Below are 72,089 nucleotides of genomic sequence, written 5' to 3'. Positions count from 1 at the left end.
AATCTCTATTGTTGATGTCAAAGTTGCTCTACATTGCAAAAAATCTTCATTCTTGTAATTTTGGATTAAATTTGGATATGTGCTTTGAACGATTGCTTGATGTGGATCAATGAAGTTAGTGATTGTCAACTCTGGTGGTATTTGAATCTCTGCATGACTGTCATTAGGCTATGAAAGCTTCCCATCTTCTATTTTTAAGATCTATTTTGAAAATTGTTTAAGTTCATCCATATTTTCTCTTTGCATTGCTGGCAATAAACGCATCTTTTTGATGAATCTTAACACTTGACAATCATCCAAAATATAGGAAGAGTTAATTGTTGCATTAATAATATCTGATCGGCTTCCTCTTAGGATAATTGGTAAAATTTGCCTAAAATCTCCACCAAATACTACAACCTTGCCCCCAAAGATAGTATTTTTGAACTTAGTTTCACTCATGATATCTTTCAATGTTTTATCAAGTGCCTCAAAACAAAACTTATGAGCCATATGCGCTTCATCACATATGATTAATTTGATTGCCTTTAGTAATTCTGCATGATCACTACATTTATCTATATTACATGTTGACGAATCTAGTGTAGGAACATGAATTTTAAACTTTGAATGTGTTGTTCTCCCACCTTGTAGCAATAGTGATGCTATTCCACTTGAGGCCATTGTCAACACAATTTTCTTTCCAGAGCATATTTTTGAACTACATCAATTCAAACTAACAACAACTATAATACAACTCCCAACAATTCATAGTGTATGTGTGCAGCGGTTAATTTATGGATGAAATTAGGGATTTTGAGTTGCATATCTATTTTCAGTTTATGTGTGCATACATGATATGTGTGCGAACAATTCATTTAATAGATCGTCCATGGCAGTGCAAGATAAGATGGCGGCGCGGGGTGAGGCGGTGCTAAGTTGAGAGTGTGGGGAATGACATGTGGGTCACACACGCACGATGGTTTGCGTGAAGAAGCGTCGTGAACGTGAAATGTCCAAACTCGATTCAACTTCGATGGCGGCGCACGACAGTGTACAGTTGACGACAGAGGTGTGGTGGAGGAGGACAAAACCTTTTAGCTCTTTTGAGAATTGGATTATAAGATTGATTTATATGTAAAGGTGAGAATGGTAGTGTTTGTGTAGATGGTGGAATATTGGGAGGGTTATTAGCTTCTAGTACAAAAGATTGAAATAGAAACAAAACAAGTAGTAGTATTAAATTCATTGTGGTGGACATTTTCATAGGATGTAGGAGTAGCAGTGGTGAGTTGATTGGATTACACCATTTTATATATAATTACATTGGTTTCTTTATTAGTTTAATTACATCTTCATTTGTAACTCATTTGATAGGAAAATAAATATTTTACACATTGTAATGTAGAAATGGTTCATAAAAATTCATAGATGTATGTAATTAGCAACTTAGTGTTTCCTATATTTGTTAGTGCTGACTTTGTTAATGCTATTTTCATTTTCTTGAGTGATATTTTTGTTTTCTTAATAATTATTGTGATTATATATGGCTGCACAACAAAATAATAATAGTCTTATAATAGCTAATTTTATTATATACTAGTATAATACCCGTGCTATCGCACGGGTGGTGCGTAGTTTATATATTTTTATTTAATTAAGTATTTTTTATAATAAATAGAACAAAATAAATGAAGTTAATTACCGTAGTCGATAAATACCAAACTAATATATTAGTTGTACTTAAAGTTATTAACATGACAACAAAATAATTTATGATGTGGTTGTGGTTGTGAGAGTTAAAATTTCATGAAGATTTATGAGTGATAGTATTGTTGTTGCTATGGAATATCCCAAATAATATTTATTTGTAGAAAACAATTTTTCAAGAGAATAGGCATGCAAGTTACAATGAATCCATTGTAATAATAGAATTTGAATGTCATTGATTAAGACATATAATAATAAATCATAGTTTACTAAAATATGTTTTACATGTAAAGCAATCTACAGTAGAAATGTCATTAATACATTATCAATCATTGTAGGTTGGATTTTGATGTTAAATTAGTAATGTATCATCAAGGGTCATAATTTGCATGAAGGGTCATAATATTCTCCAAATCCCTATAACATAATCTGCAATGTAATTAATAGGATCTTATGATGTAATTTCAATTGTTATTTGATTGTTTGCTAAGATAACAGAATGTGAGAAATAAAGTTAACAACATACTTTAATTTTTAATGATTCGACTACATTTTCTATAGTATATTCTTTCTATAACATGTTCAATGTTAGTTCCGATCCATCTCAGCAAAATAATAATGATTGGAAATTGTGTTTCTATTGCAAAAATCGACAAAAAACAAAATTCCAAATTGCTAATTGTATTGTTTACTATAAAACTAAGCATTTTTGTTGAATTAGATTTATTTATATTATTGTAAAGCATTAATGTCGCATATCGATGATGGAATACTCAATAGATTAGTCTAAAGTACAATATTGAATTACAAAATAATTGAGCAACAACTTTTAATTAATTGAAAAGTTGATTGACTGAGTGATGATCTAAATTTATAGGTTATGTTGATCATTTAGATGCTTTCAATGTCTACAGTTGTATATTTTTTTAAAGTCTGCATATGAAATAATTAAAGAAAATAATATACTTACAAATCAAAGAGATTGAAAAACTTCTTTGTATACAACATTATTTGTTGTATATGATGCTTGCTTATATTTGTCATGTATTAAAATCTTCAACCCATTCTTGCTTTTAACTCTTGAAATATCTAAATATAACTGACCATGTCTAACGACTGACTTTGGCATGTATATCCCAACATAGTCCAATGATTGTCCTTTTGATTTGTTGATTGTCATATCATAGGAAACAACTATGGGAAATTGTCTCCTAATTAGCTTGAAAGACCAAGGTGATTGAGAAGGTGACATAGACATTCATGGGATATATATCAAGTTCCCAATATTTTTTTCTGAAATTATATTTGCTTCGAGCACATGATTTGCAAGTCTTGTAACAATAAGTCTTGTTCCATTACACAAACCTTCAGATTGATCAAGATTTCGCAAAAGCATGATTGGAGTTCCAACTTTTAATTTTATTTTGTGGTTGGGAAGGTCTGAGGTAGTTAATGTGCTAAAAAATTCAGGTGTAAGGATATCAAAAGATTCATTTCCATGACTTTATGAACAATCAACAAAATCTGAACTTTACACATTTTCTTCTCATATAATTAGTGCAATAAAGCAATGATATTAATTGGATATACACATAATTCAATAACTATAATTATATAAATAAAGTTTTAATAATAATAATAATAATAATAATAATAATAATAATAATAATTATTATTATTATTATTATTATTATTATTATTATTATTATTATTATTATTATACATGGTATTAAGCTCATCTCATATTCATTTATTGAATCAACAATCTCTATTGTTGATGCCAAAATTGCTCTATATTGAAAAAAATCTTCATTCTTGTAATTTTGGATTAAATTTGGATATGTGCTTTGAACGATTGCTTGAAGTGGATCAATGAAGTTAGTGATTGTCAACTCTGGTGGTATTTGGATCTGTGCATGACTGTCATTAGGCTATGAAAGCTTCCCATCTTCTAATTTTAAGATCCATTTTGAAAATTGTTTAAGTTCATCCATATTTTCTCTTTGCATTGCTAGCAATAAACGCATGTTTTTGATGAGTCTTAACACTTGACAATGATCCAAAATATAGGAAGAGTTAATTGTTGCATTAACAATATCTGATCGGCATCCTCTTAGGATAATCGGTAAAATTTGCCTAAAATCTCCACCAAATACTACAACCTTGCCCCTAAAGATAGTATTTTTGAACTTAGTTTCACTCATGATATCTTTCAATGTTTTATCAAGTGCCTCAAAACAAAACTTATGAGCCATATGCGGTTCATCACATATGATTAATTTGATTGCCTTTAGTAATTCTACATGATCACTACATTTATCTATATTACATGTTGACGAATCTAGTGTAGAAACATGAATTTTAAACTTTGAATGTGTTGTTCTCCCACCTGGTAGCAATAGTGATGCTATTCTACTTGAGGCCATTGTCAACACAATTTGTTTTCCTGAGCGTATTTTTGAACTACATCAATTCAAACTAACAACAACTATAATACAACTCCCAACAATTCATAGTGTATGTGGGCAGAGGTTAATTTATGGATGAGATTATGGATTTTGAGTTGCATATCTATTTTCAGTTTAGGTGTGCTTACGTGATATGTGTGCGAACAATTAATTTAATAGATCGTCCATGGCAGTGCAAGATGAGATGGCGGCGCGGGGTGAAGCAGTGCTAAGTTGAGAGTGTGGGGGATGACTTGTGGGTCACGCACACACGATGGTTTGCGTGAAGAAGAGTCGTGAACGTGAAATGTCCAAACTCGATTGAACTTCGATGGCGGCGCACGACAGTGTACAGTTGACGACAGAGGTGTGGTGGAGGAGGACAAAACCTTTTAGCTTTTTTGAGAATTGGATTATAAGATTGATTTATATGTAAAGGTGAGAATGGTAGTGTTTGTGTAGATGGTGGAATATTGGGAGGGTTATTAGCTTCTAACACAAAAGATTAAAATAGAAACAAAATAAGTAGTAGTATTAAGTTCATTGTGGTGGACATTTTCATAGGATGTAGGAGCAGCAGTGGTGAGTTGATTGGATTACACCATTTTATATATAATTACCTTGGTTTCTTTATTAGTTTAATTACGTCTTCATTTGTAACTCATTTGATAGGAAAAAAAATATTTTACACATTATAATGTAGAAATGGTTCATAAAAATTCATAGATGTATGTAATTAGCAACTTAGTGTTTCCTATATTTGTTAGTGCTGACTTTGTTGATGCGATTTTCATTTTCTTGAGTGATATTTTTGTTTTCTTAATAATTATTGTGATTATATATGGCTGCACAACAAAATAATAATAGTCTTATAATAGCTAATTTTATTATATACTAGTATAATACTCGTGCGATCGCACAGGTGATGCGTAGTTTATATATTTTTATTTAATTAAGTATTTTTTATAATAAATAGAACAAAATAAATGAAGTTAATTACCGTAGTCGATAATTACCAAACTAATATATTAGTTGTACTTAAAGTTATTAACATGACAACAAAATAATTTATGGTGTGGTTGTGGTTGTGAGAGTTAAAATTTGATGAAGATTTATGAGTGATAGTATTGTGGTTGCTATGGAGTATTCCAAATAATATTTATTTGTAGAAAACAATTTTTCAAGACAATTGAAATAAAGGAAGACTAGTGTCAGTATGTGATTGAAATGAAAATTATTTGATTTGCTGGGAAATGACATGCTGCAAGGAATAGTTATATGAATATATGGTAGTTCTGTTCCGTGTAGTTCTGATAGTTATATGTATATGAATATGACACATTTGAAAAGTTGTGAATATGTAGTTATATGAATATGTATATAATTCTGTGCTGTTGTCAATATGTGATATGTATATGAATACGTTGTGAATTGATTGTGTAAATATGTAAATTTATAAAGTTAAATTATAAAGTTATATAGTTCTGTTGTTGTGTACTAATTGTGTGAACTGATTGTGAATTGATTCTGGATGAAAATGATTTTGGAAAAAAAAATTAAAAGACAGCTTTGTAATAGGTGCATAATAATGATCTATTGAATGCACCTTTTACAATGCTTTTTGGAAAAAGCATTGTAATAGGTGCATTATAATGCATCTATTGAATGCACCTTTTACAACACTTTTTCAAATAAGCGCTGTAATAGGTGCATAGTAATGCATCTATTGAATGCATCTTTTACAGCGCTTTTTTCAAAAAGCGTTGTATAACGAGTATAACAAGCGCGCAATATATCTACCTATTTTATAGCGCTTTTTTATTTTAAAAAGCGCAGTTGTATCTTTTTACAGCGCTGGATGCTACAGCGCTTATTTTTTTTATAAAAAAAACGCTGTAAATTGCTTAAAAAAAAACACTGTAAAATAAGTTTTTCGCGTAATGATTGTATGAATATGTATTTGAAATGTCTACATATGTTAGATGGTATAAAAAATGAATTGCATATACATATATGAGAAATTGTATGCTAATGCATATCATGGTTACATGATGAGCATGATAGGCCATAATATGTGGTTATAGGTAATGGATCCACCTTATCTCTGGGAGGAGTTTTGAGTTATGATCTCTCGTGATTGACATCAGTGTACTAGTTGTGATTCACGCTTTTATGCAAAAGGTGTAATATTCTAGAATCATATATATGCACTGCCATATAAACATTGCATTAGGACTTTGTCTATTGTTAAAAATATATGGGGCATGAATATGTATATGCGTAATTATGTATTATGTTGTTATTGATATAGGTATAGTTTGTTTACTGTGTATATGTTATATGCACCTAGTTGCATATATGTTATATGCCCTATGTTTGTATATATGTTATTTTTTGATTGAAGACACTTGCTATTGTTGAGAAATTGGGCAGAAAGTCCCATATTTTAAGAAACAAGCAACGCAAAAATCGGAACAACAACGAATGTGTAAAAATGTCACAGTTTGGATTAGTGGTAATATGCTTTGGGGCATGAAGTCACTGGTATCTCTCTAGTATCCAGTAAACGTTGTCTTGAAGCTGTAAAGACCAATGTTTAAGTTTTTGTTGTATGTCATTTTTCTATTGAATTATTGTCTTATTTTAAGTTTCTTCTTTGGAAAAGAAACGATGTCCCCACAAAAGATTTGTGTAAATATTTTCAAAGTATTTCAGTACTTGAAAAATTATTGTTTGCTCAACTGTTTTATTCTATATTATCTAGTAGCTTTTGCAAGATGTTTCATTGTAATAAATTTAAAATTTTGAACTTGACCTCAAAATTTCAAGGTATGTGTTGCTCTTGACTTATTTAAAAGAAGTTTTATTAAAAAATACTTCATATTTTGAGAAAAAAAATAATTTACAATCTAGTTTCAAAATTAATCTTCCTTTTAAAAATACAATATTGTTGTTAAAAAGTAGAGTGTTACAAAACCCCTTAAAAAATTTACTAAATGAATTCCATTAATAACTCTATATTATTATATTTCAATAATATTTATTTATTTTAATACTCCACCCAATTCTTAATGTACGACAAAATTACAAAAAACACTAAGAACAAGAAATTTATTTAATGCTATAAAATTATAATGTAATTCCAATTATATCCATAACATTAATTGTTTTATTTCTACAATCTGACTTTCTTGTAATCATACATCTCACATTAAATAAAGCACTTAACACCGTGTATGCTCTTAGTGCTTAAATCTGTGTTTCTCTCGCAACTCAATAAAATGTGAGGTTGGAAAGCACGATAATCAAATTTGGACCAGTCCAATCAGTTCTAAAAGATTAACATGGAAAAGAGATCTATATTTGGTTTGAATGACTTTAAGAGCTGCCCTGTCACAAAATTAGTAAGAGAATCGATAAATCAAACAAACACTGTGAAAACTGGTGCAATTTGACGGTTGCCTTGGTGTTTATGGTGATTTGTGGTTTCCGTCCCCGATAGAGATTGGTTACCTCCGCACTCGTTTATATATAATATAATTTAAATAATTTCAATTATAATTAATATATATACGCGGTCTCCTCCTTGGATTTGTCCCTAATAACACCCGAGTTTTTATTCATTAGTTTTAAGCCTTAAGGAGTGAAATGTGCTAATGGTTAGATGTTTGAATGCTTAAACATTAATATAAGATAATTAGAAATAGTTACTAAAAATTTAAAAACAATTAATCAATTAGGCTAAGTAGGATAATTGGTTAATATGAGGATTTAGTTCCAAATAACCATGTTTATATTCTACTATTAGCTAGATTTCAAAAATAATTGATTTTCACAAGTTTTGGATAGTCAAATTTGCATAATATGTTTTAGTAATTATCTGATCACTTAATCAAGTTATTTAAAGGAGTCTTATTTTCATAAATTCGAAGGTTTTTAGATTGACAAGTTCAAGTGTCTCCTAAATTGTTAAACTCTCACAACCTTGTTAAATCTAAACCAATTCTGATTCGACTTGTTGTGCACCAATAACTCAAAGATCCTAAAACCATATTCTTTTCTTGTTGATCAAAATCGTTTTCAATATATTAATTAATACCAAACTTTATGTTTCTATTTTATTTTGATAGAAACTTCACTTTTATTAATTATTTGCATTCTATTTGAACGTTTATCTGTTTAGCAGTATGGAGTCGTCCTTTTTGCAATTCTAGTATGTAATATGTGGTATCGTCGATTCAAGGTATGCGGTTTTGTAATCTTGATATATTAAGTATACTTACTAGGTTTAATAAATAGGGATGATTTATGATCCCTAGGTTTTCACCGTTTGTTGAATTGTTTAGAACCACAATGGAAATAGTGAAATAGGCTATGTTGTTAAATGTAATTAAAGTGATTTGAAGTTAATTAGGAATATTAGAATATAGTTAGAAGTAGTTAAGCAATCTCTGTTTTCAGACATTTTGTTTATTTTTTCTCTTCTTCTCAATTTCAGTTCCTATCAATTATACAATATGTTCTAACAATTGGTACCAAGAGCTTGGGTTCTAAGCCTTGGAAAACACAAGTGCAAGTGTGAGGGGGAATCAAAAAAATTGGGAAACACAAGTGTGAGTGAAAGAAAGAGGACATGAATTGAGGAGGATTTCCATCGAATTTGCCAATCCTTGATGGGAAGAATTGGGAGAGGTGGTCTGCATCATTGAGATCATTGTTGGGAGCTCAAGAAGTGTTTGAGATTGTTCAAGATGGCTATGAGCAGCTTGGTGTAAATCCAACAGAAAGACAACATGTAACTTTAAAAGATTGCAAGAAAAAGGATTGCAATACATTGTTTTACATCCAACAAAGTGTGGATTCAAACAATTTTGAGAGGATTTCAAAGGAAACTACATCAAAGGAGGCATGAGAGATCGTGGTCAAGTACTATACAGGTGGGGAAAAGGTCAAGAAAACTCTGATGTTAGGGGTCCATCACCGGTTCTCACCGAAGGTGGATCTAGATATTATGTTTCATTGATTGACGATTACACTCGTTATTGTTGGGTTTATCTTATGAAAAATCAGTATGAATTTTTGGACATTTATCATATGTTTCGTGTTATGGTCAAAACTCAACATAATGTTGTTATAAAGTTTTTTCGTTGTGATTTAGGTGGTGAATATACCTCTAAGAAATTCTCTGAATTACTTGCTTATGATGGCACCCTCCACCAGACATCTTGTACTGATACTCCTCAAACAAATGGAGTTGCTGAAAGGAAACATCGTCATATTATAGAGACTGCTCGTTTCCTTTTGTTGTCTACTTCAGTTCCTAGTGAGTTTTGGGGAGAAATAGTTTTTAATATTGTTAATGCTATTAATCGAATTCCATCCTATATCATATCAGGTTTGTCTCCCTTTGAAAAGATGTATGCTTCTATCCCTGATTACTATTTCTTGAATGTCTTTGGTTCTACTTGTTTTGTTCTTCGCCCTCAAGTAGAGCGCAGTAAGTTGTCTTCTCGTTCAACCATGTGTATTTTTCTTGGTTATGAGGGTGGTCAAAAGAGTTATTGTTGTTATGATCCTCATGCAAGAAAACTTTATGTTTCTCGTAATGTTGTTTTTCTTGAGCACATCCCTTTTTACTCTGTTTGGTCCTAATGATAACGCTTCTAGTGATTGTAATATTGAGAATTGCAGGACAAATACTACTACTCCACCTGATGACATCCCTCTTGTCCCCCAGGTTGTCCAACCACCTTCTGCAATTGTTGATTCTCCTTGTTACCTCTCTTGTCATCGCAAGTCTACTCAATTACATGATTTTGTCTATTCCACATACTCAGCTTCGTTTGTTTCATTCTTAACCTCTATTCACAGTTTTTCTGAGCCCTATTTCTATAAACAGGTTGTTCTTGATCCTCTTTGGCACCATGTATGGCAGGAGAACTCTCTGCATTGCACAAAATTGATACTTGGGAGTTAATACCTCTTCCTCCTATAAAATGTGCTATTAGGCCTCGTTGGGTATACACGATCAAAACTAAGCCTGATGGGTCAGTTGAGCGCTACAAAGCATGTCTTGTTGCTAATGAATTCTCTCAACAATATGGTATGAATTATGAAGAAACTTTTGCTCATGTAGCAAAGATGACCACTATTCGTACTCTTATTTCAATTGCATCTATTCGTCAATGGCTTATTTCCCAAACGTCAAAAATGCTTTTTTAAATGGTGAGCTTCATGAAGAAGTCTATATGGTTCTTCCACAAGGGGTTTCTCATAATCAAGGAGAAGTATGTAAGTTAAAAAAGGCTCTATATGATCTTAAACAGGCTCCTTGAGCTTGGTTTGAGAAATTCTCTTTTATGATCACTTCTCTTGTGAACATGATTGTACATTGTTCATAAGGTCCACCACTTATGGTCGCATGATACTTTCTTAGAGGTCACCTTCTTTCTCAATTCAAGTACATTACCAACATTCTTGACCAGACTAGTCTTTCTGATACTAGAGCAGCAGATACTCCTCTTGAGTTGAATGTGCAATATGCTCCCTCAGTTGGTGTTCCTTTACCAGATCCCACTTTGTATCGTACTTTGGCTGGTAGCTTAGTGTATCGTACGATTACCAGACCTGACATTGCTTATATTGTTCATGTTTTTAGTCAATTTGTTATCTCTCCCACTATAATACATTGGGCAAAAATTCTTCTTATTCTTCATTATCTTTGAGGAACTCAAGTTCAAAGCCTTCTCTTTCCATCGTCATCCTGATTGGAGTTACGTGCTTATTCTGATGTTGATTGGGTTGGAGACACCACATATCGTAAATTCACCACAAGATTTTGTATCTTTCTTGGAGACTCTCTTATTTTTTGGAAGAGTAAGAAACATGACATTGTCTCTCGCTCTTCTACAAAAGCAAGTATCGTGCTATGGCACCCACTAGTGCTGAAATAATTTGGATGTGTTGCCTTTTGTCTGATATGTGTATCTCTCTTTCTGAGTCAACTCCAATGCACTGCGATAACAAGAGTGTTATTCAAATTGCTCATAACTCGTTCTTTCATGAACACACCAAACACATTGAGATTGATTGTCATCTTACTCGTCATTATCTTCAGCATGGAACCATTACTCTACCGTTTGTTTCTTCTTCTTTATAGATTGCTGATTTATTCACAAAGATGCATTCCATTAAACATTTTCATTTTTTAGTTGACAAACTCTTGATGCTCCATGTTAATGCATCGTGATTTTGAGAGGAGATGTTAGATAATGTTATTATATGTTAGTAGTATGGGTATTTTAGACATTTCTTTTCTCTTGTATATATACTCACTGTAACTCTATTAACTTAAGCTTGATTTATTCTATGTTATGAAACCCTAAAGTGGTTGTCTCTTTTCTTCCTCTTTTTCATGTATGTCATTGTTAACAGTATGGTCATGCATACACTAAAGGGTTCAACATGTTCATAAGGAAGCTTGTTGTAGTTGGAAAAGGAAAAGATTTGACACCTATAGGTCATGACTTCAAGAAGATTGAAGAGAAGTAAGTCGATGATAAGAAATTTTATTGGAGGATTCACAACTCCAAGGGTTATCAAGTGTGGAAAATGTCGTCAAGGGTACAACACCAATAAGTGCAAGGAGATAGATATCATCTGGCTTCAAGTGCAAAAAGTTGGGGCATATCAGTAGAGAATGTCCTAATGGGAAATATGCAACTGAAGTTATTATAGAGGCAAAGAAGAAATTGCAAGCCTTTCGTTTGAAGTCAATTGACTAGTACTTAACTTGTGTGTGCCTGCTATAATATACACATGCATCATAACATCTACCTACTAGTAGTATACGTATGATTGTTTTATATAATATACTCATGCATCATTTGGTAAGATCATTGTATTGATTAAGTAAGTTTGTCATTGTATCATTAAATGTATTCTTCCTCAAGAATTTTATCTTAGTTAAAGAAAATCATATTGATAATGTTATTGAGTGTAACATTACTCTTATGTGTACTAGCAATTCATCCGTGTTTTGAAATGCTTAACATCCTCTAAATAAAATGGATTTTTCTATTCGGCTTAACATCCAAAGAAGATGTGGACGAGAAATCATGAAATATAACTTCACTCTAAAGAGACTAACCACTCTCATTATGAAAATTTAGAAGGAACTAACCATCTTAAGGAATTTTGTTAATCGAGTGAAAATTATAATCATAATTCTAATACAAGTTGTAATATAACATGTTTATCAAATTTACGAGTAGTCTTGGATTTTGATTAAACACATTTTTGCTTGCTTCAAGAATAGTCTAGTGTCTGCATTAAAAATCGTTGCAGCTACATAATCGTGATTGTTTGGTCCTGCATATGCATTTTCTTTTAGTTCTTTTATTATATAGGCTTAATTGCAGTTTTGTCCCACCTATTTTAGGTGAATAATGAACATAATCCTTCTATTTTATTTGTCCCCAATTTTGGTCCCCCAAAAAGGATTTTGGTGCAAAACTTGATGAAATGTCATTTTTAATAATGTATCAAAAAAACAGATGATGTGGAAGATTCTGCGTGGATTAATTATATCTTGTTATTATTATACCAAATTTGTAAAACACACTTTTCTATTTTTAAAAACACATTTCCTATTTTATTACATCATTTAATTATAAAAAAAGGCACATTGTTATGCTAATCCCTAATCATGTGAGAACTCAAGAACATGAGTTCAGAAACGTAAACCCTTGAGAAGTCAAATGTGAATCGAACCCTAATCCTAAATCATTTCCATCTTGTTCTTCTCATCTCCTCGATTCATCTTGTTTCTTCTCCATTTCGTTCAACTTCTCATTCATCATGTTCTTCTAGATCATTTCTCATTCAATTTCTGTTTTTGATTTATTGTTTCCAATGGCGAGTAAACTTGGATGTCATTTCGCGTTCTCTCCATGTTCACGGACGAAAGAAGATACAAAGTTTTGTGCTAGGTATGTGATTTTAGGGTTTATATATATTTTTTTGGCTATATTTAAACATTGAGATTAATATGTCTATGTTGTTGTGTCAGTAGTATTTTATTCAAAAAAAAAATTCATTTTCATTTTTCTTTATTGTTAACAGTATTAGACTTTGTATTCAAGATCTCATTTTGCATATGCAATTGTTGAAGCAGAAAAAATTATTAATAATAAAGGAAAACAAATAAGACATCTTTTTTGAACAAAATACTACTAACACATAAATAGAGACATATTGATCTCAATGTTTAAATATAGCAACAACAAAAAATACACAAACACTAAAATTACATACCTAACACAAAACTTTGTATCTTCGTTCGTTCATGAAGATATAGAGAATACAAAATCACCTCTACATTTACTCGTCGTTGGAAACAAGAAGTCAAAAGCATAAATTGAATGAGAAACGATCAAGAAGAACACGATGAAGGAGAAATTGAATGAAGAGGAGAAGAAATAAGATCAATCATGAAGAAAAGAAGAAAAAGATGGAATAGAATTAGGATTATGGTTCGGTTGGCATTTGACTTCTAAAGGCTTTATGTTTCTGAACTCAAGCTCTTGAGTTCTTACATGATTAGGGATTAGAATAACAATGTGTCCTTTTTTATTTATGTTTTTTTATAATTAAATGATATAATAAAATAGAAAATGTGCTGTACATATTTCGAATAATAATAAAATATAATTAATCCACATGAAATCTTTCACATAATCTATTATTTTTGACACATCATTAGAAAAATGACACTTCATCAAACTTTGGATGAAAAATATGTTTTGGGGATCAAAACTGAGGGCAAATAAAATGAGACGAATATTTTTGTGATTTAGCTAAAATAAGGGGTTCAAAACTGCAATTAAGCCTATTATATAATATATGGGGAGCTTTCCCACTTATTATATTTTATTTTATTTTTGTAAAGGAAAATTGTTTATAATTTGAGTAGTTGTTTGTCATCATAAAAAATAGGGGGATTGTAAAAACTAGTTTGAGTCATACAAATACATACTAGTGATATTTTGACGATAGTAGAGTAAAATAATAATTGTCTCTTAACCAATTGCTTTAAGTGTGTATGATATAAAGTTAAATCAAAATCTATGTTATTAACGATCTACAATATTAATATAAATATTTGTGACTTAGTTCATGTGTTATTATTAGAAGAAATAGTAGGAACATTATTAACTAATAGACAATTAATTATAAGTTGTTACTGCTAGAGCAAGTTATAACTTAGAAAAAGTAAAGTTAATATCATTGTAGTTCGAACCATATCATGGTTCCACATAGTAAGTATTGACAACATCATATGCTGAATCATCTTTTGATCAATCTGGTCAAATCGATAAAACACAATATATGTTGAAAATACATATACGCTTTGTTTCAATGCTCTGCGTATGATAAAAAAGAAAAGTTGACGATGAACACCAAAAAATTAAAGCATCATCTAATACATGGTTTGTTGATGGCATAATGTATCTGAATCTTCTGGTACAACAATCATCTATAAAGGTGCGCAAACACCAGAAATGGGTTGAATTGTGTTTGTATAAATTTAAACTCTTTTCTTAATTTAAATTCTGATTTGGTGACTTAAACAATTTTACTAATTAGAGGCAACAATAAAATAGATAATGCAGATGTAAAGACAACCCACATGATTTTATTCTGGTTCACCGCCAACTTAGTAGGTACGTTCAGTCCCCTCACAAAGAAGGATATATTCACTAATTCAAAAACCTTGGATTACATAACACCTGACCCTACAAGTTAGTCTTCTCAAAACAGCCTGAACGTACATAATTTTTAAGGCAAACAACACCTTAACCATACAAGTTAAGTCTTCTCTACACAACCTGAAACATATAGATTGTTAGAGGCAAACTGCCCACTTGACCGTACAAGTCAAGTATTCTCTTCACAAATTGAGATCCACATATTGCTTAACAAACACTAAAGCCACTATCAGGTTGGGTTACAAAGAGTTGGAAACTGGTTTGGTTTTGCTTCTACTAAGAAGATTTGATATAATGATTATTCCTTAATACAACATTTAGAATATTTTACTTTGAATGAGTGTTTTGCTAGAACTTAAAACCTTAAACTCTAAATACTTAGAGAAGTCAAGCTCTTGAGGTTTTTTTGAATAACTTTGATTTTTAGGATTTCTGAGTTTGTTCGGTCGTTGAATTCTTCTTCAGTCTTGAGAATCTAATTATAGTCAAAATTAGTGCTTCAGTTTAGTCTTTTGTGAATTATGAATAATATCTTCTCTCCAACTTGGTCAACAAATATTTCTTCCAAATATGATTTTGAAAGATATGTTTTGATAATATGACTGTTAGCCAATTCCATATTTCCAAATCTGATTCGAGCAATTCTTCTAGAAAGATATGATGCGTATTTTCTCCATATTGCATTTGAAATTGTTCAAATGAGTCTTTCTTCACACTCTTGATTAGATTTTGGGGCACAAACAAAATTGGGTTTGTTCTTGGACCTTCACAATTTCTGATATGGCTAAGTCCTATTTAGTATTATGACAACTTATCATAGTTATTAACTTTTTATCAGAGTCGTTTTCTTTTCTCCATCAGAATCATTGACTTAATTGTTGGAGTTAGATGTTGTGTTGCTTGAATGATTGTTTTAGAGGCAAAATTGTGATACGTATAATTAGTGGCACATGCAACTTCACTTTTGTTGCATTACCAATGTCAATTTAACTTCATAGAGTGCTTATTAAAGGCAATATTTTGGAACATGTTGCAATTATTAGATCTAGTAGAACATAAACTTCAAAAGCATGCTTGAATAGTAGCTTCGAATTTCATAGTCATGCAGAAAGTATACTTAATCAGAGGCATGCAAAAAATTTGTTCATCAGAGGCATGCATAAATATTGTTCACTAAAGGCATTCAGAAATACTATTCGCTAGAGGCATGTAGAAGTATTGTTTATCATGTAGAAGTATTGTTCATCCTACTGAAGCATTGTTTATCAAAGGCATGCTAATAGGAAGTACGTTTCAGCCTTCAGGGATAAATCTTTAGGGATAAATGGGCACACATCGCAACATGTGCGTCAATTGGGTTTAACTTTGCTTCTTCTGGTCGTTTCTTCAGGTTGTTTCCTCTAGTGACTTCATCTGGTCACTTTCTCTAGTCATTTCCTCTGATATCTTCCTCTAATGTTTTTTTTTTGTTTCTTGTTTATAAGACCGCAAGTGCACGATGTTATCGCATACTAAAAATTATCGTTCTCACCAGGACTTTGTTATGAGTACTAGTGTCTCTTTACTATGAGAATTAGCTAAAACAGTAAATGTTGATAATGGTTTTTGGTTTAAAATTGGCAATAAAAATAAAGCATTGGGATTGTAGTTTTCCACAATGATGGATACAATAAAATTAACCTTCTTTGAGTTATTGGTGTTAAACTCTTAAAAATCAGATAAATAACTATAACTAATGCCTTCTTTCAAAGATCAAAAGTTTATTTTAAACTAATAACTAACCTATTTTCATGATTGTTATATTAGCAAAATATTTTAAGAGAAGATATTTTATGATTTCAAGAAAACCAAAATATATTTTCATGATTTGATTCTCTTGTCCAATCTTAGGAGTCAGATATCAAATCTACCTTTCAGTATATTATTTGATACCTAAGTATGAATGTCATTCTTACTAAGATTGGATTAAATCATCAACACCCATGACAAAAAGAAATAGAAATTATTAGAGATCCAATATTGGAAATTCTACAATCTCAAGACAAGGAATATTTACTCACATATGATCATAGTAGAATCAAGGCTTAAATATAAAACATTGGAAATATAAAATAATAGAATAAAATAACAAAGTAAAAATAGAAAACTGAATATTATTGAAACTAGAAAACTTATAAGAGAAACACAATAACAAAAGAAAGAGTTACAAGAGATTGTGAGTAGGTCTAAAACTAAGTATTTTGGTCTTTTTTATAGTCCTAGGTGCCTTCATGAGCTTTAATTAGAAGAAACCATCAAAATTTCATACGAGGAAAACGAATCTGCCGAAAATGAGCAGTTTATGGCCATAATGACCATTATTGTTAGATAGTAATAGGTGTAGCAGCAGGAGATGAACATATTATTGCCACAATGGTCATTACTTCCAGACAGTAGTAAGTGCAACAGTAAAAGATGAACATATTATGAGCGTATTGATCATTATTGCCAGACAATAATCCTTGCTGACTTGAAGTGGCAAATTCTTATTTTTTTATTTTTTTCGTTCATCAATTGAGGCTGTAATGACCATTATAGCTAGGCAGTAATGTTTGTTGGAACTTGAGTTTCTTTCATTTTCTTGATCAGGATGCACCATGATTGTACTACTTGACTTCAAGACTCTTTTGCACTAAAATGCTTCACCAATTCCTTCTCTTCTCCTTGCAATCTAAACAAAACAAAAAGGTAGGAAAATATAACCAATTAAAAACATCAAATTAACCTATCAAACAAAGCTTTAAAAATAGATAAATTCTAGCTTATCAAATCCCCTCATGCTTGAATTGTTGCTTGCCCTCAAGCAACTGTTTTAGGTAAAAGTTATGGACGAGCAGACACCATGAATAGGGTAATCAACATCCAGTTCAAGTGTGGGCCATAGGCAAATTCCAAAACAAAAGAATAACCAACTTCAGTTCCAAATTAGTGACTAATTAGGCTCCTTTGAAAACATAATTTTTATCAATAGGACACTCAACTCTCAAATTCTCTTAGTGTTTCAGGTTATTGGGCATTCACTCAAAATTTCACCAATGCAAAGTTTTCCACCATAGGATTGATTATTAACCAAATGTCCACTACATCTTTCATGAGAGCATATGTGAATCAAACACACTTTTTAAGGTTGTAACGGGGCCAATGGACAATAGGTGGGAAAAATCAAAAAAAGGTATATTCAAAAGGCTATTTCAAATTAAACATATGATCATAGATACCCTTTTTGAATAATTAGAGCTCAATGTATTCAAATAATCTCTCATCATCCCAAACTTCATTCATCAATCAAATGTTTTACTCTGAGTGGAACACCTTATTATGTCTTTCCAAACTAGGACTAAGAAAAAAAAAATTTCTATTTTTTTTTCTTCTTTTCTCTTTTTTTGTTTTTTATTTTTATTTATTGTTATTTTTAAAAGGTTCTCCATCTATTTAAAAGGACACCCTAATAGTGATTTTATCGATAAAGCAAAGGATCAAGAAAGATAATTCATGTAAGGCTCAAAGAGTGCAACTAATGGAAAGTATAAAACAAAACAAAACAAGTCCCGAGGCCTGAAGAAAAAAAACTAATCCTACAAATTTTTTTTTCTTCAAACATGATCACAAGATAATTTAGCCTTGAGACAGTTGCAAGTCAAGTTCTAGAGAACACAGTCAATGGTGAATAATCACTCATAACAAAGAAAAGGGGCATAATATTTGACGATGTAACACAAGCACCTATATAAGCCCAAAACTCAGTTTTAGTAGTTCAATCAATGAGAATATGCTGTCGGAGAATAAGCTAATTCATCAAACTGAATGTGTGGTATCCGAAGGTGAGTTCATTGCGTATTTAACAACAACATGCACAAAATTTATGATTTCCTATCAAAGACATCGAAAGGTTTTCTTTCAAGCAATGATAAATTATTATTAATATTTTTTTTATTCAGAAAAAATAGAATTAACATGTTGAGCAAACAATCAAACAAGAAAACGTACTTCCCCATGCTTGGACCAGACAATATCCTCAATGTAAAAAGTAAAATAGTGATGAAAGGGGTAGGAAAGCTCAGAAGATTATGTTGTTGGTGGAAAATAACAATGTGCAAGTATTATGGTCGACCAATACTGTCAGACAGTAATCCTTGTTGCATTCTCCTGTTTTCTACATTTGTCTTGTTTTAGCTCAACCTACAAAATAAAAAATAAAAAATAAAAAAACGAAAAATTAAAACCGTGGGTTGCCTCCCACACTGCGTTTGTTTATGGTCCTTAGGTTGACCTTCATTTTGTAAATTTTAAGTTAGAGGTCGAAGGATAAGACTTACCCCTTTCTCTATTGGATTCCCAACTACATAATGCTTCAACCTTTGACCAATCACAATGAAAATTCCAGTGGCCTCACTCCAGATTTCTACAGCTCCAAACGGGAACACCTTGAACGAAGTTTACCCGGAAACAACTTCAATCGTGAATTGAAAAGTCATACAAAGTCAACTTATTTGAATTATCTTCTGCTTATGTGCTTATCATGCCACTTCTTGGTTCTTTCCATGTAGAGTTTAGCATTCTCATAAGCATCTAACCCCAACTCATCAAGCTCATTGAATTGGAGCTTCCATTTTTCACCAACAATCTTCAAATAAAACTTTAGGATATTGATTGCCCAATATGCTTTATGTTGGAGCTCAACTGGGAGGTGATAAAACTTTCCATAGATCAACTTGTAAGGAGTCATACCAATGGGAGTCTTGTATACTGTATAGTAGGCCCAAAGCGCATCATATAGCTTCACGTACCAGTCACTCCTTGATGTAGTGACAATATTCTAGAGAATGCTCTTAATCTCCCTATTGGAAACTTCTACATGTCCGCTAGTTTGAGGGTGATATGTTTTGGAAATTTTGTGCTTCACTCCATACTTTTTTAGCAGACCTTCGAATTTTTTAGCTATGAAATGAGAGATTCCATCACTAATAAACACCCTTGGCATACCAAATCTCAGAAATATTACATTTTTGAAGAGCTTAATCACTACATTAGCATCATTTATTGGGGCAATGACAACTTCAATCAACTTGGACACGTAATCCACCGCTATAAGGATGTATTGATTTCCAAGAAACGAGGGAAATGGTCCCATAAAATCAACTCCCCAAACATCGAAGATTTCAACTTCGAGGCATTTAATTGTTTTGATATGTTTCTGGTATGCTGGCATTGATCACATTGAAGCACAAAGCGATGCACGTCTTTGAAGAGTGTGGGCTAGTAGAAGACTGCTTGAATCATCTTTGCTGCAGTTTTTGAGGAATTGGAATGTTCGTCGTATGCGGAGAAGTGATAATGAAACAAGATGCTTTCCATTTCTTCTTCTGGGACACATCTTCTAAAAACTCCATCATCCCCTTTCTAAAAAAGAAAAGGTTCATCCCAATAATAGTGTTTAATATCTCAGAAAAACTTCTTCTTTTGTTGATAGTTCAAATCTGGAGGCAATACTCCAACTGCTAGGTAATTCAAAAAATCAGCATACCATGGTTCTTCTATTTGTGCAAGAGCAAAAAATTGATCATCAGGAAATGAATCATCCAGTGGCAACTCATTTTCATTTTTTTCAAGTAGCCTTGAGAGATGATCAGCCACCATATTTTCAATCGCCTTCTTGTATTGAATTTCTAGATCAAACTCTTGGAGAAGTAGTATCCATCAGATCAACCTCAGCTTAACATCTTTCTTGATCAAGAGATATTTAATGGATGCATGGACTTTGTAGACAATTATCTTCGATCCTACCAGGTAGGAACGAAACTTGTCAATGGTAAACACTACTACCAATAGCTCTTTCTCGGTTATGGCATAGTTAACTTGAGCTTCATCCAAAGTCCTACTAGCATAATAGATAACATGATCTTTCTTGTCTTTTCTCTGCCCAACACTGCACCTACAGCAAAGTCGCTAGCATCTCACATGATTTCAAATGGAATACTCCAGTCAGATGGCGGCATAATCAAGGCAAATATTAATGCTTCTTTTAACCTACAAAATGACTCAAGACAAAAGGTCTCCCAAGAAGAATTGGGACTTGGGAGTCATTTTTCCATTTCCGACACCATAAAATCATTCGGTATAAAAAATTGTCCTACTTTGATATGAACATCCTCTAATATTCCCACTAGATACTTGATAGATCGATCAGCTAGTTGTAAGGAAATGTTTGTGGGATTTAATTCACCCACATCAAGCTTCTTAGAAACTAACAAAGGCATGAGGCTTACACTAGCCCCAAGATTAACAAAGGCATAAGGCTTACACTAGCCCCTAGATTACACAAAGCACATTCAAAACTCATATCACCAATAACACAAGGAATAGAAAAACTTCCAGGGTCTTTAAGTTTGGGAGGCAATTTATTTTGAATTATGGCACTACATTCCTCAGGTAAAGCAACTGTCTCATTGTCGTCAAGTTTTCTTTTGTTTGACAAAATTTCTTTCAAAAACTTAGCATATGATGAGACATTTGAGACAGTGCTTCAGTGAACATAATGTTTATATATAATTTTTTTTTTAAAAGTTCCCCAAACTTCCTAAATTGCTCCTCAATTTTAGCCTTGGGGAATATTTGGGGAAATGGTATGGGTGGTTTGTGTGGTGCTGGAGGCACATAAGGTTTTTCTTTTTCCTCATATACCCTCTCATTTGATGGTTGGATTCTTTCACTCTCATCCCTAACACTCACTTCCACATCACTACCTTTGGGTTCCTCTAATTGTTTTCCGTTTCTTAAGGTCACATCATTTAATTGTCCCTTGGGGTTAGGTTTAGGTTGCCCCGAGAATACACCGAGACATCTAGAGGATGAAGCAACTTGTTGAGTCACTTGGACGATTTGTGTTTCCAACATTTTATTGTGTGTGCCATGGAATCTACCTTAGATGCTAACTGCCTTAGTGCTTCATTCAGTGACTGATTTTGATTTTTAAACTCCTCATTTTGTTTGGTTATAGTCAACACAAAATTTTCCAGCAAATTTTCTAAGCTAGACTTTTGGGGGTTGTTTAAATGCCTTGGTCCTTGGAAACTAGGAGGTCTAACCATTGGTTGGGGGATTGGATTAAAGGGAGGATTTTTGTAGGAAAAATTTGGATGATTCTTCCGCCCTTGATTATAAGTATTTAAAAAAGGATTCTCATTTTGTGGATTGTTAAGATAATTAAGTTGCTCATTACCCACCCACCATTAACAAACATTCTGAGTTAGCATTCAACAACCACATGACCAATAATACCATAAATTTCACAAGGAGAAACATTTAGTTTGACATCATTTACTTTCAATTTTGAAACAACGCATCTACCTTAGAAGCAATATGATCTAATGCATCATTTTCATACATGCCTCATTTCTTCTGAGGAGATCGACCGCTTGACCATTGGTAGTGGTTTTGTGTCATGTATTCAATAAGAATATAGGCTTCTACTATGTTCTTGTTCTCTATCCCTTAATGAAAAAGGGAAAAGTCTTAGTCTAATGGCGTCACTAGTCACTCCATTCATTTTCAAAGTATCACAATACTCTAAAAAAAATAGACAAATGGAGGTTTGGATCATCCGTTGGATTACCCGAAAATTGGTTTTATTGTACCATAGATGCAAAGAAAGTTTTAATTTAAAATTGTTAGCCTCTAACGTCGAACTAGCAATACTCAAATGCGGTACTGTAGTATTGGGATATGCATATTCTTCAAGGTTCTATTTTCAGCCATTTTTAAATCTTTTTCTTGTTCAGAAATATTTCTCTCTCCTCTTATCCTATGGAAAAATCTTTATGACTCGGATATTGGTTCGACAAGATTCTTAAGACTTCAGATTCTTCGCATTCAAAGAGAGAAAAATCGGTAATAAAAACAAATATGAACATGAAAAATGAAATTTTTTAGTTTAATCGGTATAGATTGCAAGTGCACGATATTATTATATAGTAAAAATTACCGTTCCCCCAAGGACTTTGTTATGAGTATTACTGTCTCTTTACTATGAGAATTAGCTAAAACGGTAAGTGTTGATAATGGTTTTTGGTTTAAAATTCACAATAAAAATAAAGCCTTTGGATTGTAGTTTTTCACAATGATGGATACAATAAAATTAACCTTCTTTGAGTTATGAGTGTTAAACTCTTAAAAATAAGATGAATAGTTATAACTAATGCCTTTTTTCAAATATCAAAAGTTTATTTTAAACTAATAACCAACCTATTTTCATGATTGTTGTATTAGCAAAATCTTTTAAGAGAAGATATTTCATTATTTCAAGAGAACCAAAATCTATTTTCATGATTTGATTCTCTTGTCCAATCTTAGGAGTCACATATCAAATATACCTTTCAGTATATTATTTGATACCTAAGTATGAATATGATTCTTACTAAGATTGGATTAAATGATCAACACCCATGACAAAAAGAAATAGAAATTATTAGAGATCCAATATTGGAAATTCTACAATCTCAAGACAAGGAAGATTTACTCACATATGATCATAGTAGAATCAATGCTTAAATATAAAAACATTGAAAATATAAAATAGTAGAATAAAATAAAGCAAAAATTGAAAACTGAATATAATTGAAACAAAAAAAACTTATAAGAGAAATACAAGAACAAAAGAAATAGTAACAAGAGATTGTGAGTAGGAATGTGTGTCTAAAACTGAGTATTTTGGTCCTTTTTATAGTCTTAGCTGCCTTCATGAGCGTTAATTACAAGAAACCATCAGAATTTCATAGGAGGAAAACGGTTCAACAGAAAATGAGCATGTTATGGCCATAATGGTCATTACTGCCAGAAAGTAATCCTTGCTGACTTGAAGTGCCAAATTATTATTATTATTATTATTATTATTATTATTATTATTATTATTATTATTATTATTATTATTATTATTATTTATTTTTTTTTGTTCATCCATTATGGCTGCAATGACCATTATGGCCAGGCAGTAATGCTTGCTGGAACTTGAGTTTCTTTCATTTTCTTGATTATGATGCACCATGACTGCACCACTTGACTTCAAGGCTCTGTTGCCTGAAAATTTATCCATGAGTGATATGAGGCTCATTTAAGAATGAACTTGGAGACTGAGCGAGATGGGGTGACTTAAAGTCACAAAATATCTAGATATTTTTCTAGGATATTAATATTATAAAATGGAGTTATTGAAAATATCTAAATATTTTCTTACTATGTAGTAATTCTTTGAAACGACTAAAATGAACCACCTCACTCTTTCTTTTACTACATACTTTGAAACGACTAAAATGAACCACCTCACTCTTTCTTTTTGTGTATGAACTAAAATGACTTGTATAACAAGGATTAGATGAGAAATGATGGGTTAGTAAGATGTTTGGAAAATATTTTCGGAGACCCAATTAAAATTATTCAACAGAGAATTATTTAATCGAATTACGTCGGATTTATTATCGGTAAATATTTTACGAGTTGTAACTTGCAATTAGATTTATCGGCGAGCTGAATTGATTATTGAAGTGCTTAGAAAAAAGCACTAGATATTTATTATTGTAATATTATATATTTTGAAGCAGTAAAAGTTATGTGATTGTAATTAGTAGAAAATAAATATATGTGTTCTCCTCCTTAAAGAGAAGCTACATTTTCTCCATTTTTCCTTCAAAAACATATCTTTTGATTTCCTCTCATTGTTGTTGTTGGTGTCTAAAGTCTTGTGAGAAAAAAAAAACTTGATTTCCTTAAAAACAAAGAAGTCTCCCTCCCTTTCTATTGTGTTGGTCGAACCAACACACCAAAAGTTTTCTTTCTTCTTATTTCTTCTAGTCTTGAACGAGTGTTGGTTAGAGAAAAAAAACATATAGAAAGATTTGAAGATCTCGAGAGTTAGAGAGAACTATTTTGAGGAAGAGTTAAGAAGCAAAGTTGTTCCACGGATTATTGTGGTAAGAAAACTCATCCTCCTTATTCTCTTATATCTATGAATGTTTATATGAGTTAGGGAGTTTATTATTTTTCTTGTTAGATTTTAAAGCTTGAGGCTAGAATCTATGTGTTATCATAAATTTTATGAAGTTGTTGTTTAACTTTGAAAAGCTTTCTTTTGAAAAGAAAAAAATTAAGCAGCAAGATTTTTAGTGTGTTATTGTTGTGTTTGAAAATACCTAAACCCGCCCTCCTCTTGGAACTTTATTGGCTAAAATCATCGTTGATTTGATGAAAACTTTATAAAGTGTATTTCGTTGAAATAATGCGTAAAAGTTAATGAGGTTTGTATTTGTTTTGAACTTGGGAATAAAGAAGATTGGTTCTTGTATTAAGTGGTGTACTAGTTGTTGCTATTATTGAGAAAAAGAAATGAAAAATATATTTAAATTTTATGTTTATATAATTAGTTCATTTAGTCTTAAAAAAAAATCTATATTTTCGACATTGAATTAGCAGTGGGGAAAGTATAAAATATCCCTATTATGATATTGAAATCTTTTAAGAAATGAATTACGAACAAAGAGACCATCACGTTTTTTTTCTGATATTTTTTTTTTTTTTGAAAACATAGTAACCTACGTTTGAGGCTTGATTAGTTTTATTTTTAAAGGAAGTTATATTGAAGGGATTTTGGTTTTGAAATTAAAAGGTTCTTTGTGATTTTTAATGGTGATATAAATTATATTTTGAGTCATTCAAAGTTTTAAATCATATGAGTTGTTGTATTTGATTATTTAAGATGTTTAAACTAGACTTGGAAATCGGTTTTTTTTAGAAAGATTATGTTGAGTGAAATGAGCTTTAGTCGAGCTATATACATATATGTATATAAAAAAAAATATAAAGAGAGTTCAAAATTTTACTTAAATGTTTGTTTTAAGTTGATTTTGTGATCAAGGTGTTAAAGGTTCTCTATCCTTGGAGTTTCGGTGAAAATAAAGTTTCCATAATTATAGTTATAATTAAAAAGTTTTAGTCTTTATTATTTAATTTTTAATTTTTACGAAGAGATTTAACTTTGAGAAACAAAATATCAAACTTTATGACTTTGAGAATAGTTTTATATTTAAAATTTAAGGGTTCAAGTTTTTTATATCAAAAAGGTTTGAAGGAGAAATATTCACTTTATGAACAAAGTTTTAATCTTAAGTTTGGAAGTTGAAAGTTTTGATTTTTATAGTAATGATGTCAACTTTATGCTAAAATTTGAGGTGGAAAAAGTATTTAAGTGTTTTGAAAAACAATGATTGATTATAATTTTGGGATTTGATATGTGGTTTTATTAGGAATGAAGTTTAAGTTGGAGAATTAAATGAAAATTGTGAACATGAGAATATGTTGTTTATGAGAAAAGGTGTTTTTGTGTGAAAGTTTGTATACACTGCATAGTTGACAAAGATTAAGGTTTCAAAAAATGTAAAATTGGAAGTTTCGGAAAAATACAAAAAAAAAAACATTGGAAGAATCATGATTTTGAGTAGTTAAATTATTGAAACTTTTAGTATTTGAGTTTTTGTTGTTAATATTTCTTAATACAAGCTTCTAATAGTTATTCAAATATTAAAGTATTGAAATTTGTGAAGTTGATTAATGATTTAATCAAAATTTTAGAACATGTGAGTATGTTTGTTTTTGATTGATTTTGATAAGATTGTCTTTGTGAAGAAAAATAAACTCAACGGGGGTTAGGAGAATGGATCTGAGCTAGTAAGGTAGTTAAAGTCTTAAGGACTTATTTTGATTAAGTTAAGTTTGATTAAATTAAAGGTTTTAGTTCGAACAAGTTTTAGCGGTGCTTTAGTTGAGTTGTTGTGGTAATAATGACTGAGAGGTAATGACACTTTCTTAACGATATTATGCATGCCTAAGTGCAGAGTGTGTCATGTTCTTTTTGCTAAGTGATGAATAAATAGGCACATGGTTATTTGTGTATTTGATATAATTATGTATTCATAATATATAACATATGTGGTTACTACATGTTATGAATTTCTTGATGATAATTTGTCATGAGTATGCTCAATGAAAAAATGTTGAAAAATTATTAGTGTTTAAAGAGTATTAAAAGTAGAGTCTTTTAAAGGTTGCATTTATAAAATAGTTATTGTGAAAGAGTCAGACTATGATCATGCATTTCATAGTTAGTGGTGATCGTGATGGGCCACATGATTGTATGACATGATTAGATGGTCCACCTTGTCCTTAAGAGAATTATTGAGTCGTGTTGGTCCGTAATGGACTGCATTGTGTTGGTTTGTGATAGGTTGCACTGTAGTAAATGGTGTTGGCTCGTTATAGACTACACCTCGGTAAATAGTTTTGGTTTGTGAGGGATAATACATTTATGATTTACACCCCTCGATGAAGATTTTGAAATTATGGAATCATGTGCACTGACATATAAACATTACATTATGGTACTTTGTCACACGAATCATGTTTATTTTATGATGATATATTTATATGCATGTTTGTTTATCATTTTATACCATGCCATGTTATGCTTTCGTGTTTTATATTTTCTCATATATGTTGTTTTTAGATTGTGACCCTTTATTATTATTGTGGATCGAGCTGATGCTCCAGGTTCTTAGAGTTTTGAGTTGCACGAGAATTGCAACGACATCAAAGATGTGACAGAGCAATGATTTAGATTGGCAATCGGAAGCAATGAGACTTCATGACACCCGTGAGTTCTCAATACCCCGTCATCCTCAGTTTAGTGTTTCAAGACCAACTTAGAGTTTCATTATTTTATTCCTTATGAGATTTTGTTGTTGCAATGAAAATTCTTTTTCTAAAACAGTTGTGACTATTTTTTTATGTCAACGTGAATTGTTGGATAATGTTTAGTTCAATTGTGTTGAAATTATTTTTTTTATGATGCGACAATGATTCTAATCATCATTTTTGAAAAATAATTTTACAATTACATATTTTACTCTGATTTTAAATTGAAAGACAATTATGAGTATTTTATTCCATAAGTGTTACTTGTTTTAAAAACAAAATAATACATTATCGCTGTTAATAATCAGGGTATTACAATGACAATACAAGTTACAAAAGTTAGTCTATCAAGCTACGGGAGAACTTCTCTAATCACAAATGACTATTTGTATGATTGCATAAACTTTTATACTCAAGTGCAACAACTCGTTTCTCAACAATTACATCTTTAGGACTATTTAAGGAACCTCATTTTAGCAGAAGAATGTGATGCTTATGATTGTAATGATCATGTCCATGACAACTTATATAAATATTGAATATTATATAACGATTTTCTCCATGATATTGTTCAGATGAACAAGAGAGAAAAGAAGAAAAAAAAAACATATTTGTAAAAAGAATACATTTGTAAAAACCTTGAATAAGTTGACTAAAATATAAATATTATCTCTATTGAGAGTTATTGTAACTTGTTGTAAATCAACCAAGTATATAAAGAAAAATCACAATTAAAATAGATACGCACAATAAATTAAAAACAAATTTTTCCTCCATAGATCCTTACGAATGGTCATGAATCAAGGTTTAAAAGATTACATTGTAGTGTGATAGAACTCTAATGACGATCATGGTCACGAATATTACTCTATTGACAATGTCTCTACATTGTTCACACGAACAACCTCACTTTTAGTGCTAACTGATGAATGAGACTGATAAGGGCAATTAAGGTTTTGGAAGACTATGGTTTTAAATGTTTTCTAATTGCACACCAAGAATTTTGTATTAGGATAGTAATTATAAACCCTTATATTGACCTAGCTCACCATAGCTTTATGGTGTTCCGTGTTTCACTTAAACAACACACTATAGTTATGGTGTTCCGCGTTTAATTGATGTTGGTGCATCATAAGATCGCACCACTGTATTAATAAGTCTTACTTATTTACACATTTAACCCTTTATTAATTTGTTCTTGTGTGTGTGACCATGTAGGTTCTCATAACGTTGATAATAATATTAAAACATCTATTTAATATTAATAGGGAGCAATATCTATCAACACATCAATGTTGAAGCAAAATCTCAAATCAAATATTTTGAAGATAAACAAACATGTTAATTAATCTCTAAACATGATTATGATTTTGTTGCTATTTAACTTGTATTTTTGAGTATTTTATTCAAAGATAAGTGATCAAATACATTCAAACAACAATCAATGATCACACCATGATATAAATCAAAGACTATTATGCCTTAATTAAACTGGAAATTGATTATTAAACTGCTCTGGATAATCAATATTGTTCTGGTTTATAAAAGGATAATTATGGTTTATAAAATTATCATTTTGATTATTTCGTTTTTAGGACATAAGTAAAACGAATCATTCCCCAAAGTCGAGATCTTACGATAAAAGAATGTCAAGACTACCCAAAACAATAATCAAGCCCATAAGTTTAGCTGAAGGCCCAAAGAAGGAAAACAACATCAAGATCAATGACCAGATCGATATTTAGATCGAGGAGCTATGAACAAAGACAATTAGGACAACAAGGATAAAAATACATTGATATTGTACCTTTTTCAGAAAGCTCAACATGTCTATGAGAAAATGAATGACACTAGACAATTGCTAAATCATTCAGCCATATTTCCCATTCAACACATAACCCAGAACATTCTGGTTGCAAACAATCATACTCGAGCAAAGAAAATTCTTCAATCAAGCAAAAACTCTTGCTCTCTCTCACTATATTCAAATATCTCTCTATTTAGTTATTGCTGATAATCAATCTCAAACAAGTGTTGAGTAGATTTTGATCCTACAACCTTTTATGATAGCATCATTTGAATCTCAAGTCTATCTCTTTAGACAGTTTGAGTATATTTTAATAATCCTTTTAGTGATTAAAAAGTAATTTGTAAAAATCCTTTATGGACTTTTAGATAACTATAAAATCCTTTAAAGGTTAAAAAGTGAATTATTTAACTAATTAAGAAAAATTGTGTGAAAATAAGAACGTTCTTGTGCGAAGCACATTTATGGAAGAACTCATAGATTGTAAGGACTGGACGTAGTCTACCTTGGGTGAACCAGAATACATCATTGTGTGGATCTTCTTATTCATATATTTTATTATTTCTCGCTCACTATCACAAATCATGTAAAAATAATTTGTTTAATTTATTTTTAACTAACCAAGAACGTTTTGGATTTTTATTTATAACCAAGATTGATCTTGAGTTAATTTAAAATAAAAATAGGAATTAACATTTTAAAAAGGGATCACAATTCAAACTCCATTCATTGTGATTGACATTGCTACTTCAATTGACATCAGAGCTTTGTCTCTAAGGTTAAACACCTAACAAGTGTTAGAGAAGAAGATTTAGGAAGCCATGTATATTGTTGAAGAACGACCATCAAATAGACCACCTTACTTTGATGGTACATACTACTACTTTTGGAAAGGAAAAATCCAATTATTCCTTAAATCACAAGATATAGGAATGTGACGCATCATAACAGATGAAAACTTCATACCATAAATTGATCAAAGTAATTCAACATCTGCTTGAAAAAAAAAAGCACACTGGACAACAGAAGACAAAGCTAAGGTACTTCTAAACTCTAAAGTTCAATTTTTTTTCTTGTGCTTTGAGTAGGGAGGAAAGCAAAAGGGTTGATGAATGTGATATGGCTAAAAAAGTATGTGATACATTACAAACTCATCATTAAGGAAAAAACCATGTCAAATAAACAAGAATTGATATTGATGTACGAAAGTTTAAACTATTCGAGATGAATAAAGGAGAAACCATTGATGAAATCTATTTAAGATTCACAACCATAGTATATGAAATGCGCTCTCTTCATAAAGCATACTCAGTCCAAGATAAAGTAAGAATAATTCGAAGATGTCTTCCTATCATATGGAGACCAATGGTCACAACCATAAGTCAAACCAGAAATCTTGAGACACTTGAATTGGAAGAACTCATTGGATCTTTAAGAGCACATGAAATATTGCTGCAAAAGGATAAACCAACAAAGAAATGAAAATTAATAGCCTTAAAAGCTTCACAATATCTTCAAGAAAACTTATCTTCCCAACAAGATGAAAGAGAAGACTTGAAATAAATTGGTGAATAAGAAGTTGATGAGGAAGTAATTCTTCTTACCAGAAAAATTCAAAGAAGGTTGAGAAGAAGAGACCAGATTAAAAAAAATTTCCCAAGCAAAAGGGAAAACTATAAAACAAAAATAGATAAGAGTCAAATTACATGTTATGGGTGCAACAAACTAGGACATTACAAAATTGAATGTCCTTTACACAAAAAGGCACCAAAAAAAGTTCCATTCAAGAAACAATTCATGATGATCACTTGAGACGATTATGAAGTATCAGACACATAAGAAAATGAAGAAGTCAACATGTACCTAATGGGAAATTCAGAAAACAACGAGGTAACCATTTCTGAACTATGTCCTTTACAAATGGAAAATGAATTTAAAATATTAAATGACTCAAACTTTCTTGCAAAAAAATATGGTTCATTAAAAGAACAAGTTTATGAAGAAAAAGAAGAAAAAGAGAAAGCCCAAGCTATGAATGATGAGCTCAGAAAAGTCATAAAAAAAACCCAAGATTCTTATATTAAAACATTTGAAGAACTTGAGTGTTAAGAGCGCTCTACAACTCAAAAGGAGAACGTTATGCTCAAAACAAAAATTAAGAAGCATAAAATAATTTGTCAAACTTTATTAAATCCACTGAAATCTTCCCAAAAATTATGGGATATCAGGTAGGAATATTTGATAAAGTCAAACTTGATTTTGACAAATATCAAAAACAAAAACTCTATAAAAACTTTTTTGTTTCAGAAAAAAAAAAAAGATAAATGCAAAATAAAATGTTCTTTTGTACTAAAATTTGACATCTTGATTCTACATGTTTTTTCAAAAAGAGAGATGAAAAATTCAAATCAAGACGACCTCTCAAAAAGGAAGAATGTTTTGGTATCATGTCAGAATCTTCTCCAAAAGCAATAAAAAAGTGTTCTTATTGTTCAAAGATTGGTCATGTTGAACCAAATTGCTACTTAAGAAAAAATCTATTTTTAAAGAAAAATATAACCCCCGAGGACTCAAGATCAAATGGGTACCTAAGAATCTATTAATATCAAATGTATGTTGATTTTCAAAATGTCAAGAAAAAACCATGATACTTTGAGAGTGGATGCTCGAGACATATGACAGAAGATAAACAATATTTTCTTTCCTTTATCAAGAAGGATGGAGGATCTGTAAATTTTGGAAATAATGATTAGACAAAAATCAAAGGTAAATGCATTATAGATAAAGAAAACTCTGCAAAAATAGTTGATATTCAATATGTTGAAGATTTAAAACATAATCTACTAAGCATTAGTCAATTACGTGACAATGATTTTAAAGTTATTTTTAAATCAAACATATGTGAAGTCAAACAAACATCTTCTAGAAAAAGTCCATTTACAGTATTAGCTACATTTCTCCTATGTGGCAACGCACATCATGAAATTATATTTTTTAATAAATAATTTTTTTTATTAAAAATAAAAATATATCAAAACTAAAAAAACCTAGAAACATCCAAAAAATGTTCATCTTTTTAAATGTTTAAATAAGTTTTTAATCTCTATAAAATTTTATTTTTAGTCACCGTTCATTTTTTTAGTCATACAAAATTAGTATGCAACTATTTTTAGTCCATGTGAAAACATTAATATATATTTTTGTATAATTGTTTACAAATATAAAAAGTTCCTCCATAAAAAATAAGCTAAAAACTTGATTTCTAAGTCTTTATTTTAAGAACTTTTATTTTGAACACATGACATTTAAAAAATTCATATTTAATTCATCTCAAATTAAAACAATTCTAAATTTGTATGGTTGAACTTTTAATAATATTCTAAATATACTTGCAAAAATTGAAAAATTAAAGGATGTTTCATTCCACCAAAGACTAAAAACACATGTAAAGACTATAAATTTATTTAACTTTTGTTTTTTTTTTTTATAAACACATTCTTGCTTCTTCGAACAAAAAAATTTGATAAACTCTTCAACAAATTCCATACACCTTAGAACCTAAAAATCTCATTATCCGTAATTGATCCCAAATCCATTCTTCCCTCTTTAATTTGATCAACAACAACATAAAATCCACTTCAAATTGTTTTTCCATGCACATATTCAATTGAAAGCTAGTATCACAACAACACAAAAATTACTTCAACTAAAAAAAAAATATTATTTAATTGTAGTTTAACTAACTTAGTTTGATTGTACTTCAAAACTAATACAACATGAAACATTTCAAGTTAGTGAGTATTGTAATCAATTAAAAAAAACACAAAATATTAGAGAAGTGAAATGTTAGATCTGTAAAATTGTTTGAACATATGAAAGAAATTCAAAATCGTCTTAGTCATTCACTATGTGAAAAACATGAATTGAGAAATGTGATGGTGAAAATCACGATCTACCTAATGATGTATGTTTGAGCTTCAATTCAGTGTCGCACGACCTTCGTTCATACCTTTCTTGTGCTGTTGCACTACTCTATTTCTTGTTCTTTGCTGGCAAAGAATTTAAAATCCACCATGTCCAAACAAATTTCTAGATTTTAATTCTCCTTCCACTATCACAATTTGCAATTGAAATGGAGTTAAATGAGTTTTGATTTGCGGTTTAAAAAATATAATTTTGAAACAAAAACTTTGACACACTTCAACTTTTTTTGAATATGTAGATGATGAAGTTGGGGATGAGGACAAATATATTTTTGAGTTTGTTTAGATTTGAAAAACCCTAACAATTTTATTTATTTGATGTAATTTTATTTTTAGTAAAAAAGTTAATTAATAAAAAAATATAATTTGATGATGTGTAGAAGATGTAACTTTTCATTAAAACCACGTATACCTAATGAACACGATTTTTTAAAAGTTAATATTACAAACATCATATAACTTAAGATTTTTAAGCGATAATTGAATAAAAAAGATTAAAAATGTATTTTAGCGAAAAAAAAATACGCATGACATAGTTTCACGAAACGAACCACATCAAGCCACGTCACTACACCCCTACGCGGCGAGTCACACCGCAAAGCAACCCTCTCGTTTCTCTCCCTCCCTCCTCCCTCCTCCATTCTGATCGTCATCATCATCAACTAACTTCTCTCATTTTCCTACCTCTCACTTCATCTTATTACTCTCTTTCTCTTCCTCATGACGGACCCAATCGAACCTTCCACATCATGCGGGACCACCGTAATTCACCCAAGGCGCGAGCCATTCGACCACGGCCTTTTACCCATCCAAAAACTCATCTTCTCCGACCCCACACAATCCCTAACAGCATTAAAAAAGAAGCTTCTCGACTCGTCCTCCAACCACCGAGTCGACTCAGCAGCAATCTCCGATTCCCTTCAGATCTCAACCGACCACGCTAAACTTCTCCTCGATACCCTAGCTTCCGTTCACCACTCCGACTCCGAACCTCTTGTTCGTAACGAACCTGGCCAAAACGACGCCGTTGGTGCCGACGTTCACGATCTGGTTCTGTTGCTTTACATTCAATCGTATAAAAGGTTACTCCCTCGTTCTCATAAAGACTCTGCTTCCGTTGCTGATGTTTGGCCTTCTACTTCCGCTTTCGATGGTTACTTTTCTGCTCTCTCTCCGCTTCAAGTAAGCTCAATTCTCCGTTTTGAATTTCAATCCTTGCAACTGTACGCAATGCAATTGTTACTGAATGCATGTGATACAGTTAAATTTGATTATCATAGAGTGTATAGTTTTTTTGTGCTCTTTGGATCGTGATATATTTTAGATTGAGTAAACAGTTATTTTATTATTTTAGTCACAATAATAATAGAATGTATCCAAATTAAATAAAAATACCTAAACATGTATTTTGTTAACCAATTTGGTCATCAACTTTTGTTAGTTAGTGTAGTCTTAAAATCTATCTTTTGTTAGTCAATTTGCTACATAAAATTACCAACAGAAGAGCTACCAGGGATATGTTTGTAATGGACTATGGTGTTAGGTCTCATATTTAAAGACCAAATTGACGGTTTACTCATTTTAGATTACACATTTGTGATTCAGTCTTTTGTCTTTGTTCTTTTTCTTTTTTCTAGCATTTGCTAACAAGCTCGTTTTAATTTTTTAAGCTTCTTGGTAGCCCCAAAAATGGTTTTTCATTTTACTTAAGAATCTTTCTTACATAAATTTTCATTAACTTGAGAACTTGCAAATTAAACATCAAAGAACTTTTTGAATACATGATAAGTATGATTTAGATTGTAGAAGAAGAGGAATTGAAACTAGTATTAATTCATGAGATACAATGAATCTAAGAATGCAATGAAACCTATGAAACAATGACTTCTAATTGTACTTGGAAAGTTGAACATTAATTTTATTCTATTTCCAACAGTTTGTAAGCTATTGTTAGCTTGCAAATATAGACACACGTTAATACTGTTCATGCTGAAGTGTTAATACTGACGTCTCAAATTCAATGTTTGGTAGCTTATGCGTAGCAACAGTCGGCGTTTTATGCCATCACAGGCTGATGAAGAGGCACATCAGTTATTGTATCTGCAAAAGCACCTGGGTAACATTCTATCACTTCTAGCCGAGCCAGGAGAGGGGGAAGGGGAAGGCGAAGAATCACTGGTTGGTTTGCTAATTTACTTTTTGAAACTCACAGTTTTATTTCCTATGAACCCTATAAAATGGAATATCGCCAGTTAGTCACTCTGTGATTTCCATGACTGGAATTTATATCCTGTTTTTGTGCCATCCCATGGAACTCAGGAGACCATAGATTTGTAGCACTTATATGATTGTTGTATAAATCTGTTGTATCTAGAGTTGTAACTCGGTCCTTCAAAATGTTGGTATTTTTTTTCTTTTTGCTTAAAACATAAATTCGGAGAATGAATAAATGCAAGTATGACTGCACCTTGTATTTCTGACTCATGATATAGCAGTAGCACTGCAGAATCCTTGAGAAAGGCAGAATACATGATTCTAATCTGCAGTATAGTATGTCGAATTCTTGTTTCACTTAATTTTGAGTTGGGTTGTTGCATGTGTGAATAAATGTTTTAGGAAAATGCTACCATATTTGGTCAACATTCTTGTGAGTAATCACTGCTAATAAATGTGTCATTAATCTGATAACATTAAAAATATTATTAGATGGCTTACTCAATATTCCTGCCTATTTGTAGTCTCTGAGAGAGTCACATGGCTGTAATATCTCAAGTAGTTCCAATCTGTTTTAGCTTTAATGAAAGTTATTTGCTGATTCACTTGATATCAAGAGAATATGATTGGATAATCTTCACTTATTTGGTTATTCCAATATAGTGAGCTAGGTATGGTGTGGGTGCTACTATCTTCACCCTTCTTTTTGAGATTCGGACCCAGTTATCAGTTGGCTGTTATTAAGAATGAGCTTGAAGCATACTTTGGGTCAATTGAGTTTATGTGTCGACCTACAGTGCACTAAATGAAATCATGCATGTGGATTTATATACATTTTTGTGCTAGACATTGCTGATATGGCTATTAATGGATAATTTGTACGGACAATCAGGCTAGCAGTTGCCTCCTCCTCTTTGTTTGGAATCAAGACAGCTTTTATTTTAATTTGATAAGATCATAAGATAAGAATGTCGGACATCAACTATGTTGTCATTGATACCTATTTCTCTTGGTGTTGATGCTAGTTCCCATTTATATTTATATAGCTAGCAAATTCAATTTTAGTTTCATATGCATTTTACAATGCATAAATTATTGGTTATCACAATTAAGGATATCTGGAGTTACAGTAAGACTTACTACCGTGTCTCAATAATGCATCTCACTGCATTAGTTAAACACATTACACCTTTTCATTTTGCCATGAGATTGTCTTAGCAGTGAATTGTTGACAATTGTTTTTTATCTAGTCAATTAAACTTCATAGGATAAGATCATGTAGAGTTAAATAAATATAAGGTATATTAAGAATTTTTTAAATTTTTACTGTAGGTTTTATTGATGTATTTTTCATCCTATTGAATTTTTAATTTAAGTTCTTAGACCTATTAATATTATGCTTATCTAACATTATTGTCTTAGGTTTTAACTATGGATAGATTTGAGCACCTTGGGTTCCTGGTTCAGTTTGGCGATAAGGCTGAAGGAAATTGTTTGAGTCAATCATCTCCATTTTTTGCAAATTCAGATCCTGACATGCCTGCGGTTCCCGTTCCTCTTGCACAAGTTCATGATTGGCTCATGCAAAATATAACTTCTGCTTTGGAACATATTTCGGAAAGGACTTCTGCTAAGGAAAATGGGCCAGCCAGTGCCACTGATCAGGATGTTGCTATGACTGATGCATGCACTGTCTCAGCTAAGTCCTCAACAAGTACTAGAGATTCAAGTTTCATTGAAGGGATCTCTAAATCGTCCTATGTGAAGCATGCATCTGACATTAAAGGTTCCTCAGTTAAGGTTTGTTTCTGGAATGTCTTCTTTTGTTATATTGATTTTTTTTGACTTTTCAGGTTCAATGTTGCTACCTTACTAGCAATTTGATTTATGACCTTCAAATGTATCCTGAATTATTGCTCCTAATTAGGCGGCAAGTTGAAAGGAAATTTAGAATCTAATCTATTATATCTGAATCATAACTATATAATTGGTTTTTACATTATATAGACTGAAGTTCATAATTAGGTTTCTAAGATTGAGCCAAACCACTGGTAGTAAAGCTGTCCTAATAAAGGAAATAAATTAAAAACCTGTACAATAGAGAATATAGAAATGCAAGAAAAATTAAAGGAACTGAATCTGTACCAGCTCATCAGGCTATTAACTCTTCATGTTATTTTTTCTTATATGGTTACAAAAATAGAGTTATGTCATGCATCTTCTTCTAAATGTCTAAGGTACTAAGCCCTTCATATTCCAACCTACTGTAATGAAAAATGACCAATACTTTTGGTTTGGGTTTAACACTTTAACTTGGAATTTGGTGCCTTTGAATGTTTAAATTGCTGTACATTGTATTGTTTGAAGTGTTGGGTTTAGGTAGTTGTCAAAATTTGTTTCTGTTTTATTATTAAAAATATCCCTCAAGTATAGGGATTTAGTTGCATAGGAGTACTATAGGGGTTTAGTTTATGTACATTGTATTCTTTTGGACTTCATGCTTCAGATACACCTTATAACCAATATTGGGTACTGGATTCTGGAGCCACTGACCACATGACACCGTTACCTACACACTTCTCCACTTATTCACCTTGCCCTAGCAACAACAAAATATCCACATCAAATGGTACTCTTATAACTGCTGCAGGTCAAGGAGATGTCCAAATAAACTCATCCATACCTCTAAGAAATGTCCTTCATATTCTTATATTGTCGACTAGCTTAATTTCCATACAAAAACTAACACAAGACCTATTATGTAATATTTTTTATAACAAATCTTGAGTCCTTCAAGACAAGAATTCAGGGAGGACAATTGGTAATGCTAGAGAATGGAATGGTCTTTATTACTTGGATAATCAAAATCTTCCTCCAAATCTACTCAACAATAACAACTCTTTTTTTCTTTCTAAATCAATAAACACCAACAGGGACAAGGTCATTTTGTACCACTGCCACATGGGTCATCCTTCATTTAGAGTCATAATACAGTTGTTTTCTTCCCTCTTCAAAAAATTAGAGGTATCACTCTGATGTGTGTGAGCTTGCTAAACACAAACGTGTACCTTTTCTAGTTAGTAACCAAATGAGTACTTCTCCATTCCGTTTTGTTCATACTGATGTATGGGGTCCCTCTAATGTTCCAAATATATCAGTAGTTCGTTGGTTGTAAGCTTTATTGATGACTGTACTCGGATTACTTGGGTTTAATTCCAACCTACTGTAATGAAAAATGACCAATACTTTTGGTTTGGGTTTAACACTTTAACTTGGAATTTGGTGCCTTTGAATGTTTAAATTGCTGTACATTGTATTGTTTGAAGTGTTGGGTTTAGGTAGTTGTCAAAATTTGTTTCTGTTTTATTATTAAAAATATCCCTCAAGTATAGGGATTTAGTTGCATAGGAGTACTATAGGGGTTTAGTTTATGTACATTGTATTCTTTTGGACTTCATGCTTCAGATACACCTTATAACCAATATTGGGTACTGGATTCTGGAGCCACTGACCACATGACACCGTTACCTACACACTTCTCCACTTATTCACCTTGCCCTAGCAACAACAAAATATCCACATCAAATGGTACTCTTATAACTGCTGCAGGTCAAGGAGATGTCCAAATAAACTCATCCATACCTCTAAGAAATGTCCTTCATATTCTTATATTGTCGACTAGCTTAATTTCCATACAAAAACTAACACAAGACCTATTATGTAATATTTTTTATAACAAATCTTGAGTCCTTCAAGACAAGAATTCAGGGAGGACAATTGGTAATGCTAGAGAATGGAATGGTCTTTATTACTTGGATAATCAAAATCTTCCTCCAAATCTACTCAACAATAACAACTCTTTTTTTCTTTCTAAATCAATAAACACCAACAGGGACAAGGTCATTTTGTACCACTGCCACATGGGTCATCCTTCATTTAGAGTCATAATACAGTTGTTTTCTTCCCTCTTCAAAAAATTAGAGGTATCACTCTGATGTGTGTGAGCTTGCTAAACACAAACGTGTACCTTTTCTAGTTAGTAACCAAATGAGTACTTCTCCATTCCGTTTTGTTCATACTGATGTATGGGGTCCCTCTAATGTTCCAAATATATCAGTAGTTCGTTGGTTGTAAGCTTTATTGATGACTGTACTCGGATTACTTGGGTTTACTTACTAAAACAAAAATCTGAAGTCAGTTCTGTGTTTGTACAGTTCTTCTACATGATAACAAAACCAAGTTGGAGTGAGTATTAAGAGGATTAGGTCTGATAATGCCAAAGATTACTTTAATCACGGACTAAATTCTTTCTGTCAAAAAGAGGACATTATTCATGAGCCCTCATGTGTTAAGACACCCCAACAAAATGGGATTGCTGAGAGGAAAGATGAACACTTATTAGATCAAACTCGAGGGATGTTATTTCAAAATAAAGTTCCCAAGAAATTTTAGGGAGAGAGTGTTAACTACATCATATCTCATAAACCGATTACCTTCGTAAAATATGTTTTATGTGTTTCTTGTGTCTCTAATGAGATCTCACACCTTCTTATTTATAATGATCATGCAATAATTACATTCAATGCCTAGAAAATTGTATTGACTAGGACTACTAATAATTAGCCTAGGATGTTGCACAATCAAGGAATAATTAAAACATACATTGAATTTTAACAACCTTCTAGTGTCATTGCCTTCAAAACTCTCATGGAGGCCCTGTTCGTTCCACCCTAATGTGTCCACTTGTAGTAATCTTACTCCCGTAATATTTGAGTGCGCGTCGTTTGTCCATATGCATAATGATAGTAGAGGGAAATTTGGTCCTAAAGCCTTAAAATGTGTATTTTTCGGGTAGTCTTCCACCCAAAAGGGATATAAATGTTATCATCCACCATCTCAAAAATTCTGTCTATCGAGATGTTACCTTCCATGAACAAGAAAGTTTCTTTGGTCAAACTCATCTTTAGGGGGAGAATACAAGTAAGGAAGATGAGTCTCTTCTACTTCATGAATTGACTCTTGAACTAGAAATTGAGATGGAATTGATTTTGAAAAGATGGAAATGAAGGAAATGACAATGTTGAAACTGAAATTGATTTTGAGGAAGATGAAAATGATGATGCTAAGGTAAGATATGAGAAGAATCTAGTATATACAAGAAGAGCAAAGGCCATTCCTGAATCTATTCACATCCATGACTCCAATTTAACCTTACACGAGGTAACTTCTCTTACGCTTCAAACTCTAGTAATCCAATCTATGAATCTTCCCGTGCACATGAATTAGAATCCAACACACCACCAACTTATGATGACCTTCATATCCCAATTGTCCTTATGAAGAAAACTAAGACATGAACCAATAAGCCATTCTATCGTTTATCCAATGCTTTGAACAATTTTCACCTACACATAAAGCCACAAGCCTGAACACTAACACTATACCTAGAGTTGTCAATTTGACAAACCCACTAATTATTGGCCACAACCTACATATTGGAGGGGCCAAAAAATTTCATAGTTAAAAAAGTTTTAACTAAAAAATTTTTCTAAAAAAATTGACAATTTTTTTCTTAAAATTTTCCGATAAAAAAGTTTTGATTTTTTTCAATAAAAAATGATTTACAATTTTTTTTAATTCAAGAAAAAAAAGATTTTTTTTAAATTTTTCTCACAATATTTTGAGAAAAAATTCAATTTAAATTTTTTCTAAAAAAAAATATTTTTTAATATTTTCAAGAAAAAAAAATTTCAAAAAAATTAAAAAAAAAAAATCCAAAATTAACAAAATATTGGGGGCCTATGAGTCCCCTAAGCCCTCTCCCTTAAGACCACAAAAAATAATGAAATAATGGGCATGAGTTTAAAAAAAATTATTTTATTAGGAGGCCTAATATTAAGGGCTTAGTAAAACCATGAGTTAGGAATCAAAGACATAACTTAAGAAGAACATTAGAGACAAGAAAGAGAGAAGGCACTGGGGCATACATAATAAGCTACGTGTCTAAACAGTCCTAAATCATATGTTTTCTAGATTCCTAACTAACTTATCAGCATAATCATCATACAATTAAAATAACAACATGCATGATAAGTAAGCACAATTTTGGGTGCAGATTTCACAAACACCTACATGCTTAAAAGCTCCACTTCCTCACTTTCTTTGAATTTTTCTAACCCTTTTTACCCAGAAACGGTTTCATCAGTAAATATGAAGAATTTTCAATTAACTTAACCCACAACCCTTCGTGCTAAAATAAGTTAAATTAAAGAACTCACAAAAATGACAATAAAAAAGAAGAAGATTCTGGTCCAAGGCAGCTCTGAGCTCTTCTTGAAGATGGGTTCCTTGCTTCACTGATTTGAATCGATTCGCTAGGATGAAGAGACAGATTCCTGCATGCAAGGCTGCTGGGCAGCTTTGGGGACTTTACTGAACTTCTAGTTTGGAAGATTTGGAAGAGAAGGAAAAATGGAGGATTTGGAAGAGAAGGTGAACATCCTTCCGACTGGTTACGGGAAAGAGAAAGGAAAAATGAGAGAATGTTGAAGTGGGAAGAATAAAAATGAGGGAAAAGAAGGAAAATCTCCTTTTTTTTTTTTTTTGCCCTTGGACATTCCCCATTTTACCTTTTGTCCATTTCTATTTTAATCAAAATTTCTTATTTCTAAGTTAATGTAATAATACTTTTCCTATCCCTTTATTTTTAACATATTTTAATCAAATGGGTTATTACGGAGTTGAAGATAAAATGGGTTGAACCAATGAAATTCTGTTGTGATGATAAATCTGCTACTAGCATAGCACATAATCTAGTGCAGCATGACAAAACGAAACATATCGAAGTTGACAAACCTTTAATCAAAGAAAAACTCGATTGTGGCCTAATCTGCATTCCATATGTCTTTTCCCAAGACAACCTTGCAGATCTTCTAACTAAAGGACTAAATATCAACAACTTTGAAAGAACCGTATCCAAGTTGGGAATGGATAGCACGTATTCACCAGCTTGGGGGGGAGTGTCAAAATCTGTTTCTGTTTTATTATTAAAAATATCTCTCAAGTATAGGCATTTTGTTGTATAGGAGTACTAATAAGGAATTGGTTATATTGGAGTACTGATAAGGATTTGGTTGTATAGTAACTCTGTATATATATCTGATGTATTGTCTACATATTTCAATTCAATAAAATATATTTTTACCCTAATTCTTGAGAGTAGTGAAGGAGAAAAAGTGTAGGGTTTAGGTCGTGAAGGAAGAAAATATAATAAAAATACCAAATAAGATATTAAATTGATATAGTGTAGTGTATAAAATATGTAGAAAATATTATGAATATTATTATGTTAAAAGTACAAATACTTATCTGAATATATAGACAAACTCAAACAAATGAGCCCGATTAATGGGCCTAAGAATAATTACATATTCACAACATTCTCCACTAGCTGGTGAGTGGATATTTATCATTTCCAACTTCAAAGTAAGTTTGGTTGAATCGTTTTGCTGACAACCCTTTTGATAACACATTTGCTAAGGTGTGAATAGGTTGGGTCGAGTTAGGTTTTACATAAATAGGTTTAGTCCGTTCGAAAAGTTCGAGACCCAAGTCTAGCCTATTACTTGTTGTTAGAATATTAGAAAATATCTTATAATATCTTTTATATTATATTAGAGTATCTTAAATTATTTATTAGGATCAATTTATAATCATAGAGATATATTAGAATATCTCTCCTTATTATTATGATTTATTTTGATTTAGGATTGAGTCTATGTTTCTCTATAAATAGAGATTAGTATCGAGTCTTTTGTAATAAAGTCAGCATTAAGCTATTATCTATAATATTCAAACCCTTATTATTTTCTCTCCTCATTTTCTCTAAAATCCCACAACTTCAACATGGTATCTAGAGCCTATTTCGATCCTCCTTGAAGATCCCGCCTCTATTCCGCTGTCGAGTTCCCAACAGTTAGGGAATATAATCATAGTTTCTCTTTTCTGACATTCGGACACGTTTCACTCGTTTTCCGTTCAGTTCGCTACTGCCGCCGCTGCCACTATTTCCGGCGAATTTTCCTGCAAACAGCGTCGTCATCTCCAGATCAGGTCATGCCCAAAAGCGCGTCACCAAAAGTTGTCACATGCGCTTTCACGCGTTGCTAATCTCTCCTGCGAGTAGATCTCACGCGCCGCCGTCTCCACAGCGTATGACGACACGTTTTGACGCCTCTTAGTTGCTGCTTGGTCGGCCAATCGCGCCTCAACCTCGAAGTTTCGAATCTGCCCTCGTATTCTAGTTTCGGGCTACGGTTACACCCACTTCCATTGTGTGAGGAATCTCCCAATCTACAATACCCAGATTTTTTTAGGTCAAAAGTTGCTCCACGCGCGCTCATGTGCCTCCAAGATCCGCCGTCTGCTGCTGCCTTTCATCTGCTGTTGCTGCTGGAAAAGTTTTCCAACAAGTTTTCCGTAACAACCATTGTCTCTTCTGTTTTGGATGCATTTTTTCACTCGGTTGATCAATCATGGCTTCGTTTCATTAGAGTCACGCTACTTCCTCTTTGGTGTTTGTCATGCAATTTAGTTCTTAATAATAGATTATAACAGCAGCTTCTATTCCCACTGACGATCATTCCGGTGGTGTCCCTTTTCTCACAGATGAATCATATTAGTGATGACTTCTTTTTCCATTGCTGGTCATTCTGACAATGTCTTTTATTTTCATGACTCACACTTTAGCATGACAATTTGTCCCAGATGCACTGACCCCATCTTTGTCCCAGATGTACTGGCCTTGCCTTTCTCTCCTTGAAGCACGCCTCTCCAATATTATTGATTTGAAGCTTCCAAATGCAACTTTTAGAAGAATGGACCTTGCTTTGTTCAATTGCTTGTCATGAATTTCTCTCAGATGCACTGACCCCATCTTTATCCCAGATGTACTGGCCTTGCCTTTCTCTCCTTGAAGCACGCCTCTCCAATATTATTGGTTTGAAGCTTCCAAATGCAACTTTTAGAAGAATGGACCTTGCTTTGTTCAATTGCTTGTCATGAATTTCTCTCAGGCTGATGATCATATCGGCTATCTGGCAGGCTATATTTTTAACAATTATTAGAAAATATCTTATAGTATCTTTTATATTATATTAGAGTATCTTAAATTATTTATTAGGATCAATTTATAATCATAGAGATATCTTAGAATATCTCTCATTATTATTATGATTTATTCTGATTTAGGATTGAGTCTATGTTGATTAGTATCGAGTCTTTTGTAATAAAGTCAACATTAAGCTATTATCAATAATATTCAAACCCTTATTATTTTCTCTCCTCATTTTCTCTAAAATCCCACAACTTCAACACTTGTCATAAGTTATTTTAAGCCTAATATGGCTTTTGTAAAAGTCTGTTATGACTTATTAACCTACTTAAAGGTTTATTTCGTATTAACATAATAATAAAGTCTAATTCTTATTTATTCGTATAATAGAAATCTTTTTTGAGGTCTAACTTGACCTTTGAGAAAATCTGACTTTATATGATAGTATATTTATTTTTCAATTAGGCCTTTAAATATGTGAAAAATTTATGTACACCATTATGCTTACATTATTAAAAAGGTTAATAAGCGAGCCATTGGCTCCTTTCATTCATAAAAAAAAGGTTAATACGTATATGATTTAACACTATACAAATATAATAATTAAATAAAAATATGATTTATATTTACCCAAACTGACCAGTCCCTTAGGTTAAAGGTTTTTTGGGTGGCTTGACGCCTTGCCTTTTTAGCTAAATAGGCTTTTGAAGAAGCCTTGATCTTCTCTGTTTTAAAAAAATATGGCCGGGACTGAGAGTGTGGTAGGTTAGGCCATAAGCTCCTGCCAACTGGTGCCCAAAAGAGATCTAGGCAGTTATCAATTTGATACCCAGATATCTTGTTCTGTACTTATTTGCCTTTTATATGGAACAAATTACACTGCTATTGTTTTTTTATTTTATTTTAATGTTCATATTAATGTTACGTTTTTACTAAAAAATGTTTTTGAGGAAATAAAGGTTTTCGGATTACTGCCAAACATTTGTGATAGTTGAATCTTTTGGTACTAGCGTAAGATTTTTTTTTTTAAAGTAATTCTGCAATCAATGTTATTTTTGTGATCTTAGTTTGCACCTTTTTGTATCTTCACATGTTTGGACGTTGAGATGTCTGTTGAGCTTATTATGGAAATTGGTGTGCTATTATAGTTGTGTTTGGCCATTGCAGGTTCTAAATTGCCAAGAATCTACCATCTATGTCTTAGCACCTTTGAGATATGCCATTGTCTATGGATGCTCAGATGCTACAATAGTTCTTGGAGCAGTTGGCAAGGTAAATGCTCTGTTTTCTGCTTTTAAGAGGAGCATAATGAGTCTAATAATGTATTAGAACATCTATGGAATTTACCTTCTAACAGGAATATGGGAAATGATATTGTATTATTCTGTTGTCATGATGTCATCCTTAGTGGTAATGTGAAATTTAAAGATCATGAATCTAATATAATAATAGTCCAGCTAAAGTGAATTAGATTTTCTCAGGTTTTTAAAAGAGGAATGGGAATGGAACTGACCTTTTCTGTTTACAATTCTCTTACTAATGTAACCTTGACTATCATTAATTAATGGCTGCAATATTCTATAGCCAATATCTTACCATGATTTTAGCTTCCATTTTATAGCTTGAGTTATGCAGCCACTTTTCCCCCCTTTGATTTATGCATGCACTGCCTGTTGGTTAGCAAGAAGATAAGTCAAGTATAAGGGAAATAGACATTTTGGCCTTTAAGAGCATAGTTTTTAATCTCTTTTTAGACATTTATGTGCATGCCATTCTTAGAGGAAAATGATCTTGGAGTTTGGACTCACGAGCATTTAAAGAGCTACCTTAAAGTGGTATAACAATTAACAACTGCAAAAGTCTTTTCCCACTAGGCGGGTTTGGTTACATGGACCAATTTATACCAATTATTTCAAAAAGGTATTTTAACATTAATTACTAGTCATATTGAAATTAATGTTGATCTTCTGTAATATTAAATCAAAGCTACTAATCGTACTAATGTTGTATCCAATACAACGTCAAATACGCACCTTTTGGAATTAAAGATGTTCTTGTTAGCTGCAATTCTCTGAAGAAACTTGCCAAGGACCAAGATCCATGAAACAAAATGGCAGAGTCCTAAACATCATGAATTTATACACTACAATCTCATCTCATCCCCTAATCAAAGAAATTCTGCAAAGTCTTACTAATTTGCAGGGTTGTATTTTCAGTTAGAAGCTTAATAGCTATTCATTGAGTTAGCTACACTATTGGGTAGTTTTATCTGTCACTGTAATATTGAAAGTGTTATTACAATTTAACAATTGTATTTATTCGCCTTTTTGACATGCTACATTCTTTTGAGCCTGTTAGTCTACATTCTCTTCTCTTCTATTTTTTGTTTTTTGAAATAATTGAATTTTTTAATGATGAGAATAGGTACAATGACTTGGACTTTTCCTCATTTTCATTATTTTATTTTATTTTTTAAAATAAATCTCTGCAGTACTTACATCACTGACAGTTTTGATGACTGTTTTATAACATTCAATGTAGGATATTGAGTTGGTAGATTTGGGATAGAGTTTATTTGTCTCTATTCTGCCTACTATTATTATCTGTGTAACTGATGCTTCATTATCAGTACTGAAGTTGATCTTCACATCTTTTTTTTTGTTTGACAGGCTGTGAGAGTAGAACACTGTGAACGAGTTCATGTGATTGTTGCTGCAAAACGGATTTGTATTGCTAACTGCCGTGAATGTGTTTTCTTTTTGGGAGTGAACCAGCAACCTCTTATGGTTGGTGATAACCATAAACTTCAGGTGAGCATCCTCAGTATTCACTCTGTTTTTATTGTTTCTACATCTCTTTTTGGTATAAAGGGGGAAAATCAGAGGCAGAATCAGGATTGCTAATTTAGGAAAAGATTAAATATGTATTTGGTTCCCTAAGAATTCATAAAGTTTGTTTTTTTAGTCCCTGTTTAAAAAGTGACATGTTTTCATCTCCCAAATTTTAAAATTACATTTTTAGTCATTGAAATTCAATTTTAGTCTCCCTTTGATGTTTTTCAAGAAGTGCATAAGCGACATATTTCAAAAAGTACAGCGGAAAAAAATGATATATTTCAAAAGTTGGAAGATGAATAAATGTCACTTTTCAAATGAGGGACTAAGAACAAACTTTATGAATTTTTTAGGCCGATAACATATTTAACTCTTGGAAAAGATTGTAAAATCATACAATCGTACTGTGGCTGTGGCAGTTGGCAACACTACTTAGGAAAGGCCAACCCACCCAATGCCATACTCTACTACTCTGCCTACCTCTCTCTCTCTCTCTCTCTGCTGTGAATAACTTCCTCTGACAGAATTCACACCTCACACCTTCCTTGCTACTATCGTTCTACCTACCACGTGCAGGCTGATTATAACTTAAAATTCCCATTGTAAGCCATATGAGGCCTGACATGTAATGCTATGGTATAAGTATAAGGAGAGAATAGATAAAAAAAGGTTAAGTCCACCACTATGCTTGAAGCAATAAAATGGATGGTCTTGCAATAATAAACATTTGGGTCTATGTTAAACATACAGTAACAGTATTACCAATCATTAGTTTTTATCACTATTTTCCATCCACAATTTTGCAATTATCCTTCTTGTAATGGTAGTAACTTCTTCTAAGGGTATGGATTTTTTCTCTAAAATCCTCACTCTCCTTTTTTTACTTATTATTTCAAATTATTTTCTCTTGTCACTTATCAGGTGGCACCGTATAATACATGTTACCCCCAATTGACAGAGCACATGAGTGAAGTTGGAATTCTGCCCACAGTGAACAGATGGAATGAAACTCTGGCTTTGGGCATGCTTGATCCTCACGATTCATTATCTCATCCCGCTGGTGTCTCTGATGCTCAAGCTGAGTCTGCTACATGTGTGGACCCTGATCAGCTCACAAATTTTGTGGTACGACTGTTATACTGATGGTTGACATAACAAGGAGCGTGTTGATTTGTAGTTTCTAAAAATTAATTGATTTTGATAAGTTCATTCGTTGCTTTGTATATAACTATTCTAGTATTTATAAGCAAAAGTAAGTCAATAAAAACTGATGTATTTGGTCCAAAATTTAGACTAAATACATCAACTTTTGTTGATCCACTTTTGCTTATAAGTAGGATCAGAGGAAATATAGATGAAGAAGTTTATGTATCTTTCTTTGTTTGTTCTTTTTCAAGTATTTTCTTAAAAATATTTTTTTCTTCTGTATAGCTAATTTAAAAATCTTGTTCTTTTATTATTTTTCACAAAGCTCTTCTTTTTTCTGCGTGCAGATACCAAACTGGCTTGTAGGAGAGTCCACTGGATCTACAAAAGACAACCCATTTGCATTACCGGATGCATATGCAGCATCTCAACTTAGAAATGTATGTCTACTAGGTTGTTTGTCGAATATTTTGTTGAGATATTGATATTGGTTATATTAAGATTTGTCAGTATCTTTTAGGATTATGATAAGATTAAATGCCTATTTAGTTACGTCACACGTATATAAATATTTGTCCAACCCTTTTCATTTTTAGTGAGAAATATTCATATTCAAGTTGGTATCCAGAGCAAGGTTATCTTTGGGTTAGCCGCCGTCAAGGTTAACCCTAGTTTAGATGCCATTAACAGTCGCCAGAGGAGCCATCAACAGTCGCCTGAGCAGTTGTCAGAGCCACTGCCACCTCCACCACTACAAACACATACACCACCACTGGAACCAGAGGGCGCCGAGCACAAGTTACACGCGGCACCTTACCGCCGCTGTTTCCACGCACCACTGCCCTTCTCTGACTCGCCTTGTCCTTCCAGTTTGTTTTTGGACCATCAGCAGCGTGTGGATTCCACTTTTTAGAGGTCATACAGATCTTTCTTTGCTGGCGTTTTTTTTTCCCCCAGTAGTATTTACGGTGTTTTAGGGTTCGTAGGTCAGTCCCTGTACATTTGGCTTACCAGTTTTTCTGTGTTTTACCTTGATTGCTGCAAATTTGTCTTCTGACGTCATTCAAAGTTATTTCTACTTAGAAGCTTGACGACTTGTCAACATGTCTCAAATCCAGCTACCCTAGTTCATTTCGGTAATGGTACGGTTTGTGTATCTCACTCTATGGGATCATGGATTTAAGATTCTGGTGCTTCGGATCATGTAGTTGGTAACCCCTCCTTTATCTCTAATTTGTCACCTCCTAAAATACCTCACATCACTCTTGCTAATGATTCTAAGGCACAGTTTACTACTATTGGTCAAGCTTCACCTCTTCTGTCCTTAAATTATGTGTTATTCCTACCTGGCTCTCCTTTTAATTTGATTTCAATCAGTAAACTTACCCGCATTCTCAATTGTTCAATAGCCATTCCTCATACATCAGTCCAGTTGTCAACACACTCCTCAACAAAATGATGTCGTTGAGAGGAAATTTCGTCATTTGGTTGATACAACTGGAACTTTATTGGTCAATGCTAATGCACCTTTAAAATTTTGGGGTGACGCTATTCTCACTGCCGCTATTTGATAAAATGCATGCCATCCTCGATATTGGATAATGGGATTCCACATTCTCTTGTTTTCTGAAGACCCTGTACATTCTGTCCTTCTCTGAGTGTTTGGCTCCACTTGTTTTGTTCATGATCTGTCTCCTGGCCGTGATAAATTGTCTGCACGAGCTGTTACATGTGTGTTTTTGGGGTACTCCAGAGTTCCAAAATATTATCGGTGTTATTGTCCATCTACACATCATTTTTATATCTCTACAGATGTTATTTTCTTTGAGTACCTATCTTTGCGACACTAGGTCCATCAGATTCTATAACAGATGTTACTACTCCCCAGGTGCTACCTATTTCTCTATTTGAGACATCTGTCTCTACTCACAATTCTCCACAGTCACAAGGTGAACCTGAGTTCTGCTGCTTTGGGATTACTTATGAGTCGACGTGTTGAAGCTCCAAAGACCGCTTCTATTGATTCCAGTGATTTAGCTCCAGAGATTGTTGCTACTGTTCCAATCTCTTCTCCTGCTGCGGTCCCACCCGAGCCTTCGTTGACTTACCTATTGCTTTTTGTAGAGGTAAAAGGTCTACTTCTAATCTTCATTCTGTTTACAACTTTTTGTTTCCTTCCTACTTTGCTTTTGTTTCTTCTCTATCATCTGTCTCAATTCCTAAGACAGTTCAGGAAACATTATCTCATTCAGGGTGGAAACAGGCCATGATTGATGAGATGATAGCTTTAGACTCTAACCATACTTGGGAGCTTGTTCCACCTCCTCCTGGAAAATCTGTTGTTGGTTGCTGGTGGGTGTTTAATGTCAAAGTGGGACCCGATGATAGGTTGACCGGTTAAAGGCTCGGTTAGTGGCAAAAAGCTATACTCAGGTCTATGGTCAGGATTACAATGATACCTTCTCACCAGTTGCGAAGATGACATGGTTCGCCTCTTTATAGCTATGGTTGCCATGAAATATTGACCCTTATTGCAGTTGGATATCAAGAATGCTTTCTTGCATCGTGATTTGGAAAAAGAGATTTATATGGAGCAACCTCCTGTGTTTGTTGCTCTGGGGGGCGTAGTTTGGTATGCAAATTGCAGAAGTCCTTATATGGCCTGAAACAATCCCCTCAGGCATGGTTTGGTCGATTCAGCAAAGTTTTACAGCAGTCTGGGATGACCCTCTGCGAATTAGATCACTATGTCTTAAATGTTCATCATCTAATAGATATATCTATCTTGTAGTTTATGTGGATGATATCGTAATTACTGGTTATGATTCTGACGGTATCAAGGCATTGAAACAACACCTATTTCAAAACTTTAAGAATCAGGATTTGGGTCCTCTACGTTATTTTCTTGGGATTGAGGTTAGCTCAATCAAAGTCAGGTATTGCTTTCTGTCAGAGGAAGTATGCTCTAGATATTTTGGAGGAGACATGTCTTATAGACTGTAAACCAACTGAGACTCCTATGGATCCTAATGTGAAGCTCCTTCCTGATCAAGGAGAGCCCTATCATGATCTTGATAGATACCTAAGTCTACTGGGAAAATTGAATTATCCGACCCTGGCTAGACCAGACATATCTTTTTAGTTAGTGCCGTAAGTCAATTCCTTAACTCTCCTTGTGACAGTCTTCGGAATGGAGTTGTCAAATTTTGAATTACGTCAAAAGGGCGCCTGGAAAAACGACTTGTTTTCACTTATAGGGGACACACTAATATCGTTGGGTATTCAGATGCCGATTGGGCAGGAGATGCAAGTGATAGGCGGTCAACTTTTGGTTATTGTGTATTTGTGGGTGGAAATCTGATTTCATGGAAGAGCAAAAAACAAACTGTTGTTGCCCCATCGAGTACAGAAGCTAGCTGAGTATCAAGCTATGGCTCTTGCCACATGTGAGCTTGTGTGATTAAAACATTTATTGCAGGAAATACGTTTTTGTGAGGTTGGTCTTATGTAACTTGTGTGTGATAAGTAGTCAGCTTTACACCTCTCCTCCAATTTAGTTTTTCACGAGAGAAGAAAGCATATAGAAGTCGATTGTATTTCATCAGGGAAAATAATTCTTCTGGAGTCATCATAACTTCCTTTGTCAATTCTAAAGATCAACTTACCGATATTTATATTAAATCTCTACAAAGTTCTCAAATAACTTACATATGTGACAAGATGGATGCCTATGATATATATACTCCATCTTGAGGGGGTGTTGGTATATTGATATTGATTATATTATGATTTGTTAGTATCTTTTAGGATTATGATAGGATATAATTCCTATTTAGTTATCTCACATGTATGTAAATATTTGTCCAACCCTTTTCATTCTTAATGAAAAATAATCATATTGAAGTTATTTTAATATTTTTACTTTTTGATTTGGTTTAATTGAATAGAATTGTGCATTCTTTTCAGCAAAAAAGTTTAGGGGAGTTAAGGCAACTAATACAGGAAGCTTCTTTAGAAGAGAATCGTAAACGAGAATTTTCGTCTGTGCTTCATGTGCACTTCAAGGACTGGTTACATGGTACCCTTCATTCCCTTGCTTTGATCTCTTATATTCAAACTTATTTGACTCCCAGATATACTAGGAATACTATTTTTTTCCATTTAAACAAATTTTTATGATTGTCCTTGAAATTTGGAGTGACTCACCCGAAGCTGGGTTTAGGCAAGTGTTTTGACGATATTCTACTTACATTTTCTTGTGCTGTGTTTCACCTAACAGTCAATTATATATTACAGTCAAATGGGTATGGGTACCGATTACCACCGTATATTATCTGTTTTGTTTGTTTGTTTTTTTTATCTTAAATGAGATGGTAAATTCCACTATAATTAACTCACACAATTGTGAGGTCCCGGATTCAAACTTGAAACAAAATGTCCAATTTAACAATATCGGTATTATCCATTTTTATTAATGTGATTGATATTTTGTTTGTGCCTACTCTTTGGAAGAGAACTACGGTTAAAATTGAGTTGTACTACTATTAATCATCTTTGTAGTTTTACTTATGCAGCCGTTTTTAAAATAAAAGAAGGTAAAACAAAATAATTAGTCATGATTTCTCTTTTCCATACAAAATTAACTACATATCTCAATTTTTATACTTTATTTTGCTGAAGTGACATATTTTGGGAAGTTGGGAAGGAGCTGATTAACAGCATCTAGTCAAAAGGGTATTTGGTTAGGCAGCATATTGCAAATGGAGGAGCTTTATTATGTCTGTTCTAGTTAATCTTGTCAAATCAAATAGATTATGCTAATATTGTTTTTCCCGTGTTGCAGCTTCAGGGAACATTCGTCAACTTTACTGTCTGCAAGGAGAATAATCTTCCACCACAGAGAATATATATGATATGATACAGTTAATTAATGACATTAAAGGGCAAAGGTTTCTTCTGGTTTCCTTTTTGATACTTCAATTTCGGTTGCCTATTCAATTGGTCGCACAGGTAGCTGAGATCAGATTATGTGAATTAGAGTACTCCACATACACTAACGCGGTCAAATCACACTGCACAGAATGGAACAAAAATACAAGCGGTTATTTGAGTATAATGATATTTTTTTTATGATATAACTGCTCTAATATTATGTGATTCTAAATTAATGACATTTTTTTTTTATATAAAAAATACACCAAGTACTAGATATTTTGGGCTTTTTTAGACTTTGCCCCATCAAGGAAAGAATGAACAATTCTTTTGCATTTGAATCAAAATAACCCCATGCATTGTAAATGGGTTGGTAATATGGATCCAGACTTCATAGATTATGGGTTAACATGATTGAAATTGAATGTGAAGTTCCAGAAAGTACAAGAAATATCGGATTTTTTAACAAAATAATTAATGAAGCATAATTATTTATCAAAGCGACAATAATATATATTTTAGGTAAAAATACATATTGAGATTTTTGATGTTTTACGAAAATATCGGATCATTTGTTTTTGTTTTGTTTTTTAACACATGTCATTTAAGGTTAGTTTACGTTTGTCCTTTAAATTTTTACTTTATTGATTTAGTACTTGAAGTTATATTTTACTTTTAATATTAGCTTTTAAGTTTTATTAAATTATATATGTAATATATTAAATTTGACTACTTTTTTGAATTACTATTAAGATTTATTCTAAATACCGTAGCGAGTTCACTATTCATACTATTTTACAAATGAATGAAGTTAATGATATTTATTATATTAATAAATTTTTATTATCAAGTTTTTATAGGTTACATATGTATCTAAGTGGTTGTAGAAAGTTTAGAAAATATAGACCGTTTATAAGGGTAGATGATTATTTTCTAAATGATTATTATGAATGATTTATTGTTGTAATATTTGATAGAATTTTTAATGACATGATACTTTTAACTTCATAAGTTGTTTTAAGTGAGACAAATGACTAACGATTTAAATATGAAGTAACTTAAATGATTAAATTGGGAAGTAAAAATTCAAAAGACTTAAACGAAAATTAAGTTAAATTTAAAAGACATGTGTTACAAAAAAAATATAAAAGACTAAAGTGTTATTTTCGTAAAACGTAAGGATTGTGTGATGTATTTTGCCTATATTTAATGGGTGTTCTTGAGGAGATTCAAATTCAGTCGTTTGTGTATCGAGATGATACTAAGGGGAGGGTTGAATAGAATCCTAACAATGGTTGGTTATGGAAATGCATAAATAATTGAATGAATTCAAGAGAAACGATGTGTGGAATCTTGTTATAAGACCAAAGAATAAGAAGGCCACAAGAATAAAATGGGTATTCAGAAACAAGCTGAATGAAAAAGGAGAAGTGATAAGAAATAAAGTTGAGCTAGTAGCTAAAGATCACAATCAACAAGAAGGTATAGACTAAACAGAGAGATTTACTCAGGTGGTAAGGTTAGAAGCTATTTGAATTCTATTATCTTATGTTGCACAAAATAATATTATTTTATGCCAAATAGATGTAAAAAATGTTGTCGCGTCTAATTTGTCTGCGAAAAAAGAGTCGCCGCCAATTTTATTTTATTTTTAAAAGGGAAAATTAAATAAAACCTAAAATAAAGTTCTTGAACCAAAAAACCGTTTCGGAAGTCGATTATGAATAGGAAAAATATTATTACCCTACATTGTTCGTTAAAACGATTACCCTATAATTGATTGTATACAAATTATTTATTTATTTAATTAATTATTTTAACCCATAAAAGATTTAAAAAGTAGAAAAATAGATTATTTACATTAACAAAAGAATGAAAAATATATTTGTATTAATTTGGTTAGACAAGGGAAAAATCTTGCTCATATGTATCCCCATGTGCAATAGAAAAATCAAAATAAATGTTGTTTTTGGGTCGAAACTATTTATGAGTTGTCTGATTTTTATTATTACTCTATTTTAATTATTTTTATATTATAATTATTACTAGATACACATCCAAAAATAAAAATGTAATAATAATAACAAAAAAAAAAAAAGGTGAGATGTCTGTTCACGGATTGTATCTTTTTATTTTTGTTAGAAAACAACAGCAAAGCAGCGGTATGTGAACGAAATAGATGGACGCAACGGTAAAACAGACTGTTAAAGGATTTGCTCGTGCGTTGTCGGATCTGTTGCGGAACAAAGACCACTGAAGGTTGGGGGTGAGTGATGCAACATGTCGAACGAGGATGAATTTCATCCGGCGGCGGCTACTATAAATTCTAATCATAAGAAGAAAAAAATTGTTTATTCGTTGTTATGTTTTTTTTTTAGTAATATGATAAAGTCGTTATATGAGTTTTTTGTTATGTTATAATAGGGTGAAGTTTGTTTTTCTTAGTGATTGGTTTATAAACATCAATTATTTATGTTATTTTTTTTAGTATTTGTGTTGCAAAACAATTTTAGGAACAAACAACTTGAGAAAAATGAAAGCTTAACATATGAGTTTATTTTTGCATAAACAGAAAAAAAAAAAAAAAAAAAAAAAAAAAAAAAGAACCAAACTACATTTTTTTTAAAGGATCCAACACAAAAACGCTAATAAAAAAAAGTTATAGAAGAATAAAAAAGCGATACTTACTACTGAATTGGTTTTGCTGGACTGATTTTATCAAGTTCAGATTCTTTGCTTCTCTTTTGCTTATTATTCTCTTTTATTTTTTTACTCAATCGTGCTCTCGCTCCTCTCTCTCCCCATTTCTCTTTTTGGTGTAAATTATTTATAGATTTTTGAGTGTAGGTTACAAAAGACAAAAGAATAATTGCAAATTGATCATCCTTATTATTATTATTATTATTATTATTATTATTATTATTATTATTATTATTATTATTTTTATTATCATTGATTCATTTCTTTTCATTCAAATGATCACCATTATAATAATTTTTACTACCATCAATTCATTTCTTTTCGGTTTCTTTTCATTCAGTTATATATGTTTTTTCTTTTTTATTTTATAGAAAAAAAGTGAAACTTCTGAAAAGGAATCAAAGGCAAACATGAACTAAGAGCACCCATGATTTTCTAATGTTTAAAGGCCTAACTTTTTTTTATATTATTTGCATCATTATATTTTTTGATTTCATTTTTTATATATTTATTATTTTTCATAAAAAGTCAAAAAGTAGCGGACAACATTAGGTGTCAATAATATTGTTTTACTCCATTTTTTTTTATCAATTTTTTAATTTTAATCAATTTTCCTACTTTACTTTATTATTGTAGGAATCAATTTTACTCCATTTTATTTTGGTAGGAACCAAAAAAAAAAAAAATACAACAAAGCTTTACATTATATTTTTATTTCTTATTTTATATATTTATTATTTTAATAAAAAATTAAAAAGTAGCGGACAAAATTAGGTGCCAACAAGTGCTTTTTTGAATGATTAAATAAATGAGGATGTTTATGTCCAAAAATCCCCTAGTTTTGAAAATTTTAAATTTCTAGATTATGTCTTTAAACTTAGAAAATCCCCTAGTTTTGCCAAGACTTTCCCGAGTTAATGAAACAAGAATTTCGAATGAGCATGATGGGAGAACTGAAGTTATTCTTAGGAATTCAGATTCAGCTGAAGTATAATGTAGTTTTGATTTATCAGACTAAGTATACAAAAAAGCTTCTCAAGAAGTTCAAGATGGATGAATGCAAACCAATGAACCCTCAAATGTATCCAACCTGCTCACGAGATAAAGATGAGTCAGGCAAGAAGGTTGATTAGAAAACCTTCAGAAGCATGATATGTTCTTTACTTTATTTAACTCCATCTAGTCCTTATATTATATTTAGTGTGTGTATGTGCATGTGTGCGAGCGCACCATGTTTCAGACAGTTTCAAAAAAATGTCACTTAATAGCAATTAAGAGGATCTTTAGATACCTGAACAGTACTACTAACCTTGGTTTATTCTATAAGCAATCTTATGAGTACATAGTTAGTGGAATGTTGTGATGTTGACTATTGATCTCATGGTCCATCAAGAGACAAAGCACCATTGCTCTATCAATAGTAGAAGTATAATATATCTCACCACCAAAATTTAGTACTCAACTCATATGGATGAAGCATCAGCTGTAACACTACAAGCTTCATGAGAGTAAAATTCCTATATTATGTGATAACACTTTTGCCATATGCTTAACAAAAAAATCCAATTCTGCACTACAGAGCTAAACACATAAATAAAACATCACTTCAGAAGAGACTCTATCCAAAAGGGAACTTTAGATATCAAGTTTGTGGATATTGAGAATCAGTGGGAAGACATTCTAACAAAATCCCTTGCTGCAGACAAATTTAAATTTGTAAAAGAAAATTTGAACAATGTTTCTATAATTGAATAATGATTCTATTTTGACATAATTTCTATATATACACACTATGCTCCAATTACTGATATACTTTTAAGTATTTTATGTAAGTCTATTTGTGTATTAAGTTTGACAAATTCGCTCATTTTGTCTGATGACAAAAAGGGGGAGAGTAGCTTTTGAGAACAATTTTAAACAACCCCCGTTTAGTATTTTAAAAAAAAAACTTCAAACATGGGGTGTTCTTTTAAAAGTCAGAACATTACTCTAAACTATTACTCATAAATATGTTTAGAGTTAGGGGGAGCGTTTTGCTTTATTATCTTTGTTAAATTATTCACAAAAATAGATGTTTTGTCATCATCAAAAAGGGGGAGATGGTTAGAACTAGGATGATTTGGAGAACAATTCCTTACCTTATTTTGATGATGACAAAAGGTATTTTGTGAAAACAATCTAATACACAAATAATTTAATTTAGCATGCAGAAAATAAGCTAGAGGAAGCGCTCAAGATCAGAGGAAGTGCGTCCACCAAATAATACCACCAAATGACACCGCCAGATGATACCACCAGATGATACCATCATATGATACCACAAGAGGATATAACCAACAGAATGACCAAAAGAAGTCACCAAAATAAGAAAACAAATCAAAGGAAAGGAACAACACGCACCCTTCGCTGTGTTGAATAGTCCATCAAAGGAAGTAAGCATATTGATAGGAAACAAAATAAAAGGATGGATCAACGGAAAGGAACAACATGCGCCCTTTGATGTGTTGAACTATACATCAAAGGAAGAAAACAGATTAAGAGGAAACGAAGCAACAGGACGAATCATAGGAAAGAAACAACATGCGCCCTTCGTTGTCTCCAAAGAAAATGCCTCTAAGGATCTTCTTCTACCTCTAAGTATCAAAGTCTAAAGATCTGACTTTGATAATTTGCCTCCAAGGTTTTACCTCTGAAAATAAAACTCTAAAGTCAAGTGCAACATGCTCCAATAAGTTGCCTCCAACAAAGCTACTCAAAGGCAAGCATCTGACTCTGATTTACACTGTTGACTCTATCTTTATTAAGTTGTCTTTGGCCAGTAATGCAACTCCAGAAGATGATTGAGTCTGACTCTGAAATTCACACTACTTGTAACTATGATTTTTAGAATCCGTATCCAACAAAAGCAAGCGTCTAACTTTGAGGAAATTCAATGTCTTTGATGAAAAAGTGAACGCAACATGAAAAAGTGAACGCAATATGAAAAAGTCAACACAACATGAAAAAAATCATTGCTTTGAAAAAGTAAATGATTCTGACTCCAATAAAGTTCGTGACTTTGGAAGCTGACTCTAAAGACACATTCTATATACGATTCAAAAAAAATATGGTGAAAGCTCACTGCCTCTGACTGTGATACTGAAAATTCAAATGACCAAAGAGTTATTTTTATCCACAGTTGAATGGATTAAAGTGCCAAGTTAGTTAAATTCTTAATTGCACCGAATTGAATATCTCACCAAATAAAAAGGGTCCAATTCAAATTCACGACACATGATCTATGCAATCAAAGATATATCATTCTGGAATCAAAGCAATGACCGAGAATTGAATTTTAGCAACACACAAACAACAATCAAGAATTGAATTTCAATAACTGACAAGAAATGAATTTCAACAATTGTCAAACAACGAGAAGAAAATTCAAAGCTCAAGAACAAAAACAAATTCAAAGCAAAGATCGACTAAGCATTTGGACACAAATCAAAGCAACGATCATTAGAACTCGAATGCAACGGGAAGATTAGAAAATTGAAGTAACAAGAATTAAAAGATTTGAACGTTGAATCAGAACTTTGGAAGAATAAGAAGAAGAATCAATTTAAGAAGCTCAAACAATTAGCACTATAAATGGTTCTCACAACTTGAGGAGCTATACATGATACGAAGCAATAAGAACAAAAAACATACGAGTTGAATATCAATCAATCAATCATCAAACACAATTTTATTTAACCGTCAATTTTGATATCATTCTAGTTGTGATTAGTCTGTGAGCAATAACGTAAGAATTCTCTAGTGAGAGTAAACCCAAAAACAAAAAACTAAACACTTGTGTAACCCAACTCAATAGTGGCGTAAATCCTCAATGACTTGTGGTTGTCAAGTTGGATGTTAAGAAGACTTAGCTGGTGAAAGTTATGTGGTTGTAATCTGTTTTGAATTACATGATTAAATCCTTCTAGGTGAAGGGACTTGACGTAGCTATCAAGTTAGTAGTGAGCTAGGATAAACTATTGTTTTATCCCTCTTCCCTACATTTACTGCTTCTGATTTTTGTTTTGTTTTATTTTCACCATTTGTTATCCCAAAGTATAACGAGTAATGTGTAAGATGTGTGATATCTGGAGGGTGAACCCTCTATTTATAAAGTGGCTAGATTCATATACGTTGTTGTCAATTGCTATTATTGTTGAGATGATCGTTGAGGTCATGGTGGAATTACTGAGATAAGTGATGAACATTATATAGTTTAGTTGTATAAAGGATGCCGTAAATGGTTGGACACTAAGATCATTACAAGATTCGACCTCGATACTAGATCCTTCACTCTACTTCGTATTAGACTTACTTTATATTTGATTCATAATATCTTTGGGTTTGGTCTTTAGGCCCATACCATTACACAAGACCTCTAAATCGTTGGCTATCGTTTGACAAGTAATGGTCTAAAAGGTCTAAATTTAACTTAAAGAAAAATTCAATAATGTGATTTCCAAGGTTGAACAATGTTCGATGCGCCATGTACCGAAATGGTAGAGGTGGACATAATATCCGGATCCGCTTGAATCCGACCGACCCAATAAAAAATTTAAGTTTGCGGACGGGTTTCTTCGGGTTGATGGGTTGAGCAGATGAAAAATAAGGCTTCACATGAGTTTATACGATCGAGTTCGGATGAGTAATTTCGATCCGTCGGTACCTGAACCCAATTGAATTATATTATTATTTTTATATTATATATTTATATTATTAATTTTATATGATATATTAATATGTAAAATTAAAATACACACACAATTGCAGTACTAATCACTTTCACTTTCAGTACTAATATAAAAATACATTCACGTCTCACAAATACAAAGCCACAACTTGTTCAAGGCAATTTTTTTTTAAAAGCCCAATAACACACAACCCCAACAGCCCAGCCCAATGAACATTGACTTGAGTTCAAATTTCAACACATTCATTCATCACATCGTCATCCGCCTCACTCTCTCTCTCTCTCTCTCTCTTTCGTCTCTTTCAAAGACTCGATCTCAAACGGTTCTCTTTGAGTCTCGTTTTTGTTGCTCACAATCACGATCACCATCGGCGCCGTCATTATCGTTGCCATCACCATTGCCGCTGTCTCCATTTAGCCTACAAACATGCAACGAAAATCTGAAAAGTTTCCTTTGAATTTTTTTACCAAACCCTAACTCTCTAATCTTAGAAAATTATTAAATATTTATCTTAAAAAGTTGTTCTTTCTTTATTCAATGTTTATCTTGAAAGGTATTATATGCTTTTGTGTTTTGTTTTTGTTTATTCTTCTCACTGAAGTTACTATTTTTTATTAGGGTTTGATATTTTTTCACTAATACTTGTTTTATGATGTTTCCATTATGTTTAGGTACTGATAATATATAGAGGTTGTCCATATCTAATTTCTCTGTTGAAACTTTAGAGAAGGTTAGTTTATTAGGGTTTCTTTTAAGGTTTCTTAATGTATTTTTAAGTTTTTAAGGTTAATTTATAATCTTTTAGTGTTTTATGATTTCTTAGGTACTGATTATACTACTATTGTTCATGTTTCTAAGATAATGATGAAATTTATTGTGATTTATTTTTCCAATAGATAGTGCTTTCATTTGTAGTTTATGTAAATTTAGATTTATTAGTTTAAATTTGTAGTTATTTATAGTTTTTTACTTGCTATTTTTGTAGATTGTTGTTTTATAATCTTGTATTTTCTATTTTAAGATTTATGTTCTTGTAATTAATGAGATTTGGTTTTTGGTTTGATATGTGTATTCTTATGTAGTCGGAAGTTGCCGTCGCGGCCGCAATCGCGCAGTCACGTCGTGTTGCGGTGGTCTGGCACTATGCAAAACGCCGTTGCGTTGTAGAATTGGGTAGTGGCTGTCGCGGCCTTGATCGCAACTGATTTGCGGAGATAAAGAAACACTTTTTCTGAGAAAAATGCGCAATTGTATATGCAAAGGAAATTTCTTAAATGCCGTTAACCATGGTTGTTAGGGGCACGCGACATATTCTTCTCACGCCGTCGCCGAGTGGTTATTTTGGTTACAGTCATGGTTCATGGGTCGGGTCTGCAACTCGGTTTATTAAAAACAACAGCTTCACATAACAAAACCCTAAAAAACACATTTATGATACCTCTCATTTTGCTTGCTGACAGGTTGCCATTTTTTATTTACTCTATTCATTAACTTGCTTTCGTTTTTGGTTTTATATAATTAATTAATAATAATTGCTAATGTGGTTTTAAAAAAGAAAATATACTATCCTATAAATTACAATAAAAAATATATAATGCTATATTATTTTTTAATCATAATACAAAATGATTTTATTAGTAAAAAAAATATAAAATGATTTATTTATTTTTTTAAAACAAAAAATATTTTCTTATTGCTTTTACATGCTCAAAGCATGTTGTTTCTGTTTATATTATGTTTGAAATATTAGTAGCAATGACCTTTGAAGTTATGACTTATGAATGTTTCTCAAATTTTTGCAGTATTCTATTTTTTTTTTTTTGCCTCTATATGTGTATGGTATTAATTGCTTCTAAATGTTCTCTTAGGCTTCAACGTAGCAGCTATACCGCTACCTACTATACCGCTATAACATTTTGAAGGTAGGCTGTTACACTACGCTATTTCATATTTTATTTGTTTTTTTTTTAGTTTAACATTCATGTTTGATTTGTTTATATTATTTAACTTTATATTTATCTTTGATTTGTTTATGATGTTTAGTTTTAGATTCATGTTTGTCTCATTATAATTAAATATTGCTACATGTAGATTCTGCTCAATACTTATTTAGTGTTTTTTGAACTTTTCTGGTTTGGAATAATGAAGCAAGACCAAGGAGGCATGAGCATGCAAGGAGCTAGGCCAGAAAATTGTAAGTTAAACGAGATTGTGTATGTTAATTTTAAACTACATGTTTTTTTAGAATAATGTAACTTGTCTATTGTCTAGTGCATGCTAATAATCTGCTTCATGTGATATGGTAATTAAGTTTATTGCTTAAATCTGGTTACAATTGGTAATTAAGTCTATATCTGGTTTTTTTAAACTACATGGTTCAGTTCTGCATTAAAATTGGTTCAGTGTCACATGCTGATTTTTCTTCTCATGCTGAAAATTCATATGCTGGTTTTTAAATTTAATTCTACCACATGTTGGATTATAAAATTAGTTCAATTCACATGTTGATTTTTCTTCTCAAGCTGTTTTTGTGGTTCATAATTGGTTTGGTTCGGTTCAGTTTTCATTTAAAACCAAATAGTGAACATGTCTAATTATGAACTTATATGATTATATAATTTTATGCTATGATAGGAGTTGTTTTATAATAGGAGTTGGTTTATATAAAAGATACTTAATCAAATAAAATCGTTAATTAAAAAGCAAAATGCGAGTTGCTAAATGCCCAAACCATATAAGTTGCTTCATATACAAAATTCACTAATAGATCACACAAAATACTTAGAGTTGGATGATAATTAATTATATAGGAAGACTTTAACAATTAATTAAAAAAAAACTTCATCGATTTAAACTTTTGATTAAAAACTGATTTTTTTTAAACTTTAACTAGACTTAACCATAACAATCATACATATTTCAGTGATTGAGCAGCCTTTGCCTAATCCTTCTCTTAACCAACCTAATGAACAATCTACTCCTGCAACTGCTCTCCCTCCAGTTGTGAAGAAGAGAAAAGGCAATGCAGGTGGTTATAGAAAAACTTCTAAGGTTTGGGACCACTTTAATGAAATTCCTAATTGTGAAATCAGAATTGCTGCTTGTAAATACTGCCATCAAAAGTATTATTGTGAAGCTAAGACACATGGTACTTTCAATATGAAACATCACATAACAAGATGCACAAAATATCCTTAAAATATAGCAACTGACCCTAACCAAACTATTTTACAATTTCCAACAAGTGAGGGGTCTAGTTTTGTTGTAGCATGCTCTAGATTTAATTCTCAAGCATATAGAAAAGCTTTGGTTGTTTTTTATCATTTTGAATGAGCAACCATTTAAAGTAGTTGAAGGGGAGGGATTCAAGTACTTATGTAATCAATTGCATCCCCAATTTATCATACCATCAAGACATACTGTAGCAAGAGATTGTTTCCAGTTGTATTTAGATAAAAAAATTAGGTTGAAAGAGTTCTTCAAGTCTGATTGTAGTAGGGTGGCTGTTACTATAAATTGTTTGACTTATATTCAAAATCTTAATTATTTGACCCTCATAGCCCACTTTATTATTAATGAGTGGAATTACCAAAAAAGAATCATTAGCTTTTGTGTGGTTCAAAATCATAGAGGTGAGGTAGTGGCTATGAAGCTTGAGGAGGTATTGATGGAATGGGGACTTAGAAATGTGTCTACTGTCACAGTTGATAATGCATCATCGAATGATGTCGCGGTAGGATTATTGAAGAAAAAGATTAAAAAAAACATGAATGAGTTATTGTTGAATGGGGATTTTTTTTCATATGAGTGTTGTGCTCACATACTCAACTTGGTGGTGACTGAAGGATTGAAAGACTTCGACTCTTAAGGAATATATAGAATTTGCTGGAATTGCAAGCAAGAAATTGTTGTGTCTTGATGTTTAAACAAGGTGGAACTCAACATATTTGATGTTGGAACCAGATGTAAAAGTTAAAACAGCCTTTGATAAGTTTGAAGATGAAGATGCAAGCTATAGGAAATACTTTGTAGAAGCTTCTCCACCCACTGATAATGATTGGGAAAATGGCAAGTGTTTTGTTCAGTTTTTGAAGTATTTTTATGATGCAACAAAAGCGTTTTCAACCTCACAACAAACAAGTTTGCATATGGTTTTTCCCCAATTAGCTTCCATCTTTATTGAACTTAAACGTTCATCGATGGAACTTAATACTTGTTTAGCATCAATGGGCAAGCAAATGATGGCAAAGTATTGAGGCAATGAATCTAACATAAATCAACTCCTTTACTTTGGTGTTATTTTAGATCCCCGATACAAGTTAAGGTATGTGGAGTTGTGCTTCAATGATATGTATGGTGATAAACCAATTAAAAAAAAATTGTTGACAAACAAAAATGATAATCTTACTAAAGTGTACAAGTGGTATAAGTATGCTTATGATGCAACACCTAAGACTTCATCTACTAGTGTTGGTGCAATTGTTTCCCTTTGTGAAACAATCATTGTTGTTCCCACAAGCGCACACTTACAACGGAAAAATACTTTTCAAAAACATTTAAAGGAAAAATATTCAATTGATGTTGATAATGAACTTGAGAGGTACACTAATGAGAAGTGTATAGAGTTTGTAGAAATGTTTGAGATTTAATGTGGTGGAAACATTAAAATCTAGAATGATAAGAGATATTATGCCTACACCAGTTTCTACTGTGGCTTTTGAGAGTGCTTTCAACACTGGGGGTAAGATTTTAGATGTATATAGAAGCTCATTATACCGAGAAATATCGGAGGCTCTAATATGCACCCATAATTGGTTGAAGCCGTCTTTATACCATTTTAAAGACTTCATATTTGATGAGGAGTATGAGATTTTAGAGGAAGTACTAGCAGGTGTGCCGTTTTATTTATTTATTTATAAAAAATTTGTATTCATTGTTATATATAATATTTATATGATAATTTACTCATTTTTAATGTATCGTAGATTTAAATGGAAGCTCAACCGGAAGTGGCCCACTCCCTTCCTCTCAATCACAACCTTCAGGCTGTGCTTAAATTGTTGAATGTCCAATTTATGATTATCCTTTCATAATTATGTTATGTTTTTAGTTATGTTTAGTTTTATTGTTTTAATTATGTTCAATTTTTTATTTATTATAGGCTGCCTTTTTTATTTTATTTTTGGAGTCATACAAGACTCATCATCAGTCATAGCACAACCAAACAACTGACCAATAGTTTCTGGGAGATAATTCTGGATTTTGGGAAAAGTTGGTCATATCTTTTTGGATCAAGAAGGCTTCGTGGGTAAAGAGCTTCATTTAGTTTTAGTTTATTATAAATAATTTCAATATTCTTTTAGCTTATTTATGATTTATTTTTGCAAGTGATGTTGAATAAGTTGGATAATATGGAGCAAAAAGCTTGTTGAATGAGCTTGTTATTGTTTGCACTAATGAGAATTTATTTGTAAGTTTTGATTTGATTGTCACCACATAACTTGTCAATATAATAAATTACAAACCATCTGACTCATACTTTTGTAGCATTGGACCAGCTTACCATATCTTTGCATCAACTTTTAATTTTGTGGCATTGGATCAAAATTGACAAAAGAAAACCTATGTAAGTTAATCTTTGCAACTTTTGTCACAATTCAATTGTTGGGTATGCAATGCATATGAAAACTTGATTTAACTATTTGTTTAAAATTTGAAACATAGATGTCATGCTGGAGTCTCACTACTATGACAATAGAACAAAACAAAAGCAAATTTCTTACTACTCTTGGGGTATTTTCTACAAATTTTGTTGGATTAGTTTGATTATATATCATGTATTTTATATTTTTTACGAAGTGATGTTAATCTGTTCTACAACTGTCACTGATTCTAGGGCTGTTCATGATTGGTTTTTTTTAAAAACCAAATCATATCCATTTTAAAACCAATATATGGATTTAGATTTATAACTAAATCCATTATTTGGTTTAAACCGGTTATAAAACCAATTGTAAATTTAGTTATGCTTAAATAACCAGTTTATTTAAAATGATTTTTTACACAACCCGAACTGATTCTTTCTAATTGTAATATTGATGTTATTTTGTTTTGTAACTGTCATTGGTTCTTTTTAATTTGAACACCGATATTATTCTGTTTTACAACTTTTTTTCCTTCTAATTTGTATTATATGTGTCAAGAAGAAGAAATATTAATGCTGAAATTACCAGTAAATCCTCATGATGCAACAACATTTCCTCATGATGCAACAATATTGCCTTCCTTTGATTAATGTCGAATTTTAATTAAGTTGATTTTTGTATTGGTTGTAATTTGTATTAGTTGTGTTGTCATGTGACTGTGACTTATGTTGCTGATGAATTTGTGATTTTATATTAGCCTTAGACTTTATGTGGCTAATTGCAAATGTTGTGTGTTTGAGAACTTGAAAATGTATGATTGGCAGGTTAGACCAATTTTTTTAATGGTTCTATTTAGAAAATAGTTGTATTTAAAAAAATTGAAGATATAATACAAGTGTGATGTAACATTGGCAGGTTGGACCATTTTTTTGAATGAGCCAGTTGTGTTTAAAAAAATTGAAGATATAAAACAAGTGTGATGTATGATTGGCAGGTTGACCAATTTTTTTAATGGGCAATATTTGTATTATATATAATAAATTATAAAAGACTAAATTTTTTTAAGCAAATAAAGACTTAATAATAAAAATAAAAAAAAAACAAAGCAAAAGAGCCTAATAAAATACAACTCATTTTTATCCACCCACACGACCGACACCTGACTACCCGAACCCGACGTACCCGAATAAAAAATGGACGAAATTGGGCTAATAAATCACATCCTTGGATTGGGCCAGTTTCACACTTTTAACTCGAAAACATCCAAAACCGCCCGATGACCACCCCTACGAAATGGTATGTCCTACCTAGAGCTGTCAAAAAAGCCCCCAACACCAAGGCCCCATTTATTTTTTTTAAAAAAAATCTCTAATATTAGTCCCCCTATCAAATTAATTTTTGTAAAATTTAGGCCCATTATTTCATGGGGCCTAAGGGAGGGGGCTTATAGGCCCCCGATATTTTGTTAATTTTGAGATTTTTTTCTTAAAAATTTTTTGAAATTCTTTTTATTCGAAAAAAATTAAAAAATATTTTATTTCTTAAAAAATTTTGCAAGAAAAAAAAAATTATCAAAAAGATAAATCATTTATATCAACAATTTTTTTTCGAAAAAAAATCGAAATTATTTTTAGAAAAAATTGAAAAATTTTTTATAGTAAAAAATCAAAAAAAATTTATCGAAAAAAATCAATAACTTTTTATCGGTGAAAAAATCGAAAAATTTTATTTCTCAAAAAAAAAAATATCAAAATTTTTTAGAAAAATATCGAAATTTTTTAGAAAAAAATCGAAAAGTTTTTTATAGTAAAATATCAAAAAAAAATTTATAGTAAAAAATCAAAAAAAATTTATAGAAAAAAATCGAAAATGTTTTATCGGTGAAAAAATCGAAAAATTTTATTTCTCAAGAAATAAAAATCGATTCTTTTTTTTAAATAAGTGGGCCTATAGGCCCTCTAAACCCACAAAATTTTAGGGGGCCTTTTAAATTATAAATTTTTTTTGTCCCTTCAATATGTGGATCAGGACCAATAGGGTGCCTATCAAATTGACAGCTCTAGTCCTACCCGACGGAACTTTGTTGGGAGAGGTGGAAGTCTAAGGATTCAGTAGAGTCAATGGGTGTATGTTTTGCATGCACTCGCGATTTGTGCCTAGACAAGGGTACACACTTTTTCATCTGATCAGGCAGATGTGTCTGGACACTTGTATGCACCGTTTCGTGTTGAATTGTAAGTGTTTGAAATCAACGGGTGTGATTTAGTGTGGCAGTTTGTAATGATGACTATTGGTGTAAACACACTCATTGATTAAACATCTACTGGTGTTTCCTTTTAAACCTTTAATGTTTCTATTTCCTCCTTTTTCACAGTTTTCATCATTCATGCTTTACTTCCAAGTTCTCTTTATTTTTTATTACGTCGATCGCAACCTTTAACAATTTCAGTCTTGGTATACTACTTCTTTGTGTATCAGACCTTCTTTAACAAGATAAAATTGTGTCTTCCTTTCTCTGACTTCGAATGTGAAGTGATGCAGAGCGCACCTTTGCAGTTACATCCTAATAGTTGGATGTACATTAAGGGTTTCAGATTAGTATGTACTCATCGGAGAGTGACATGCACTATAAAGAAGTACTAACAAAAGACTTAGGGAAAAGTACTTGAAAATGTAAGAGACTAGGCCAAAGAAAAGGCTGCTATGTCGCTTGGTCCTAACAATAAAAAGAGGAAAATGGATATTGTTGTTGGAAGAAAGACAACCATGAGATGGAAATGAACGTCGCCCTCCAATTTGTCGCTAGTTTTGACGAAGCTGTTAATCAAGTGAAGTTGGCAATTTCAGATGACGTTTCATAGGTTAGTTATTTGAAGGAAATTAAGGACGGTCTGCTAGTTTTACCTAAAGGAGAAGGTGGACCCCAACAAGAGGTGGACCCCAATTTGGTAATTTTTTCCGCAAAAGGTTTGGTCCTCCTAATTTCTGCTTTTGTTGATCTCTCTTGGATGAGTTTGGTGTTGTCTATGTTTTTTATTTTCTTTACTTTTTATCAATAATAATAATTTCGAGGTCATGCAGATGACCCCAAAATGTCAATAATTCATAATAATGTCTTTATATTTTAGTTTTACTTTTAAAAATATTAAAACAATCATTGACCTAGTTTTAATTATTTTAAAATAAATTATCTTAAGATACAATTTAACTTTATAACCTCATAATATTTTAAGATATAATTTAACCGTTTAACATCATATTATCGAATTTAAATTCCACCAGAAACAATTGTAAAATGAGAGTGAGTGTTATTTTGATTAACAAAATTTTTTCTATTCTCAATTTTTTCAAAATATTATCTTAAGATAATATTAGAAATTAATAGAAAGCTAGGTGAATAGAATTAGTAATTTGTTCAGATGTTTATTTTAGATTAAAAATATATATTTAATCATTTAAAAATTAATTAAATTCAAATATAATTTTAAATTTAAGATATATTAAACTTACTATTTAAAATAAAATTTAAAATTAATAATTAATACTATTGCTCTTTCAAAAAATATATTTTATCTGTTACACAATAATTATCAGTTTTGTAGAAAGAAAACTATAACAAAAAATTGTCATTTTGAGTTTTATATGTAATTAAATATTACTGCTTTTCTAATTGTACAGTATTTTTTGTAAAGGCTAAAGATATAGTAACATTTCTTTTCTAGAGTAAGATATGCACACATAAGACAAGAAACTACACAAAGGTTCAAATGAAACACTAATGATAAGACTAAATCAAATATCTCAACAAAATCAAATGGTGAAATATCAACGCCTCCATTACAAAACACAATACCAACTCACATTTGTCAAAGATCTAAAAAGCCAAGACATTGAAGTAGTCCACCAATGGTTGAAGTCATATTTGACGCCCTTCAGCTTCACTTTAAGCCACCACCACACTTGAATTTGATTTGCTCAACGACTAACTCAACATTGATTTCCTTATTGCCAAAATGATGATTGTTACAAGCTTTCCAAATCATCCAAATGCTAGCTGACCAAATGAAAAGAAGGCATTTATTTGGCTTCACTTTGGGAACTTGAAGACCACAAAACTAAAGGAAATGAATAGTTGCATTATTTGAAAGATCACAAGAGACAACTACAACTAGCCAATTCGTAATTGAACACCAAACTAGCCATGAGATTGTAACTTGTAGGGTTCATTGACAATGTATTCTTCATTGTGATCGACCCTTCAAGACCATCTATCAAACACATTATCATGCAACCAAAAGTTATCTTTCCAAGCACAACAATCAAGCACCAAATCCTCTTCCTATTCTCGCCAACACTCCACTCCAATCTAGACATCTCCGCCACTAAATCATTTTTATCAATAGCCAGGCTAACAAGTAAGATATCTCTTAGCACTTAGAAAAATAATAGGGTTAAGAATAAAGGTGCAAAGACGACAATATTGTGCTTTCGTAGTATTTGTTATTCTTGTTTCTTACAGTGAAGATTGCACGTCCTTTAATAGAGAAACCTTAGGGTTATTAGGGTTTATTGTTGTGATTGTAAGAAATCAACATGTATTATAATGTGTTGTATTAAATCTTCATAGATTTATTCACCATTAAAACTTGTCCAAATATTTCCTCGTTATTGATTCAGTGTATCATGATAAGGAGACATGAAGAGCAGATGTTGCCATGATTATACATATAACAAACTTAAGATGTTGAGTATAATAAAATTGACCTCTTCAAATCATTGACTTATTATTAGAGCAATGAATTTTTATCAGAGTATTGACTTGTATCAGAGTGTTGAGTTTCTATTAGAGCATTGACTCGTATCAGAGCCAGACAATAAATACTTGTCACACTTATCAGACGCATAATTATTAGAGTGTTGCTTGCAAAAACAAAATCAACAGAGGTGCATTTGAGGGTGCGTTCATCACAATAAAATATGATTTTCAGAGTGTTGTCTTGGCGCTCCTTTAAGTTGTCCAATCATCCAAGGATGCAGCGTAAAGTTATTTGAGATTGCATGATCAGGAAACTGTACACTGAAATTAAAATTGAACGTGCAAACTCGAGAAGGGGGTTGAATTGTGTTTGACTAAATTGATAACTTTTTCATTATTTAATTAAACTAGTTCATACTTGATGATTTATTTGGAGTAAAAGCAATAACAAAACTAAGGAGTGTATAAAGTGACACAAGTAATGTATCCTGGTTCGCCACTAACTTGACTACATCAAGTCCTTTCTCTTAGAAGGATTTAATCCATTAATTCAA

General features: G+C 31.8%; 1 protein-coding gene and 2 pseudogenes across 3 annotated transcripts; 1 reads left to right on the top strand and 2 right to left on the bottom strand.

Moving 5' to 3' along the window:
• LOC113786245 (uncharacterized) overlaps positions 1–663 on the bottom strand; it is a 1,429-nt pseudogene extending 766 nt beyond the window's left edge.
• A 1,999-nt stretch (positions 664–2,662) lies between these two features.
• On the bottom strand, positions 2,663–4,115 carry LOC101513164 (uncharacterized; annotated as a pseudogene).
• A 29,856-nt stretch (positions 4,116–33,971) lies between these two features.
• On the top strand, positions 33,972–54,086 carry LOC101498846 (uncharacterized). Of its 3 annotated transcripts, none has more exons than XR_012162772.1 (9): positions 33,972–34,651; positions 35,501–35,647; positions 37,106–37,483; positions 45,963–46,067; positions 47,465–47,605; positions 48,551–48,754; positions 49,123–49,215; positions 50,664–50,901; positions 51,028–52,271. XR_012162772.1 is itself a non-coding variant. In XM_004497873.4 (9 exons), the coding sequence occupies exons 1-9, from the start codon at positions 34,190–34,192 to the stop codon at positions 53,660–53,662; spliced, it is 1,686 nt and encodes a 561-aa protein (XP_004497930.1). In that variant the 5' UTR covers positions 33,975–34,189; the 3' UTR covers positions 53,663–54,086. The 3 variants fall into 3 exon arrangements, 2 of the variants coding, with proteins under 2 accessions (XP_073223914.1, XP_004497930.1); XM_004497873.4 differs by lacking the exons at positions 50,664–50,901; positions 51,028–52,271 and adding exons at positions 52,742–52,853; positions 53,619–54,086 and having other exon boundaries at positions 33,975–34,651; XM_073367813.1 differs by having other exon boundaries at positions 50,664–52,271.
• The last annotated feature ends 18,003 nt before the right edge of the window (positions 54,087–72,089 follow it).

This window comes from Cicer arietinum, chromosome 4, assembly GCF_000331145.2.
Source record: "Cicer arietinum cultivar CDC Frontier isolate Library 1 chromosome 4, Cicar.CDCFrontier_v2.0, whole genome shotgun sequence".
Lineage (NCBI taxonomy): Eukaryota > Viridiplantae > Streptophyta > Magnoliopsida > Fabales > Fabaceae > Cicer > Cicer arietinum.
This window is presented reverse-complemented; position numbering and strand designations above follow the sequence as displayed.

Excerpts from the sequence above, each read along its gene's own strand:
- LOC101498846 (XM_004497873.4), top strand. The coding sequence starts at position 34,190 with ATGACGGACCCAATCGAACCTTCCACATCATGCGGGACCACCGTAATT. Across the intron at positions 48,755-49,122 it reads ATCAGCTCACAAATTTTGTG|ATACCAAACTGGCTTGTAGG; the intron begins GTACGACTGTTA and ends TTCTGCGTGCAG. Across the intron at positions 49,216-52,741 it reads CAGCATCTCAACTTAGAAAT|CAAAAAAGTTTAGGGGAGTT; the intron begins GTATGTCTACTA and ends CATTCTTTTCAG.